Source organism: Amblyomma maculatum, chromosome 1, assembly GCF_055883805.1.
Source record: "Amblyomma maculatum isolate TAMU_Amacu chromosome 1, ASM5588380v1, whole genome shotgun sequence".
Classification (NCBI taxonomy): domain Eukaryota; kingdom Metazoa; phylum Arthropoda; class Arachnida; order Ixodida; family Ixodidae; genus Amblyomma; species Amblyomma maculatum.
The window spans coordinates 98942713-99014801 of NC_139344.1; the positions used below are offsets into that span (position 1 = coordinate 98942713).

Consider the following 72089-nt stretch of genomic DNA (forward strand, 5'->3'; position numbering starts at 1 on the left):
GCGCGACTAGCAGCGCGGCTTGTTTATTTTTAACGGGACCGCTAATATATAACGGTGGCTCGCCCGACGAACTTTGCAGGGCGCAAACGGGCTGCCACGGCCTCCTGCAGCAGTGTATGTATAAATCCAGCGAGACTGGGCGAACGGCACTAGGTTCCCAAGGGGGTGCAGGTCGGATTGCAGGCGCTCAACCATGGTAGTTAGTCAGAATATAATGTTATTTGCTTGCACCCTGTAGCTAATGTTAAAACATTCACATTACAAATTTGTGGTTGTCCTGTTAGTTCTTTTTATTTTTGAAGCGGTTGACGCGATAGAAACTTTTGTAAATCGCAGCAACTAATCACATATGGTTTGATGACGTACAGTGTTTCAACGGTGAGCGTAATAAAGTGGAAACAAATCAAGCACATGAAACAAAATAGCGACCTCGTCACGGTTTTTCGACTAGACAATGATCAGCGTAACATCACCGCAATAGCTCCGGCAAATCGCTTGCATGCTCTAGTGCTTCAACAGGTAAAATAGTTAATTCACCTTTGCCATTTCGAGGCCACCAAACTAAGCAAAAAATTATTATTTTGCTTGTTTACAAAGGAGAAACCCTACCGTGCTGTGCAGCTTCATGAAATTGACTCAACAAAATTACTGCGGGGATTTCGAATGTCCTGTAGGTACCATAATTTTTCGATGGCCACCGGAAATATTTGTTGCGCTGCGAGCGCAGAAAGCATTTTATAGATTAGAGCTTGAAGCGAGCTTGATGATAATCTCGCTTTCGCATAACTCATCTGGTTTTCTCAAAATTGCGAGTTGTAAGGAATGCTACGATAGTTGCACGACCACTGCCCATAGAGATTTTAACACCGTTGGAAGAATAACTACAGGTAAGTGCTGCGACATAATGCAAAAAGTGACGATATGAGAACAGAAAACGCGCAACTTATAACAAAACACGCCTTTCAATTGAAGCAGAGGTTTACACAACGCCTAGCCTTCATTCCTGGGCGGCAGATTTCTATACAGAGGTACAACCACCATAGTGGCTTAGTGCTTAGTGTTCGGCTCTTGCGAACCAAGTCGCGGTATTAAGCATCTTCTGTGGCGGCCGCATTTCGATGGAGTAGATATGCAAAATACGACCATGGGCTGTGCCGTATCAGTTCGTCTTAAATAAACCTGGCTGGGATAAAATTACTATCTACGCCGCCTATTTCTCTTTTTCCCTATTTTAACTTCCTTCATCCTCTTGTTCTAGGTGCGGTTCAGGTTTACACTTTGAATAAAGCAGTTTCTACGTCTTTTGCTTTACTACTACCTATCCTCATTATTACTGACAGCTTGCTGAATTGTAGCTTTTCCAACTCATTCGAAACTAGGGTTAACTACGGTTAACTACGCATCCTTCGAATCTATGCTTGGCGACGCCGTTCTGTCATGAGCAACGCTAAGCCCAGGGTCACTAAGAGCTTAAGTGAGCCCTGTGTATTCGCGCAAAAGACGCGCCCCGGGTAGCCGGGCTTCCATCTGAGAATTACCTCCCGGGTAGCCAGATTTCCATCTGAGATTTACCTAACGTACCGAACCGGCCACACCAACACCGCGACGTGCGAGTGATTAAAAAGCTTTGAACCGCACGTTGTGGCATGGCGTTGCGGAAGTGAACTTAGTTTTTCGCGTCGGCCTTTGTGGAAATGCTGCAGGAATTGGAATTTTTTTTTTTTATTGTTTTCGACACGTATTGGGCAGGCATGTGCGTACAGCCGCAGTTATTTTTGCGTGCAAAAACCGGAATTAAGTAACCAGTCAGTCAATTAAACGCGGAAAGGTGTTTACAGACACCGCAGTGCTTGTAACGCATGATACTGCTGTCCGCCAGCTTTGAGCTAAGGGTGCCAAATGCCTTGCCATATCGTTGACAGCGTTCGCAGACGCTGCCGCACTCACGTCACGCTCATGGCACTCGTGCTGCGAACACTATAATGCAAGCAACGCGGGCAATACAACGTACTAAGCCTCGAAAGGAACTAATTATTACAAAAAAAAACCAACCAAATTGTAGTTAGCGAAGTTTGGCAGTGGTGAATAGATCTTCTTTCAGCACAAAAAAGCATACATATATGTTTTAAATAGTATAGGGGTTTTAACGAATATCAGTTTGAGTTAGCGAGAGCTTGTTTTCTTTTTTACATATGCGGACTATTTCACAACAATCAAGGCTGTGCAGAATATAGGCGCAGTTATCCTCTGTTGTCAACGGGACCGCTCCGTTGTGCGCTGCGATCAAGTTGGTGCAAGATGCTGCTTCGAAGTCAAGCCACTATGGGGTGCCAGGGCCACTGGCACTTACATACGCGATGTATCTCTGAGCTTGTAATGAAAAAAAATAGCGAGTAAAGCTGTGCTAATAATCTCGAATTACGCTAATCATCTGCAAAGCGCAATTTAGAAACGCCGCCCCGCTTTAGTGCGTCATCATAAACTTACTTCCTGTGATTTTATTTTTTATTATTATTATGCGTACAAGGGCACGAGCTACAAAGCAAGCGCAGAAACTCAAAGCCTGATGGCGCACTTTTGTTGCTAGCCGCTGCAACTGTAATAGCGTGCCAGGCGTATATGCGGCCTACATGTATAAGTCTATCATGCACTTTGCGGTTTTTAATAAAAATGTACCTTCAAGGAGAAGGAGAAAACTTTTATTCAATGAGAATAATGAAGTTGAGTGCTGTTTCAAATAAAGCGTGCGTTAGGACTCTTCCAAATGTCAGCCCCTTAACATGACGCACAAGAAAAATTCGCAATGTGCGCCAAGACCATGTTGGTGCCATGAAACGCGTGAATGAAACGTGACAGAAGTGCTGAACATAAAATGACCGGTCGCAACTTGCGCATTCATCAAGGATGTTCTCGTTTTAACGGAGTTGTTCGTGACAGCGTGCGCAGGTAAGGTGGTTCGGGTTTCGCTCACGTGAAAACAGGCCTGTGCTGAGGTATGTTTTCCATAATCGAACTCTACTGGTTGCGTGTAAATGAAGACTGTTGCTTATTACGCTCGCGGGTATGTATATGTCCAGCTTTGTCCTATCACGAAAGAAATTGGTCGTACCGTAAAATTCCGAGTAAGCCCCAAGCCAATGTTCTCACGCGCCAATATTACCTAAGAAATGGAGGCGGGCGCTTTACCAGATTGGCACCCTAATTCAGGATGGCGACGACAAATTTTTTCCACCCGAGAAAAATCGAGCGTAACGCACATTGATTTAGAATTTTGTTTACCTCTTATCGGGCCGATCGGGCGTGGAAGTGTGCGCCGAGATGTCGCCGCCGAGTATTCTCGCTACGCCACCGTTGCCGAAGCAAACTGATCGGCGTCCGCCGCCGCCGTTTCCTCTCGGCGTTCTATATATATATGTTAGCGATTGTCTTATTTTATTTCGGCGTCAACTCCCGGCTAGACAGTGGCCATTTTCTTCTTTGGGTAGCGCGCATCGCATGTCTCGCTCACGGCGGTCATCCGACGCCAGCCGTCAGCCTTTGGGCATGTGCGCATCCGTGCCAGTCGGCGCAGCCAGTCTGCTGTTTTTTTTTTTTTTTCTTTGTGATGTTTTTCAGAGTTCAGATTGGATTGGATTCTTAAACTGGATGGGGCAGGCAGTGTTCTCTGGGTGCGCTGGGTGTTAAAAATAGGAGGCGGAGACAGCGGGGCGTTGCGGCGATATATATATATATATGTATATATATATATATATATATATATATATATATATATATATATATATATATATATATATATATATATATATATATATATATATATATATATATATATATATAGCGAAGTATACGCTTCATTAAAGGAAACATTTTTTATTTTTCATTTCACTCGACGCTTCGATCGGAGACCGATCTTTCTCAAGAGAAAGATCTCAAGAGAAAGACTCTTGAGAAAGATCGGTCTCCGATCGAAACGTCGAGTGAAATGAAAAATAAAAAATGTTTCCTGTAATGAAGCGTATACTTCGCTATATGCTCTTTTAGCAGTCTAGTACGTTATGTTCTCGCAACCTATATATATATACACATATATGTGTGTGTGTGTGTGTGTGTGTGTGTGTGTGTGTGTGTGTGTGTGCGCGTGCGTGTGCGTGCGCGTGTGTGTGTGCGTGCGTGCGTGTGTGCGTGCGTGCGTGCGCGCGCGCGCGCGTGTGTGTGTGTGTGTGTGTGTGTGTGTGTGTGTGTGTGTGTGTGTGTGTGTGTGTGTGTGTGTGTGTGTGTGTGTGTGTGTGTGTGTGTGTGTGTGTGTGTGTGTGTGTGTGTGTGTGTGTGTGTGTGTGTGTGTGTGTGTGTGTGTGTGTGTCTTTCTCTATATAGGGGGGGGGGGCGCTGAGACGGAATTTGTTGTTACCGCTGGCGTCATCACAAATTTCTCTCTATGCTCATATGTTTTTTATACGCGAATGTGCGACGTTACTGAGCGATCATCGTCTACAACTGCATTTTAATTCTGAGCACGCAGAAGCAGTAATGCTTACGGTAATCGGAATGATGAGAAGTGTCTGAATTCGATAATCCTAGGCATACAAAGAGTGTGTGGAAGCAATATTCAATGCCCACTGTTATTAGATTTATATGCCTTTCGCATGCAGCGAGTGTTTAGAGTACTGGTTAAAAAAAAAGAAAAAAAAAAACATTAAATGTTACTTTCTGGCTGTGGTTGTTTGGTCACAAATTTCTACTATATTTATTGCTTGCCCAGCCTATTTCACGACGCTAAAAGCAAATTTGGCTTATTGGTTACATCCAGAATGTGCTGCAAATAAAATTGTAAAAGAAAACGTAATATACCTAAATCGTTACTTGTATTATAAAATGTTCACGACTCGATTTCCCGTTCAAGTTACGAAAAAAAAAATTATAATAAATCGAATATTTATTCTACCCTGTTCTCCTAAATCAATATATATTTCACTAGCTAGTCATGAACGCTATTATTGAATCGAGAAAGATGCTACACGATATAGGTTTAAACATAGTTTCTAAAAAAAAGAGGTGTTTAACCTCTAGGATGTGCCCTTATGACGGCGGGGTAGTTTTAGCATTCAAGCTGTTCGGACTTGTAGAGATGGCGGCTATGTAATCTACACCACTCTCTTTCAGTAATCTATACCACTCTCTTTCATCGCGTTCCCGTTCTATTGTTCCACCCACCGGCGGAAAAAAAAAATCTTTCCACTCACTCATCCTCAGCTTCCGAACTACATGGCTTCCATTCTCTCTTCGTTGTTCTATTCTTTCAACTATGCACAATATTTTTCCGCACAAACGCTTTGCGCACTATAGGAAAGCCGGGGATCAACCTCATGCAAAGCTCCCTTTGAGGCGCCGGGGCGCGGCTGGCACGGCTGAGGCCAAGACGACCAGCGCCTGTTTACGCCGGCGGATGCGCGCATGTACGTCTACGCGGGTAACGCGAGACTACGGCGCCTCGCGTATCCCTTTGTCTTCCGCTCTTCAGGCGTGCATTGTTTTGCTCTGTTTTTGTCTTCGCGCGGGGAGCGAGCTCGGGTGTAAGTAACGCGCGTGACGCGGCAGCATAGTGCGCCTTTCTGCCGCGCGACTGACGGCCAGTCGATCGCTTCGCAGGCAAGCCGGAGCCCCGGGTGACATGGCGGCAAGGATCAACCCACTTGCACCACGTGTTCCATCGCACCGAGCAAGGGGTCAAGAAGGCGACGCTGCACGTCCGCAGCCTCAGGCGAGACCACCTGGGCGCCGTGTTCACCTGCGAAGCGAGCAACAGCAACCTGACCAGGCCGGCGAGCAGCTCAGTGACGCTCACAATGAACCGTAAGTGGATTCAGGTCGCTTTTCTCCCTCGTGATACGCACTGCATGAACGCGTGCCTCTTCCTCGAGCTGGCCGTGGAAGACGCTCAAAGCGCTTCATACTCGCACGTATTGACGAAGGTGTCAAAGCTCGATTCGCTATTGACAGCTTCGATAATACGTTTTACACTACTCCGTCCTTCTATTTCACCCGGGTGCAGCTTTTAGGGTTAACGCAAGGCAAGCGTTTCACCGGCGCCATCTTGGATCAGGGTTTCGAAGACTGGCATGATATTCAGCTGAGTTTTGCACCACTGCCCACAAAACGAGATCATGAAATTGCAGCTGTTGATGATTGAATTGTCTTTTTTATACTTTTATTGCCAAACGGTTTTACAAGAATACTGAACTGCACTTTTAGAGCACTCTTTACTAGGTTGCAATGTTTTATGCGAACATTGATCGCATCTAGATCTTGTGGTTATGGAATCATTAGAAAGTACAGATTTTAGCGTGGTGGAGACAAATTGGAGTAGACGTATACCGTTTAACAGAACTCCTGCTGTGCATGCGCAGTGGCCACGCCTTGCCGCACATATTCCAGTGAGCGTGCGCACAAAGCGTCAGGTAAACCGGTATACGTGTCTACACAAAACCGTCTAAGTTGAGCTAAATGTGTCGAATAACTAATCATGTCTGCGCTAATACAACTCCGATATGCTAAATGTGCAATCTAATATCTGATCACATATACGCGAATATATTTCCACTATGCTAAAAGTGACCACGCCTTGCGACGCCCATGCCACTCCAAGTGCGCTGTTGGCACCCGGTGAAAGGATATACGTCTAATCTAACATGTCTCTGCTAAGCTATAAACGGTTTTAGAGACTTTTAGCTGAACGAAGATGTGCTAGTGTAGATGAACACCGGTTTACAGGACGCCTTCTTTTACACACAGTGGCTACGCCTTACCCTACCACGCGCGCAGCGGGCTTGTGGTAAACCGGCAAACATCGGAGCAAGTGCTTCTCCTGTATGCTAAATCAGTATTTTATCACAGCGGAGAGGTACTAGCGTATACATACACCAGTTTTCCGGAAGGTGTAGCCAAAGCGCGTGCTTAGCCGGCGTCCGGTAAACCAGTATGCCTATACGCTAGTAGATCGGCACTATGCTAAAAGAGATATTTAGCATGGCGTAGACGTACATCAGTTTGCCGGACGACTGCTGCGTATGTGCTGGGGATAGGTGTAGCCCCATAGGTGTACTCACCTAGGTGTACTCATCTATGGGGCTGAAACAGGGAGGCTAACGAAGAGGGTCCCGATTCAGTTGAGGACTATGCAGAGGGCTATGGAAAGGAAAATGGTCGGTGTAACGTTAAGCAATAGGAAGCGTGCAGAGTGGGTCAGAGAAATAATTCGAGTTAATGACATTCTAGAGGAAATGAAGAAGAAAAATGGACATGGGCGGGGCATGTAGTACAAAGACATGATAACCGATGATCGCTTTAGGTAACAAATTAGATTCCAAGGGAAAGAAAGCGTAGCATAGGACAGCAGAAAGAAGTGGGGGATGAGATTAAGAAGTTCGCAGGGGTCAAGTGTATGCTGCTAGTACAGGACAGGGTTAATTGAATTAATATGGGAGAGGCCTTCTCCCTGCAGTAGGCATAGTCCGGCTGCTGCTGCTGCTGATGATGATGATGGTGATTATTATAGGTGAAACAGGGTGTGGCCATACGTGCGGAGCGGGCGCCCGGTAAAGCAGTATACGTTCCCACTAGTAGGTCGCCACTAGGTTAAAAGAGAGTTTAGCATAGCGCAGACGTATACAGTTTGCCGGACGACTCCTGCTTAGGCGCTGGTATTATGTGTAGCAGAGTGTGACCATAGCGTGTATGCAGCCGGCATCCGATAAACCAGTATATGTCTACACTTTTAGGTCACCAATATGTTAAAAGAGAGATTTAGCATAGCGTGGACGTATAAAGTTTGCTGGACGACTTCTGCATTAAACAAAGGTGTAGCAGGGTGTGGCCACAGCGCGTGCACAGGCCGGCGTCCGTAAACCAGTATACGTCTACGCTTGTAGATCGCCACCCAATAAGACATGAAATAGAATTTAAACCAAATGAGTCACGTAGAGAACGAGAACAATGAAAAAGATCTCTTGAAGATCATATCCCACGTACAAAAAAAAAAGAAAAAAAAAAGAAATCACCCAAAAGAGAAAATAGAAAGCTGTACAAAAGACCAGATACGAACACAGTTTTAAAGTTTAAAATAGCAATAAAAACAGGTAAAAAACGATTTGGTGAACAGACAATATCAAACAGAAAGAAAGGCACAAGTGAAATAAATACAAAAGGCTTGAAAGAGGAAGCAGCGTGTGGTAAAAAAGACTGCTCAGAATAAGACGCTACGAATCAATCAATCAATCAATCAATCAATCAATCAATCAATCAATCGCTCAATCAATATTTATTTTAATGGGCGCAGGAACAACCATATGGTTTGGTGCTGCAGCACAAATAGGAACAAAAAATGCACACGCAAGCTTTACACACACAGATAGGAGAAAAAAAAAAAACGAATAACAAACACAGGAAATAGAATTCAGATAAAATGAGTCATGGAGAGAATGAAATCAGTGAGCAACATTTTTAGCAGAGCACACCACAAAAAAAAAAAAACGACAAATAGAGAAAAAGAACAAATAACAGTCGTTGGCTATAGTAATACAAAAGTATACAGAAAATAAACCACCATTCCAGGCGCAACATTGTGTAGTACCTAAACCACACGCCTGAAATACAGTGAAACACAAGAGAGAAATACAAGTGAACGCGGTACAGTCAAAGTCAAATATAGATATAAAATCAAAATATAAATAAACAGATAAAGAAGAGTTCAAGATAGATGCAGCATTAAACAGGAGAAAAAGCAAAAATGAAGGAAATGCAATATATAGGCTAGAAAGTGGAAGTTATATGTGATAAAATACTGCTTAGAATGAAATGCTGCGAACATCCAATATAAAAGAACAGAGCGAGTTTCGGGAGATGTCAAGGTTAGGACAAAAATAATTAAACAACTTCTGCATTCTGTCCAGATGGGAGGGGGAATGCAGAACCGGAGAAAATTGAAACGGTCCGAATTCTCGCATGTTCTTTCACGGAACGCGCAGTAGGATGTTTTCTATGAGCTAAGGGCACTTAATGTGGCCATGAAATAGTTTTTACAGGAAAATTTTATCTGTTCTGACACGACGGAAGTTAAGAGAAGGAAGATGAGATTAGGTACTCCGTGTGAAGAGAGAGCAGGAAGTTGCGCAGGAAAGAGACGCTGAATTATCCGTAAAAACCTTTGCTGTCCTCTGTCGACCTTGTCCAAGTTCGATTTCCAAGTGCCATTCCAAACAACCGACGCGTACTCCAAAAGCTGTAAGCATATGGAAAGGTACTGCTTAAGTACGGAAGTGGGGCACGGAATTCTCTCTCGAAAGCCTGCAGATGGAGAATCCGAGTGTGCGTATAGTCGGCAGAACAATGCGTTTAGGATCAGAGGAGAAGCTGAATAAATAATAATAATAATAATAATAATAATAATAATAATAATAATAATAATAATAATAATAATAATAATAATAATAATAATAATAATAATAATAATAATAATAATAATAATAATAATAATAATAATAATAATAATAATATACTTTTTTTAAGAGAGTTTAGAGCAGCATTATATGATAGGTTTGCCAAAACCGCAGTGGGCGTGAAGGGCAGGGCCTACAGGCAGCGGTAGCAAACTGGAATGCCGTGAACACCACCGCATATGATGAAATATTTTAAGCAGGAGCATATAAGAAAACTTTACGAGGGACTTTAGCGACTAAAGTAGTGAAAGGCGAAAGCCTGAGTGCCGCATCCTGCTACGCAACTGGCACTGATAAGCAAATAATTAGGTAGGTGATTGCTAATTAATTAACTAGTCATTAAGTATGTAACGCTTATTCATTTAAATAATTACAATTAGTTATTTATATCGTAAATTAGTCAGTCATTAATTAGTAATAATAATTGGCCATTGATTATTGATTGACATATGACCATATAAGGCACTTATTTGAGCATACAGGTGGTGCTCTGCAGTTGGTCGAGACCTCTATGAAGTCATCCCGCCTCGTCCATTCAGAGCCGCCGCAAAAGGGACACATTTTGTCCACGACAGCATGAGCCATTAAAAGCTTTCGCCTTAGAAGCGACTAACAGTGATGTGGAGAAAAAAAAACACAACAAGCAAACCTCGTAACGTCATTAGTGTAGACCAGTTTGCCGGACGGTTACTGGGTACGCGCTGTTCATAGGTGCTGTAGGGTGCAGCCACAGCACGTGCGCAGCCGGCGTCTGGTAAATCGGCGTACGTCTACGCTTGCCTGCGTCCGCTCTGCTAAAATGTCTTTAATAGATAATACGTAGGTTTCTGAAGTAGGCCTGTTTCTCCCACCATGGAGAGCGGATAATGAGTAATGCCTCCTGCCAACGTTGCTCATCGTGGAGTAAAGAACACTGAGGGAGAGGAGGATAAGACGAGATTCGGTGAAATCGTTTTAATTTTATCTGGCGGCGCAATGGAGGCGGGGTACTGGTGGGCCAAAAACGATCAGTTACCCGATTCCCCATTCGCTCTGGGATCAATTTAATCAAACGTCGTCTAAGAAGTCTTTCTTTTCGAAGCGGGGATCCGTTTGAGGTGCCTTCTTCTGTGGAAGTTCAGCTCTATTCCTGCATAAGGTTCGCATAATATTATTTGTCTTTCGTGGTCAATGCAGCGCAATTGAGAGCTAAATAATGGACTTAAATAATCATCCCTACTAGGTGTTGCCCTAAACCTTATATACAAGGACTAAAAAGAAGCACTTAAAACGTCCTCTAGTAATCTACACCTCACATCATCTGGGAAGATACGCAGCTTCATTCGGGCCCCCCCCCCCCCCCCCCCTCCCCTCCTTTCTTTTGTTTACATAATTGTAGTGTAGCACTGCTTTTGCATATGCCGTGTGTCCAAGCTAATTTTAGCCAAGGGTTACAAAATAAAACATTTGAGATAGGCCAGAGAAACCACTTATTTACAGCTGCCAGCCATCTGGCGCGCCGGAGGCAGTTTCTTGTATTCTGTAACTAATTAATTAGTAATTAAGATAATTTCTCTAATTTACTATGTATTGCCCTTAGAGAATAGATGTGATCTGCAAACTTGGAGAGCACCTTCTGAAACCGCCCTTCCGTTTCTTCCGATAAAGAAAGCATCACGTGTATCGTTTTTCCATGCTCTAAAGAAAGCCCGCGAAATGCAAAAAGTTATCACGTGGCTAACGCATTCGTGCGCCGCGATTGTAGCGCTCTCAATCGTGATCTGAATGAGCAAAGTTAGCTGCGGCCGTGACTCGACAGCAGAGTCCCTGCGGTAGGCTAAGTCGCTGATGGATGCAGCCAGAGCGGTGAGCTCGCTGCGACTTGTACCGTCACATGCGCCGAAAGCCTGAAGCGGATGAAGAAATTATTGCAGACGTGTCGGCCTGCCGCTGCAACGGCCCCCGGAGAGTCACGGCCACAGCTTATTTCATTCACTCAAACGACAGTTGAGAGCACCACAATCGTGGCGCGCGAATGCGCCAGTCACGGGATATTTTTGTATTTCGCGGGCTTTCATTTGAGCATGAAAAAGAATACACGTAATGCTTTCTTTATAGGAAATAAATTGAATAGGGGTGTCAGAAGGTGCTCTTCAACTCAGCAAACCACATTTAGTCTCTTAGTAAATTAGAAAAATTATCTTAATTACTAATTAGTTATTTTTGACTCTGGTGCTCCAGATGGCTGGCAGCTGTATACAGGTGGTTTCTCTGACCTACCTCAAATGTTTTATTTTTTACACTTTGGCTAAAGCTAGCTTGAACATCCTGTATGTCGGTTGCACAAGTTACACGGACGCGTGTTCTCGGAACAAAGCATATTTTAGCCCTGCCTCGCTAATCCACCACGCGGCATTTCTAGCAGCAGATAGAGCACGCACGTCCCGTCCCACCTTGGTACAGTTCAGGTGACTTGTTCACACGCCTCCGGTAAAGTTATGCTGACAATAGTACATGTACATAGCTATAAGAAACGTGCAACGTTGTTTGCCGCTTTCCGTGTGGCCCCCACTGTCCTCGTGTTTCAGCCCCGAGCAGACCAAAAGCGCTCGGGCGCCGTTTCGTTTCGTCGCGGCCTCCGTCTCACTTGCACAGTGAGTATTTCCATCAAGCTGAGCTTAACTGGCTCTGCTCATTGGTCTCTTTTGGACCCTTGCGACCATAGAACAGCCACGGATCTGAAGCTTAAGAAGAGTGTAAGCGCCGGCACAACTGTGTAACAGGGTGACACGCCACAATCGCGAAGGCGGTTTGGCTGACGAACGATTGCTTTCTGTCGTAGCAAACACTCACAGGACGTTCACGCGTTTACCTCCTAAGAATGCGAATACCCCATTCAGCAATGGCTGGATACTTCCGCACCTGTGAAGTGCTACGCCAGCAGGACTGTGGGTCAATGCGGAGGTGTGCATCTGTGGGGCGTTTGTGCCAGTAGCCTTGCATTCTCTCACCAATAAGTTAGAGAATGACCTTTACGGTAAGCGCTGGAATAAACAGGTTCAGTAACTTGTTAGGGTGTGAGGCAAAGGTAGCGGCAGTAACAACGGCTCCTGGTGCGTAGTTATGGACGCTGACGACGAGGCCGTGATTTCAAAGAACATGCTTGCTGCAGAAGTCGACTGCTGCTGCGCTTCGCTTTTCTGGTATATGCCTTGCCTTGTGTTCGAGCACAGCTGTGAAGAGGAATTCAATCTCTTACGGTGGTTCAGTGCGTACCATGGGAAGAGTTGTTATGCTAACCAAAGTCATTGTTCTTTTCTCAACCTAGGAAAAAGATGAAAAAAACTGGGCATTGTACAATAATTCAAGAGTTGCTTAGCGATGGTATTTGGCGTTTAGAGTCCCCCCATCATGGTCTTATTGTGAGTTTTAGTTACGCAAAGTTTCTTAAAGCAGTACGCGGAGGGCAACAGATGTCAGGTGCGCAGCGAGTGGTTAGATGGCATAAAAGTGGCATGAAAGGGCGATGCGATGCAGTAAGAAAATTCAGGACAGAGTTGCGGAGCATGTCAAGGTACTGCAGGCCAGATTCCAGAGCGCCTCTCGTTGAGCGGTGGCACTCTGGTTCGTTAAAGCAGGTGAACCATATCTTGAATATTCCGCCCTATAATCGGACCTTCCTTTCTTTTCATTCGTTGATCTTCAAAGCGCTTGCTTGCTCGCCGGATCCCCCTCTCCCTCATCTTCCACGCTAGTTCAAGGCATCCGCTTATAGGCTCATTAATGAAGCACGCTTCTTCTCAGCAGTGGCTGCAGTAGTCGTGCCAGCAGCTGCACTTGCTTAGGCGGCTGCCACTGGACTTCTCGCCATCGTCGCGAGCTCCCGGTGGCAAACGCTAATGTAAGGCGCGATGTGAAATTACAGAGATAAATCACGAGGGAAGTCTGTGCGGCTACAAAAGAGACAACACTAAAATTAATATAACTTTGTTATCATTTGCACTGTTTTCTAAGGTGACATTAACATGGATCAATCGACGCGATTGAGGCTACAGGCATAAATGATGCACGTCAACAAGAGCAAATAAAATGCTCAGTTAATCTCGTCGTAGCACGCATGCTTATTTCATTGCGACATACTTCGCGCTTTTCATTTCCCGGGCGCTTTAAATGGGGCCGTTTTCAATATGGGGCGTCCTTAAGCCATTTTCGCCTGCCGAAAGCGCTCGCAAGTACCCCCAGTAATCTTACAATTAAAGAAAAATTAAATATCTTTAATTTTTCTTGCAGAATAAGCATTGGAGTAATGCGAAAGCAAGCACGGATGCTGCTGTTGGTTGCTTCTGGTTGCTTCTAGTAGCTTAATTCACTTCTTGTTTACCCATTTTAGTCTTTGGTATACTTTCAAATTGCACGCCAATCCCTTCCTATGCCCTTTTTCGGCTCTACTTCCGGTTGCGTGACGTCACATTCTTGACGTCACATTAATTCACTTCTTGCTTATTCATTTTAGTTTTCGGTGCTTTCAAATTGCACGCCAATCCCTTCCTATGCCCTTTTTCGGCTCTACTTCCGGTTGCGTGACGTCACATTCTTGACGTCACATTAATTCACTTCTTGCTTATTCATTTTAGTTTTCGGTGCTTTCAAATTGAGCGCCAATCCCTTCCTATTTTCTTTTTCGGCTCTACTTCCGGTTGCATGACATCGCATTCTTGACGTCACCCTAATTGACTAATTTAATTACCTATTTTAGTATTTGATACATTCAAATGTGGCGCCAAGCCAATGGCTAATAAGACCCAATTTCACCCTTTTTAAATTGTTTGCCTCTAATTAATCAGCAAACTAATTGGCCTAATTATTTCTCAGACTCAAAATTACGTCACCCTCTATCGATTGGCACCATTCATTAACCTCTACCGCTTCTCAATTACTCACAACTGCTGCGGACGCGATTTTGCTGACGCGCTCTGCGGACGGGGTCTGCGGACAAAAATCTGGGAACATAGCGAAGTAATGCGTTCGCATTAATAAAAGAAACCTGACAGGGCACCTTGCTCAAAAGTGCCCGACGGCTACTTCGAATAAAGCAAACAGTCTGCGCTTGCTACCCTCTCTCTGCGCCGGCGCTGGTAGTGCTGAATCACTGCGCTCCAGTGGCGCCGCCTGTCCTCTTGCAGGCTGCTTACAGGCGAATATTTAAGGGTAGGAGCTTCCGACAGGTGTTTGCAGCCTAGCAATCCTTGTTAAGAGTTGTTCGATGAGATTACTGAAACTTACATACAATAAACAAAAAGAAAAGGCCAGATGCGACTCCGCTTGAAAGATTCGTAGCGTAGCCTCATAAACAGATGTTCGATGGCCGCTCACATCAGCCCAGGATACAGCGTCCTCACTTTTAGCTTGCGAATTCAAGACTTTTAAATCATATTCGTCGGTGGCAATGATGTGAAATATAATATGCATAACAACCGAGGAGCGTTGCCTATAACACTTGACGAAATGCGTAGAAATAGCATATCGCCATTGCTGAATTTTTTAGGATGCTTCCACAGCCCTTAGCTGTTTATATTTGGCACTACAAGCGAGCGAAGGACAGCGAAAAAATTCACAATGCGTCATGTTTTCATTTTAACATGAACTCATGTTTTCTTCCCAATGTTTACCATTCGCCCCGTCCAGCCCAGACACATCAAGGCGGCGCCAAAGCAGGTTCAAGCCCATCAGGGGCTAATAGCGTTTTCTGAGATCGAAATTCGTGGTAGTGATAGCTAAATGACGTGGTGTCGAGCTTTCCCAATAGTCTCCCTTCAGGGCATTCGAGGCCGAGAGTTCGTGAAAAGAAAAATAATTTGGAAGAATTCTGGCCCCCGGCCAAATCTCTCTCTGCGCCAGCTGAAAAGAGTATCTGGAATAGAAAGGCGGGCAATGATGAATCAGAAGAAAATACCTATGTCATGGTTCGATATGACGCTCTCTACAAAATGCAGGCCTAGCCACCATAGGTGCCTAGATATAGCTGTTTTGATGATCTTATCCGCAACCACAGTGCGCCAGAATAAGAAATAGGAAAGTGTGGGGCTGAATATAGTGTGTCCTCATCTGGTTATCGTGGCATTCAATACAGCGTATTCGTTTTTTTTTTAATATTCTTGTGGATGAAGACTGCAAAAATGCGCGCCGAAAATAAACGACGTGGGTGTTAATTTCTAAGCGAAAGAATTTTAACGAACTTACATTAAACAAATCGGGGCATAGACATCACATTTTGTTTTTATTTTTTCAAATGTGTTTCTTCGTCATTCTTTCATCTCGTCAAATCAGACACAAGCGTGGCGAAATCGCCGGCAGCTCTAGAGCAGCGTTTGTTATAGAACGACTGGAATCCGAGAAATAAAGTCATTCAGCTCACGTGACCACGGCTTGCACGTTGTGACAAGCATGCTCTCTTCGCGCATCGTTTGGGCAGCACGAGGTCAAGTTTTCAGTTCCAACGCAACCCTAAAGGCGGCCCTCGGCGCCTCTCGTTCGGCGTAACTGTTTCGCCTAAGTATCGTGTGTATATACATGAGTTACCTCAACCGAGAAATGGAATGTCCACATTCGTTGCAGCATCCTCGTCGTCGCGCTCGCAGCTAAATTCTCGAAAACACAAGAAGACAATAACCGCTGTTTCTAATGGTATACGCTTAAACCAAGCATTTGTACCACGCGTCACCTGAAGCAGATGGTATAGTAGCGCCGACTGCGGTCGATAAACGCTTACGCGCTAATGTATGCTAGCGCCCAGTCGAGTTTTAGGCAAGTGGCCCCGAGTTTTGCGGCAGCAGTAATGGCACATCGGACAATGCTCGAATTGTTTCAGTAAATAGTTTGGAAAGCTGCTCATAATAGAGACTTCAGTACAGAAATGAAACCTTTCCGGGAACAAACTTGAGCTCTCGTTGAAGGTCAGTTACTGCGAACGTCACCTTATTAGGAGCTGAGCAACTTAATTGTATGAACTATTACATTAATATAATTATCAGTCTCAGTGAAGAGAGGAAATTCGGTGCTTTTTAAGTCTAAACAGCTCACTAAGCGCACATAAAGTTTCGGACCAACTTCGTAGCAAATGTAACTCCATGTTGATGACATGTTTTAATTTTCATTGACGTCGGCGCTCGTTTTGAGCTGCCTGTAGTAATGTGTAGCATTATGCGCATCCATTTGCTTCGCCGCATGGCACTAGAAAAAAGGATAATAATACCAACTACATGGCAGATATTTCTGATAGCGACGAAACAAAAGAAGGTGCAAGACGCGAAAAAATCAGCCTAGGCAGTTCGTGTTCGGTGCCGTTATCGCTGAAACATATCATTAATGGACATTGTGTGTGTGGCGAACTTCATGAACCCCCCATCAGCTGAATTCATTTTTTTTGAGGGGGTGGGGAGAAGTGCATCAGATGTGCTCGCGCCTCCTACAGGGTTCAACGAACTACTATTTTACTGTACGGCATCACCTTGTCCGAGGATATATAAGTATTTATTGCGCTTTGATGTCTTTTTAGCTAATTGTTGCAATGTCCTGAACAACTAACGTTCGCCTCTGCTGACCACCTGTTTTTTGATACACATTCGCTACTTCGAATTCCCCGTTTTTAGAAACTCCTGAAAGTACTCACTGAAGACACCCGGTTATAAGGGTGGTGTGTGGAGCGTATATTAATATCAATGCTACTGTTATTCACAAGAAGAACCGTCGCTGTACTAGGATGTCCAAGTCTCCCGCTAAATTCGGTTTGCATCAATGCCACGGTAGATGTAAATAGGCCTTTTACAGGCAATCCTCCATATATGCGCTGAAGTCTGCCCGTAAAAATATTGATGAATTGTCACGTAACTAGAAAACCGCACTGCCGTGTAGACGACGTGGAAGAAATAAACGTGTAGCAGGAGGGTAGGCGGCGCGTGAAAGTGACATCATCGGGTAAGAGCCGTAGCTGCTATGATGTCATCGTGCTAACAGTGGTAGCCGCGTGGAAGCAGAACCAACACGCCGGGTACAGCGCCAATGCTCCGAGGCAACGGTCACTCAGGATGTGCATCATAACAAACAGCCTATACGTCGGTGAGACTAAAACCCCAGATAATTTGAAAGTGTTGACACTTTCCTTCGACTGCGTTCTCCTCTTCGATTATCCTTTGCCCGCCGGCTGCCAGTGCTGCACACGGCACGATTGTTCTCCTAAGCGTAAGCTCGCCAACCGCAGCAATCAGCGCTAATAGCGTGTCTATCTGGGTCAGTTCAGAGCCTAGATGAGGAATAAAACTACAAAAAAAAAAGGAATAATACCATCTAAAATACTGCGAGCACGTTTATGAGCAGGTTGCTTTCTTCTTAGACCGCCTGAATAGAAGATATTAAGTGGGGCACTTTCTTCGTCACAGGATACTTTACGCTGCGTGTCAACCTAGTATTGCCTTTCCGCCCTGTGCAACTGTGTTTTACTTTCGTAATGACATCTTCGGCTAGTCGATAAAGAGCGCCTTGAAGCGCTATAAAATGTGCGCACACATTCGACTTAGTAGAAGTCGAACTTTCTGTCCACGTTTAACTTAACTCTTTCTGAGAGCTCGCCTTTTGCTCAAAGTGCATTGGGGCGCTCCGACATTTTATTTGAGTGGTTGGGGCGCTCAGGGTCACGTGGCTGCTACTCCCCAATACTAGCGCTGCGCCAGCATGGCGACAATATATGAATAGCATTCCAGAGCAGCCGCCGGTGGTGGATGATGAAGTGGTTCTGTTACATTGTTTTCATTTTCTTTCACTGGAGTACAACCCATGTTTCAAGCTGACGTGACGTTTCCTTGTTGTACGCGGTGGCAGAGCTTGATGCGTTAATGTCGGTGATTACTCGGATGAAGACCACGCTGATCAAGCTGAAAAGCCATATCATCAGAAGAAACTAAATCTTAGCTAGTTGGTTTATAAAAAGCTCAGCCCGTCTAAAAAAGAAAAAAAAAAGCTACTTGCCATTTTCTGCAGTCGAAACAGAACTCCTATGTGTTTTTAAGCCCAGAACCTATAGTCACAACAAACATTTCTGCAGAAAGGAGAAAATTTTTGTGTATCTTAATAAAAAAAGTACTGTAGAAATACAGAATACAGAAAATAAGTACTGAAAAGGCTACACTACAAAAGAGTGCTGCATATTTGCATGACTACACAACGTCACGACAGAGTTACGGAATACATTCCAGCTCACTTATAACAGCCACAGTTATAAGGAAATATTTCTTATTGCGAAAAAAAGCGGCACGCAACCTTAGATAAAACCAATAACCGTGGCCTCGACTCTCGGTTATAACGAACGAAGAGGCGCCACAAACTCACCCCCAACGTCAGATGAAAAAGCGACGCCAACTGCCGCGATACCTGTCTCAACTCCCCGAAAGCAATAAAATGCGGGTTGAATTGTCATTTAATCACTGGTCAAGCGGACACTGACAAACTACAACGGTAACTATAGTGTGTGCTTATGCCAACTGGACAGAGCGTCTAGAATGTGACAAGCGTTAAACAGAGGCAGTGCTGAAAACGAAAAAACGAAACTACTGCACACGGCCGATGGTAAACTAGGGATAGCAATTTGAGACGTTTGAATACCAGTCACGAGGTTTGCCTTGCTGTTCAAACCATTTACAAACTTTGCACCACTTGCAAAATCATATCTCCCTCTGCTGCGCTGTTTCTATGTGCAGACAGCGCGCACGCATCAAACAATTAGTGCCACGCTTGTGTCGAGCGGGCAACACTCACCAGTTAATGAAACCTGAAATGCGACATTAGCCGATGGTTTTCTGGGAAAGTGCTAGTTCGTACCCCATTCTCTAGGTCTAAACAGCTCTAATTGCGCGCAAAAAGTTGCATCGAGATTGTCTAGCTGCGGGGAGGTGTAGCTTAACTTGGAATTCAATGTACTCCTTGAGGGGTTTTCACCATTGGGACCTTACTGAACGTTCTGCGTGGAATTAATGCTGTCGTAGCAGCGTAGGTGGACCCTTATATCTTAATAGAGTTTCAAAGACGATGGTTTAAGCATTCCACCACTTTCCTTGAGTGTCTCAAAAGCTAATAGCGTCCCTAAAGCAGCTCGTCCGCAGAAAGGATATCGGCCAGGAGGTTATGACCGAGCTTGAGAGGTTGGAAAGTGGCTCGATAACGTCTGCTCTGAAGGAACAAACGTGCACAACGCACTGTTCAGAAAATAAAACGGCACATCTGTCTGAAATCATCTTTTCGACTGTAATAGGGCGATTTGTGATATTATGAACTTCGAATACAACGAACGCAATTCGCGTGACAGCCAGGCTCGTTATAAGTTGGCTCGACTGTTGCTTGCCACATATTTGGCATGATTCTGTCGTCTTTTTCGACTGGAAGGATGCTAGAAAGACGTTTCTGGAGAAGCTGAATTTGAGCTAATTTCCCCATAAAGACGCTGTAAACTAGGAAGATGCTTCAGGAGAATCTGAATCTGAGCTAGTTAACTCACAGAGACTCAGTCAACTGAAAGATGCTGGAGAAAAACCTGAATATGAGCTTGTTCATTCGTAAATGTTCAGGGTACTAGAAATAGGCTTCAGACGGATCTGATTGTGAGCTTGTTCGTTCGTAAAGGCTCAGAGAACAAGAAAAGTGCTTCATAAGGCGCCGAATGTGTTGCATTGGCTCATAAAGCGTCCAACATTTAAAACGATTCTGCAAAAGAATCCTAATCTTAGCTAGTTATATTATTGCTCCGGCGAAGCAGCTCTTAGTGAATACTCTGACGATGTTGTATGAATGTACGATATATAACGAGCAAAATCAGGAGAATGTTGCTAAGTCAGTGTCTTGACAGAGGCTTTCACGTTTTCGTTATTGGACGTGACGTGGCTGCTCTCTGGCCTCCTCACATATTTGGCTGTACGCGTGTCTTGCAACTCGTAACATATACTTGCCATGATCTGCACGCTATATATCAGAGGAGTAAAGCGACGAATCTAAAATGCAGTTATTTCCTCCGCGCATATGGAACTCATGCCTTTTATTCGGCATGCCATCTACAAAGAAATTAACGCTGAGTGCGGAAACCGTCCTCGTGTGTGGCTTCCTGATGTGAACATAATTTTTGCTATGAAATTATGTACGAAGTTACTAGGACGGCTCCGTAACTTGAAAGCAATCAAGCAGTGCCGGTAGGGCGCGCAGGTTTGATCGCAACTTCTGCACTAGGTGTAATATTCCGGCTCTTGGCGGCGGCTTGCTTTAGGACTGTAGTGAATTAAAACGAAGGAACGGCGATTAAATGGCAGTTTTTTTCCTCCCGCACGTGACTATTAGAAACTGACGTCATGACCGTCACTTGGCTGTCGACACTAAAACAGGTAAGGGAAGAAATACAACTAAAATTATTTAGCGTTGTAGGTACTAGCTATATGCAAATTATATAGCTAGTTATATGCCAAAATACTTACCTACACTGCTTCAAAGAAACACTGTGGCGGAATACAAGTTGGCCTAAATGAAAGGAACACCGCTTTGTAACGACAAACACCCGATCTATAACGGAAAATTCCTATAAGCTAGAAAATGATTTTTGAAATGTGAAATATGTATGCCTTTGTCACTGGTATATCAAGCAATGAAAAACGAATTCGCCGAAACCGATAATAGGTCGCAGATCCCAGAAGTTACGATACTCCAGCATTCACGATTTCAACCCGTCCTTTTCTGCAAGGACGTCCCGAGTATGAATTCGGTGCTGGGAAAGAAAAAAAAAAAAGCTTTATTTCAATTTCCTCGCCGACAGGTACGTCTTCTGCTGCTATACGCACTGACAATTAAAAAAAAAAAAATGTCCAAAAGCCAATTTTTACTCACAGCAATAACTGGGGTAGATTGGTCTCTATGACCCTCTAAAAGATTCAACTCAATTTATTTCACCAAACACATGATGCGCAAATAAACAGAAGGTTGCGTACAATATGAGGGATGCAATTCAAGCCACTTTGCTTTGGCTGCGGGGGATGCTAGGGGGGTGTGTGAAGAGGAATTGCACCAGATAGGGTTAATTAGCTAGCGTTGGCATCGCACATCTGTGGTACCTGTCTGTACTTCATCTGAGAACAGCAGCCGACGAGGCGATTCTATCCATCCTTCACGGACGCCGCTGCAAGCATGGCCATGCTCACTGACCTATCGCAACCGGTCTCACGGAAACGAGAATCTTTATAGCCTAGCATGGTTCATACAGACTATGCGCGGCTCTTGCCATTACTTCACGTCGTGGCTATAAATTCGTGCTTAGGCGTGCGCGTAAACATTTTTCACAAGATGGCCGTGCATACTTCACACTGTTACAGGCTCGGTTACAAATTGAAAAACGGAAAGAGATAAAGCATAGCCTCCTGCACCGAGGACGTTTGCACCAGCAACGCAACTAGTATATAAATATTGATAAAATACCGGTGTGGGAGGAACGATGGCCACGAATACGATAAAAAATAAAGAAAAGTTAAGGAAGGATGAACATCGGACCAATTGAACAGAAGGGCTCAGACGGCCGGAAGAGCAGCTCGATCAGCCGGAGAAAACGCCCTGACGGAAAATGGAGTGGCCTGATCGGTTCATAGTCGACTGCTAACCTTATTATCAAGTGCACCCTGAAGGATGACAGCGATTGCAACTCATAAGGGTTTCCTGTGTGTCACCAAAAGGAGCTCCATTTAAAGGCAACCTAAATGGCCTGAGAACGCGAGATGGCGCTGCAGCTTCAAGGGTTTTCTGGGGTTAGGTGAGCTGTTAGTGTTCAGGTGAGCAGTTAGTTGAGCAGAATCGGTTCGAGCAGAATCTCGCTGTCAGAAACTTCCTTAAATACTGCGATAGGAACTCAATAGCCGAACGACTGGTTAGGTAGCCTTTATGTGATCCAAGATGTGCAGTCGCTCTTGTGCTCTTCAATACGGTTCGAGATGTGAACGTTGATCGCGGTATGTAGTCGACTGACTTGTCCCCTGGAGGCCAGCATCTTCGCTCGGTTACTTGTTAGTAAAAACAAAATACGCTTGTGATTGAATTAGTGTGGCTTTATATTTGCTGGAATAGGGGGGAGGGGGGGGTGCACTAGGAAGTAACAGTCAATCGATAAAAACACACAGTTATAAACAGGATTTATTTGCTTCTTTAGAATGGTTGATGACTTTGCAAGTAGATACTCCTTGTACGGGCACATTCGATTTTGCTATTCTCAGGTAGTGAAGAAAAAAAGCAAAGTGGTAGCTTGTTACCCTCCTCTTTTTTATTGACAAGAAACTCAGGCGCAAGTTGGGAAAATGATGCGTCCCCTAGATCCTTGAATGCAGGTGCGTACTTTAGTCTCAAACGAGAAATTGTAGTAGATGCGGGGAAGCGACGTGCTCTATATAGTACAGGGCGCACAAGAGCACAGCATCGGTCTCGATGTCGGCAGGGCTCGAAAGGACGAGTGAAACGTCTATAAACTGATTGCATGGAGCGAATACAAAGTAATCTTCGTTCGTGAGTCCTTCCAGATGCAACGTGCGCTCGTTCCGTCGCTCCATCCTGGCGCGAAAAGCCACCACCAAAGCGCCTCCCCGGCGTCTCAGCGTGCGAGCTCGGTCAAATTGATATCGTCGCAGCTCACCGAGAACGACATGGAGCGCCGCAGCGGGTTGTACTAAAAACGGCGGACAAAAACGTATATCTATGCAGACGCTGTCGAGATAGAGAGCTTACGCGAGCAGGTGCAAAAAAGTAAGCTCGGCCGCAGTGCGAGGATGCCTGTTAACTATACTGGCACCGCAAAGCGTCGGCTTCGGTAGCGACTCAAAGGTTAGCTTCAAGCCACACTACGACGAGGGCAACCGGTGCGGCAAGAGACGCAGCACGTGCGAGGAGCAGCGTAAAGATGCCCAACAGCGAGCGCGAAACTGCTGCGACAGAGGACTGGAAGGCTAGAAATGCCTCCTGCGCGAGGAATGAAATGTGAGGATTGTATACCGAAAGATGCAAAGAGTGGATGGTTGGGGACACGCTATAATTACTTTTTTAGTTGCCCGCCAAGCGATTTGCCGAATTTTGTCGGCAGACTATTGTGAGTGACCTAAGAGGCGTCACTCACAATAGTCTGAGTCTCACAATCTTTAGAGCGTACGTTCGCCGAAAACCTTGTCTTCACAACGAAAGTCCTGATTGGTCAACGCAGTGATGACCTCATTCAACCATCACTGCAAAGTGTCTCGTAAGAGAGAAAAACACTCCTGTGGAAAAGAAAGCATGGCCTAACAGAAATTTATAGCCGCTGTCCTTTCGGTTGCAAGTCCGGCGTGCTAGGTCCGTACCGCTTAGGAGCTTTCGTTCAGGAAAAAAACCTTGGAGCAGTGTTTCTCAAATGGGATCTGCGGACTTCATGGTAGAGTGTGCGCGAAGCGATTTTTGGGACATGCGAAACCCACGCCTACTAAAAAAACGAAGGTTGCGCGAGAGCTAGCTCTGGCCTGGACAGACAGTTTTGAAGTGTTAAAAGCACGGAGGTTCAAAACTAACCTTCGTTTCTCAAATTGAAAGAAACGAGAGAAGACCTCAAATGTAGAGCACGCGCGATAGAGAGGGAGAGGAAGCGTCTACGGTGTTCCTTGATGCCGGTATCGGTGAAGCTCGAGCTCCAGCTGTCCTGATGTAAGGGGGTGCAATGAAAAGCATCTCGGGTGTCCACGAACGAGCGGTCCGGCGTTGGAGGAGTCGAATCCCTGCTTGAGGAATGCATACTGGTTCTAGTGGCATGCATACTGGCTCCAGCACGTCACCTTTTCCCCACGTCCCCTGCAGGCCGTGGCGCGCTGCTTATCAAGTGCGCGTTTTTTAGAGCCAGTTTAGCCTGGGCTCAAACCGAATTCCGCGTCCTGCTTCCGGAAATGCGGCAGCAGTTCGCGCAAGATCGCCGCACAAGATGGCATCCGATCCTTCCCCTACTCCCCCCCACCACACCTTTCTCTCGGTCTCAAGGGGTCCCCACCACTTCCACTGGGCCACGACAGACATGGTTATGCTGAGAACCATTGATTTAAAGGCCTCATACGACCGCTTCATACTTTAGAGGGAGCACCAACCGCGCATTACATTACGGCAACATTTAGCAGGAATTAGGATCAGTAATTATCATTACTAACAAGCACAACTATGTAGCACTACAGCTTAACTCTACATTGCATCACTGAGCAGAACTACTTATCCCTACTACTTATCATTGGTTAGCAACAAAGCACAATGATCATTTGACCATATATGTGGCAACGCTATCCTATCAACTCTTAAGAATACTTAGTCTTCCTGCAATTTTACCTTTTATTTTGCCAGTTAGGCTGTGTTGTCGTGGAACTATAGTTAATCAAGACCGTATTTCTTTTAACGAGAATGATCACGCATATGCTCACTCATAAACCACTCAGCCGCGAATGTCGCTCCCCAGGCTCATCTGAGCGTTAACTCGAGGCGTATATATGCGTTTCCGTCGTGCTTGATGGCGTAGCGCAGTACAAGCACATTGTACTCAGCCTCAAACACTTCAACTGCGAAGTATGGGTTCTTTCCGCCGAATGTAGCCTTTCGCATATTTATCGCTGCTAGCACATAAGAACAAACACGACCAGAAGGCCAAGTATCTAATACACCAAAGAATACAGCAAAAATAAATAATAAAAACAATGCAGAAGAGCAGTACGCGCATTAGCTGACTGCGGTTCTTCAACCACAACCTACAGGAAACGTTTCTGCTGGTCAATGCGCACGCATCCAAAGCGAGCACGTACCTGCATTCCAACGCAGGGATCGCTGTCATCGGCCAGTTTTCTATTCATGTTATGAAGGAGTAATTTTGCTTTTCGCTTTGGAGTTCAGGGGCAGAAACCAACCCAGAGCAACCCTAAGGGTTGGAAACTCTCGCTAGTTTCGGTTACAACTACTGCAGCTCACTGGTGACTCTACCGAAACTGAAAAGAAATGAATCCCTGCGCACGCTTGCGGCGCGGTAAGCTGCGGTGGTGACCAACTACGCGCCGACACTTGGTACAGTTTCTTTCGTTTTGTTTTTTCGCTAGCAGTGGCTCGAATCGCGCTAGAAGACAAGGGTTTTTTATGCTTAATATCGTTGCCAGGACAGCGATACAACGCATTAGTAGGCTTTCCTTCAGCCGCTGGGGAAGAAATTGGTGGTAGCGTTTCAAGTGGGCGGACTATGGCTACTGTGGAAGTTAGTTGCCTGCCCCTGGCCATTCTACAAAAAAGATGCACGCATTCTCATCATGGCTGTGAGCAAGGTTGTCAGAGAAATGCGGTAGTGGCCACGTGTAGTTGTAAAACGGTGCACGATCTCAAAATACCACGCAAATGCAGAGGTCTGTGTATATTTTTCACGCTGTCCATAGACGATACGGCAAAATTCAATTGCCTTAAATGGAGCGGGAGTAATTGCCGTGACTAAAAGTGTTTTTATCAAGTAAATGGAAATACGAGTTCGCATGAGGGTGCTGCACTATAGGTTCAGAAAGCCACAAAGGCAGTAATGAAGTAGAAACTGCATTGACAGGGGTCGCGCATGATACTGTGCTGTCAGTCCGTTAGGACTAATATTACAGCCTGTTTGAATGCAGATCATTACAACGGACGAACCCTGAGAGACCGGGCGTGTGTCCCGGCAAGGAAACACACGCCCTCACGCCCACACACTCTCACACGCCCACACACGCCCAAAGGGACAGCACAGTCCTGGACTGTGCTGTCAGTCCGTTAGGACTAATATTTCAGCCTGTTTGAATGCAGATTATTACAATGGACGAACGCTGAGAGACCGGGCGTGTGTTGGAGAAAGTGATATTTCTCGTTTTATTCAAGCGTGTAGACCTTTCTATAAGTATACATTTAGTGTGCCAACTCGAAGATTGTTATAAGCTGCAAGATGAAAACTCAACGTAGCCGCTGCGTTCATTTATTATTGTTGTTGTGGTTTTTTTTTTCTTAATAAAGGTAAAGAAGGACAAAGACACGCAAATTAACGAGAAGCTTGTGCCACTTGGATACGTTGCATGGGCGGAGATGGGAAAATGGGATGTAAACGGAAATAGGAAACAGATAATATGGAGACGAGCTTAGCCCCGGAGAGTATCCATTCGAGATCACAAATGTTGTGCGGCAGGATTTAAATATATGTATCTCGACTATTAGCATATAACTGCCTATTCCCGCTGGTTACACAGAACCTCAACCTGGAGCACGGAGCATCTTCAGCCGTTCTCGGAGCCACACTAGATGTAATCGCTGCAACTCTTTGGCTTCCAGATCGTTTTTTGATAGCTAATTGAATTCGGGTGTTCCAGCAGTTTCGGAGGATTTCTGGCTGCGGGAGTAGCCTTTAAGTTGAATTCCTTACTATCTCCATTATGCGAAAATTGTTTTGTCGTCGGCACTGTGAACGCTGGATCGCACGAATAAAAGATAACGTCATCACGCAGACGGCCGGTGCAGTCGAAAGCCACCGGGGAGCATGGTCGCTGACTCGCTGCTCCGATACGCTGTGACTGGACTGCCATTTGCTCGTAACTCTTTACTGACGGATCTCGATGTGGCGCCAGTTCTGCCGACATTCGTATCGAAATTGTTTAGCAGCTGTTCTTCGAACATCGTCTCCAGTAGTGTTGTACCATTTCAGGTTCTATTTACCCTGAATCTGCAAGCCAAGTTGGGTTCGGCAGGGGTTCGAACCGACACCATATGCTTTTCCCACTCTACGCATTTAAACCGAGGTTTCGGTGATTATACGGCTCCCAGATGCCGCGTGAAGCATGGTAGTCTACGTGCAATATGCAAACACATACACCGACTGCGATGCCAGCAGAAAAAAATATATAACAGGTGTTGAAATCCCCAACAGAAAACATTTCACTCAGGCGACTATAAAGCTTTCGCTCTACTGCACGTGAGCAGTTTCGAGTGTCTCTGCCATTTTCTTTTTTTTTTTTTACTCAACGAACGTCGAAATGATGCCAGAAATCTTTTCCGAACTGATTTGTCTTATACAAATGGTCATGCACTCCTCAGAAACGTAAACATTAACTATTCCATTGGCAAGCGGTGCCGGAAATGTGGCTCTTCTCAACAACTGTACCAGCCATATGGAACACAACAAGCATATTACTCTCATCTGTCTGATCAGCAAACAAGTTAACATTAGTATGCATTAACAAAAAATATTTTATATGCTTTCCTTTTGCTTCAGTGGCGGTTGGCTCCTTTCTTGTGTACTCTACTGCCTATTGACATTGATGCAAAACGGAAGGCCGTCACATCGTGTGGCAGTCCGGTTATGCCTAGAAATTGCCCCCCCCCCCCCCTCCCAATTCCACCCTCTGGCCTCTAAAACTATTTTTATCATACGCTTCGCCGTCAACACAGAACGCGACTTTTTGAGTAGATAAGTAAATGTGACTTCAGCGGCCTCTATGATAGTCTCTCGAGGCGACACTATCTAGCGTTTTAAGATCATGCTTAAGACCTCCGCCTGCGAAAAGCTGTTTGCTTCATAATCCAGGCCCAGTAGACGATATTTAATGCGTAACTGGGCGCTGGCGTTACACCTAATAAGCTCTTACTAGTACGAAAATTAAATGTAAAGTGTACGTCTCTTTAGGTTTGGAAGTGAAGCCGCCGCAAGGCTTGAGTGGATTTACAACTGATTAGGAGTAACTTGCAATAAATAGGCCGAAGGTAAGTTAAGTTGGCTCCATACTGCACTGTCCGGAAACGATCATATATGCTTAATACTAGATTATGTGGTCATCGCTGTGAAAATGCTTTGGAGGAGCCCAGCCAGCAGCATCACAAAGCTTTCAGGCTGGGCTTTATTTTCCGGGATCGGCTCCGACTTCGAATGCGATAAGGGGAGCAATAGCCCTATTCGTCCGGTTACGGCCTGACATGCACTCGTGCATTTTTTTCCTCTACACCGCGAAGGTATTCTGCTATCATGACGCCTCGTATTCTCTTGTGCTCCCTTTGAGTCATTCCCGCCTTCTTCATGTCTCGTGTTGAGCACCAGGCAAAATCCATATTACCGCAGCAGGCCGCTTCTTTCGTCCTGAGATGAAAACCTGTTTTTATTCTCGAATTAGTATATCTCCTTTCTTGTGTATCTCATAAAAAAGCCCCTCATTTTCCCTTCATTTGTTTGCGGATAGGCTTCTCAGCAGTGATTCCAGTGTCGCCACCTGCGAACACCACCCAGTTTGTAGCTGCTCACTTTGTGTTGATCTTAGATTGGATTATCGTGCGTATGCCAAAGCCTTCTGTGGCATTTCGTCGATCGTGTTTGTGCTGCTTACAGCTTTCATTGGTAGTGTAGAAAACTGTGGAAACCAAGACAGTGTTGTAAATATTCTTCCTCTTCATCTCTTTTTTTCTTCCTTCTCCCACCTTTTATGTCATCCCATCGGCAGTGAAGCCCGTGCGCGCGGTGATCCGGGGCAAGCAGGACTTCCTGTCCGCCGAGTTCCGCGCCGAGGTGGAGTGCGAGGCGGAGGGCTCCCTGCCGTCCGCGATCATCTCGTGGTGGCTGGACGGCGTGCGCCTGAACGCGTCGCTCGCCCAGACCCGCCTCTCGGCCGGCGGCAACGTCACCACCTCGCTGCTAGGCTTCGTGCCCAGGTCCAGGGACAACGGACGGCAGCTCAGGTGCGTCGCCACCAACCCCAGGATGCCCGGACACGAAGAAGTCGCCGACGTGTGGCTGTTGCAGGTGCACTGTGAGTACCATTTATTTCTGTGTCCGGGCTTGCTTGCTTGCCCTAGGGACGAAATAGCAGTTGCACAATTTGTAGGAATCAGCCGTCTCATCTCACTTGGCTGCTCATCGTAAGTTCAAGGCGCAAAAACACACCGATACAAGAAAAGTAATGGGACGGACCGCCTCCTTCTTGTGTCTGTGTGTGTTTTCGCGCCTTGAACTTACGATGAACTGTCATCAACTAGCCCAACTAACGTTCTTTCACTTTGCTTCGTTCCTTCATCAGCTTAACACGGGCATCCCGTTCACTACAAACGATGATTTTCTCCTTAGTCTAGGGATAGGCTTCTAACAATTAATGACGCTGCAAAATCATGACACCTTAAACTGTGACCAGCAGGGTCAACAAGAACGGAGTCTGTTCGAGCAGCAGGCTTCGGCGGAATATTCAACCCCTTAGTTTCTCCAGCAGAACCCTTTTTAAGTGCCGACACCATTCTTTTTCACTTGCTAGCGAGACTTAAGTTTAGGAACAAACACTCAGCAGACAAAATACAGGAAGGCTCTTTTCGTACGGTAAACTAGGAATACGCAGCAGGGCGCTGACGAAAATAACAACGTAATAAAATTGCGCGCACATCAGATTTACGACGGCAATAATGTCCCGCCAGACGCATACGTGCCCTCGCTATGACTGTCTTCGTTCGCGTCTCATGCTATAACCTTGAAAGCAGACCAGCCGCTCCAGGGAACACGCTGCCTATTCTTAACAGCCCTTGGCAAGGTCCTTGGTTCCGAAAGTTTTGTTTTGATTCTTTAATAGAGTTGTGGCATCAGAATTCACGCTGAGGAATGCTGCCCTCCTTTTTGTTTGTGGCTTAGTTATGACATTCGGCTCAGTGTTTAGGACAGCTCAATCGGTGAAGAGAAGGTCCGCCTGTAACTGTCATGGTCTATTACTCGCAGACAAGCCCCGCGTCAGCCTCGCGTGGGGCAACCGCGTCAACCGGTCGAGCATCGTGCAAGGAACCGACGTCTACTTCGAGTGTGAAGTGGATGCCAACCCGCGCCTCATCGAGGTCTCGTGGCGCTTCGAGGGTCACGAGCTGGCCTCGCGGCTGGCAAACTTCATCGTGAGCAACCAGTCGCTGGCGCTGCGCGGCGTGCAGAGCGCCAACTCGGGCCACTACTCGTGTGTGGCCGCAAACGCCGAGGGCGCTGCCGAGTCCAATAGGGTCTTCCTCAGGGTGCAGCGTGAGTGGCGGCACTTGCCTCATTGCATTATGCTACACGCGCATTGTAGGTGCGAGTGACGACACTTGGTCTCTCAAGGCATCTTAGTAGCAGCACGAGCTGCCGTAGCCACCGGCACGCGTGCACATCTCTTGTATTAACATATTTTTGGCTGGCGGTTAAAGGCCTCGTTCCGCCGAAAATCCGCCTTTGGTGTTATTCGTGGAAAATCACGAGCATACACCTGCCAGGTAGTAGTCGGAAAGTGAGGTCGCAAGGCAGTGGGAAATGTTATGAGACCATAAATACACGATCAAGTTATCAGCAGCGGCCAGCTCAGGCAGCTGCTTTCAGATGAGAGAGTGTGAATATAATTGGAACCCTCTGGGATCCGATTCCAGGTCAGACAGGCTACTCCCAGACCGCACCTGCGCAGTAGTAAAAATTAAAGTTGTGCTTGTTTAAAGCGGCGCTTTTCATCAAGGTGCGGTGGCCTTTCACATATTGCAGTAACTTAACTACGACGGTATCTTAGTGGCTATGTGTGGAATAACAGAGGCACACACTAAGGGATTACTAATTAAGCGAGTAGCAAGATGGATGTGCGAGAACGAGGATTCGCAATGGGAGCCGCAAGCGGGAGGCTATAACGCTGTTACGTCGCGCCCATAAAGGCGGAGTTTAAGTCTCCCCTAAATTTGTTTTCATTGGATACTTGCGGGATGTGGATGTGTGCGCCTATTGTTAGGTCCCTCTGATAAGGCGCTAGCACATTGTGTTGTCGCTCACTCAACTGATTACAGCGCCCAGGATCCGCGATCAAGGACTAGCTTTCCCGATCTCCGCAGCAAGATAGCTGCATGAAGCAGCACATTGCGTGTGCAATCTATTGTCGTGTTTTTATATACACCTGCACCGCCAATTTATAACAACCTGCATCTCATATTTGAATCAGCCTATCAATGTTACGTTGTGTGATTTTGTATGTGACTGTGAAATGAACCAAAATTAATTTTACCTACATTTACACTCCAACATCTTGGTCTGTGATTGCTGATGATCGAAGGACAGGTCACTGGAAGAACTGTGGTTCGTTTAATCCCATTAGAAGCGCCCGTACTCTCTATCACCTTGCCAAATGACTAAATGGAAGCCCGAGTAAAGAATCTTAGGATGCGTCTTTCACATCTCGCTCTTGTTGGGCACCTGGATCCGTCTTCGACTCGTTGACCGCAGATCTCCCGGTGTGCGACCCAAACCTTCGGACCAAGTACACGGCAGCGCGCCACGAGGAGATCCGCATTCACTGCTCAGTGTTGGCTGACCCGTGGAACGTCAGCTTCCACTGGTCACTGAACGGCTCCTCCGGCCATCGACGAGATCTTCAGTGGGCACTTTCATCCACGACTGACTCCCGGGGGCTTGTCACCAGCTACTTGCGGTATACACCCAGGAACGAGTCTGACTTTGGCACGCTCAGCTGCTCCGCTCGGAACGCCATCGGCCTCATGATGCGCCCGTGCATCATCCATGTAGTTCCGATCGGTAAGTGTGCTCCCTCCCCTCGTCTGCGATACCTGAGATGTCTGTTAAATATAGGGCGGTCGTATTTGTGTACACTTACCTAGCTTAATTGTAATGAGATATAAAGGGATGGAAGTGACTTCATGAAGGTCATGTGTGCCCACCCGCGCGCACTGACAGTTTTGAGAAGCGCCCTGAGCGGGCCGCATGTCTGAGCGCAAGAAGTACTCATTAGGGCCAAAAGAAACGGTGGCTTTTGTAAATATTTGCTGGCTCTATTTTTCGTTTCGAGTGCGACATTATTCACTAAGGTTGTGATTTTAATTTGATTCGTTTCACACTTGTACAGTTAATTCCCGCTCGCAGGAGACTATAGCTTATCTTTCATACTTGCGTCTTTAAGGAGTTGTTTGTCCGCAAATAGTTTGGAATAAGCTAGCTTACCAAAATAATTACCACCTATTTTTGCAACACACTGCATCAACGCGGAGCCTGAGTAAGCATAACCTCGTACGGGAATAAGGGCGCTAGAAAAGAGCTCACCATATACCGATAGAGATCAGCACATTTTACGCGGAGTACAATGGGAATAGAAAAAAACTGCTTCCCCCGCTAGATAGTTCCTCTAAAAATGATAAACAAGCAATAATGCGATGTCCAAAATTGAGCGCGCAATACACGCCCTTCCCTGACGTGCCTGCTCCCCTCATGGCTACCGTAAGACTCTACCGAAGACCTCCGCCGCCATCGTCTGCGCATGGACTGAATTCAGAAGTAAATAAGGAGCTTTTTATTCATGACGCTATCTATCTTGTTCTTAACGCATGAACTAGATACGCGCCCTGATATAGGCTAGATATCACGCTCATATAGTTGTACATGTCGGCCGCAAAGCCGGATCCTGATACATCACGTTACATTTCTGCACTTAACAAGAAGCCAACACTGGAGGAGCAAGGCCCAAGGAAAAGACGTAGTCGAGTGCGTGTCTTATTCGCGTACCTTTGTCTCGTGTCTTGCTTCTACCGCGCTGTCTTCATACAACTCTTAAATGTGAGCGAACAGTCAGTCAAGCGCGATTCTGCGCGTTACGACCTTGGGTTGTGTCACTATCTATGGTTCAGCGCTTGCAAACGGCGTCTGTGACCTTAATTCGCACTGCTCGAGAAAAAGAGCTTTCGCTTCAGGGCACTTCATTCGACGTCCGTAAGAAAGAAAATCTTCAAATAAACATTGATATCGCGCGCAGAAAACGTTTGAGCGGAACGCTTGCTAGCTTGAGTCCATTCCCATGGACGATCGACGTCCACAGGTCCGCCGATGCCTCCCCACAACTGCAACGTAAGCAACCAGACGATGGGCGCTCTGCGCGTGGACTGCGAGGGCGGGGCCGAGCCGGGCCACAGCTTCCTGCTTGAAGTGCACGAGCTGCATCGGCGTCGCCTGGTCGCCAACCTGAGCTCGCCAACGCCCTCCTTCTGGGTGGACGACGTGCCTCCGGGAACCAAGTACACGCTGCTTGTGTACTCCTTCAACGGCCGCGTGCGTTCCGAGCCCGTTCTCCTCAGCACGCACACGCTGGCCAACGCAGCGCAAGGCTTCTCCGAGCCAGGTAAGAAGGCCGTCGAGGGATTCATTGGTTAGGAGTCTCACTTTACTGCTTGACGACCGATGTGTTGTATTTGCGACACCCACTTGTAACCGCGCGTAGAGGATCCCGCCAATTGTGGACCGGAGGTAGACCTTGTGCGTCATGCATGGGCACACGGGGAGGTGACCTCGCGAAGATCGCGCTTTGCGCGTGGCTATGTAGAAACTTTCCAAGGTGATGCATGTTTTGCACTACTGCCAACTTCTGAAGCGCTATATTATGTAACGAATGTTCTTGAGTCTTGAAAACATCCGCCCTGAATTCCGCTTGGAATAACGCTTCCTATGCATACGTACACGAGCGCGAGTATGTACTATATATTCCTATACAAGCCGCCTTGTCACGATCGGTAAATGAAGAAAAGCGAGAGGTAAGCCAATAAAAAGAAAAATAAAGCAGCAATTTGGCATTCATGACGAGCATAATGCGAGACAATGGCCTTGAGACAGTATTCTGAAAAGCGGTTTGATTGGTTGGAATTTTTCGCAGTTACTTCTTGCTTTTATAGTGCTGCAACCTCTAATGAGAGAAATAGATCTCTCCAATATTCTTCGACGTTTTTAGAGCGCTTCGGATATTTAGATTTAACACAATAGTTACAAGTTAAGGATTTTATTATATTCTTAGACCTCAAACTACACTTCGCTTTGTCCCCTGTGTGTTGGTATTCTGAGCCCCGAGGTAAGAAATTCATCCTTCTCTGTTCATCAGCATGTTATAGGCTTGTAAAAACAGTCGCTCTTTAAAGTGTTTTTAACACTTCAGTAAAATAACATTGTGGACATACGCAAGGACTAAACTTTTGTAACCAAGTAGTTCGCGTGACGCAGGCCGGTTGCACATTAGAAGCTGCGGCTTCTGTGGCCAAGAATTTGCAAAAGATTTTCCTGTCACGAACTAGCAGTGGATGCATCGTGCAAGGGAGAAAAGAAACCAACGTTGTTGTTGAGCCGAATTTACGAAAGCTTTCGCACTGAACAGGAAGTACTGGGCAGCATGCGGGTGGCGGTGTTCTTTCTCGGCAAGAAAGCCTTGATACCATACTTTATTATACAAAGAGAAATTCAAGTGGCTGCTTGAAAAGGCATGCGGATCGTATTATTCCTTGCCAGGAAAGAGGCATACACTCCTGGCCATTATCTGTGCAAAGAAACACATCAAGTAGGCAGGCCGGTGGCTCAACGAGAGGCTAAATGAGCATGATTACTGCGTCACGCGTGTGCTCATCTCGGGTCACGAAACAAAACGCCTGCAGGGACTGAAACTATGGCACAAACGCTTACGAACCAAGCAATAAAGATTGCATCGTTAAATGCACATACCGCGACTGGATGACAGGAAAAATAATAAACGGACATGCTATAGCAAAGATTCACGATGAATGCATCAGCGCACCCTCTCTATAGCATTGTTACAAAGGGAAAATTAGGCCTCCTTGAATGGGCCTATTGCCAAAGCCGGTTGTTTGTTTGCATTTTTGTTTTCACATTTGTGCGTATTGTTTTATTCTCATTATTATTGCCGCAGTGGTATATATAGTATACCTCCTCGCTAGTCAATAGGCATTTTAGTTGCAAGCCAGCTCTATGTTGGGTCCTGCTTTTCATGCCCTGTCAGTTGCTCTGTATCCATCATCATCATCATCATCATCATCATCATCATCAGCCGGACTATACCCATTGCAGGGCGAAGGCCTCTCCCATATTCCTCCAATCAACCTGGTTCTGTGCTAGCTGCGTCTACTTGACCCCTGCGAACTTCTTAACCTCATCCGCCCGCCTAACTTTCTGCCGCCCGCCTAACTTTCTGCCGCCCCCTGCGGCGCTCTGTAGTCATAGGTTAGACTTATTATAGGATTTCACGGGTTAACGTCTCAAAGCGGCTGAGGCTATGAGGGGCGAGTAGCCATGATTGCTGAAATCAAGAGGCCCAAAACGCCATCTTGCCGAACTGCATTTGAAGAATTTGAAGTTTATGAATATAGGTATGATTATGTCCCAAACAATGAAGTGGGTGTAGGATAATAGAAAGACTGGGCCAACTTAGCGAAAAATCACTGACGCTTCGGTAATTGAAATGCTTAGGGTAAGTAACTGATAGTATGCGTAGAGCACGGGAGCTCTGGATATAAAAGGATGACGCCACAAAGAGCCGTGGACTGTACAGATAAGTTAGTCAGCCCCGCAAAAAACTGTACGCTTGCTTCGCCCACCCCCTTTCAACGTAGTGTATGAACGGTTAACGTGGGAGAGCTCCTGCATGCTTCACTCTTGTGCTGCAGTCCTTTTGTCCTGCATTGATGCAGTAGAAGTTTATTTATGCAATAATTCCAGCCGTAGGTAACGTTTCGCTATTGTGAGGGTAGGAAGGTTTTCGGCCCTGTTCTTTTCAGCGAGTAGGATGTGCTCGAGTGCTCAACGAGCCCAACTACATGAATTATAAGCAAAGCCCATGGGCTCTAAACGTTTTCACAAAGTCTGTATTTGGTGTTTTTTAGACCTTGTGCCTGTCTCACATGAAAAAAAAAAAAAGGCAGCTGTTAAAAATTGACAAATCGTCCTGTCTACCGTATTATAGCCAAATTCAGTCAATGAATCGTATATGAAAAGCATTAATGTTGCGCTGAAAACAAGTATTGGAAAAAAATCTTTTTTTTTTTTTTTTTTTTTTTTTCAGTAATGGTAAAGGACGTTTAATCGACCATCCCGGTCAAAATACCCACGAAAAGCGAGTCTGTTTATGCAGTTTGCCTATATGCAGTTATGTATATATATATGCAGTTATATCTCTATATATCTATATGCAGTTTGCAACGCCAGTTTCTCGAGTTCTAAAACGTGCTCCGCCCTTTGTAAAATAAAGCGTGACTCTAACCTTAATTCAATCGACATAAAACTGGTCCTTGTATTTGCGTTTGCCGTCAGCTTGTAATAAACTTCGATTGCGCCAGTTCTTGACCTCCAAATACTGGTGTGCACATTCCCACTGCAGGACCACCCTGGCTGGTGTCATCCAACATCTTGGTGTCGTTTCTTGTTGTGGCCATTTGCCTGCTGGTGGCGATCCCATTTGTCGTGATTATCGCCATCAAGTACAAAGCGAAGACTCCCGAAGACCGAGGTAGGCAGCTCCTATTTTTCGCTATCGTTTGCCGCAGGTTTCCGTTCATTTTCATGCCACTTCAGTAGTGCATACTCAAGTACGCATTGCCTTCGCCCCAAGCGCATAAGCAAATGCAGGTTTTGCAGACATGCACGCACAATACTTTGTTCGATCCCAGGGAGGAGCCGGCGGAGATTCATGCCAAAGGTCGTTGTAAACTGCGGTGCATCGGGGGCGCTGAGTGCACATGCATGTCGCGCGAATAGCGTGCCTGCTTGTGAATGTTCGGAGGACGCTACGGAGCTAAGCTATCATAATTGAATTAAAAAAAAAAAAAGCCCTTTCGTTTCGACCTGGCCGAGCGAAGTGAATGGAATGACAGGATAAGCGAAAGCGGCATAGAGTTTGCCGGAAGCGGAATTCGAAGCACTGACATTGCATAGCTCTCCATTTTGATTACTCCAGAACGTAGTACCTACCAAGGTTGCAGGTAAGGGAAGGAGTGTCTGTTTCTTTTCGACACAGAAAGTGTGCAGTCCGGCCAGCTAAGTTTTTCGCCTTTCAGAAGTTTGAGTGTTTATTTCAGGCTATAGCGTATCACGATGTCTGCTTGAAAATCCGATACGTCGGGGTAGCAGTAAACGCGGTCGGTGCTATGCACCTCTACCCGCACGCAGGGAAACCCAACAGTATAGATTGTTTCGATTTCTCCTGTTGGAAAACAGTGATCACATTGTGCTTAGTGACGGTACTCTACTAGATAGGGGTCGTTTGACCGCCATGCCCCGAAGGAAGCAGGCCGAGTCAGTGGCCACATTCGCGTTTGATCTGATGCCAGCAGCATGTGTCGCCCACTCAGGTTCATTTACGTTTGATTCCAGAGGACAAGCAAGTGCACCAGGAAAAGCAGTAAGTGATTGGCATGATTTTGTATAGAATGTCTAGAAGATGTCCAACCGTAGTGGCTCTAATGTGTAGTTATTTAGTCATTTTTGTGCTTCCAGGTAAAACAGAGGCTTGTACAATTTTGCGCAATATATATTTTCAGTCCCAGTGTTTCGTTTTCGCCCAGTCAGTTCCAAATAACAATAAATTTGACTTACATGAAACAGTGCTCCGTCGTGTCTTGGGTGCGAGTATCCTTGCACCTAGGTTACATATAAGCTGATCTATTCTAATTTTTACATACAATTATTAGTTAACTAAAGATGATTATCAAAATTATCAAAAACTATTGACGTATCGAACTATTTTAAAATTCCTTTCGATTTCGGCGTGCGCGAGTTCGACTGCCACTAACGTTTCGAATTACGTGCACAGAGGGTTCTACAAGACAAACACGTTAATATATTCCAGGAAAGACATACTGTAAAAGAATCTCTGGAATTGATTTGTCTCACTTTTATTCTCTGCATATTTACACTAGCATGTTACTTTCTCATATGTTAAAAATATCTTCTAAGAAACATGCATTCAGGGGTGATCGCGTTTACGAAAGTTTTCAAGCAAGTATTGAAGCCTGTTTTCTTCTTCCTTCTGTCTTTTGCATAAGGCATTGTGAACGATTTGACATTTTTCCTCAGTGTGTGAAAAATTCAGTTTCAGCATTGGAAAGCTTTTGTCCACAACGCCGTACTTACCTTGTAACCACGTGAACTTTTATTCCTTATATGTACGCGGATAATAGCGGCTCCTGGTTAAGAGGTTGAAAGCAGCGCATTTTTGACTGCTTCGTTCCACACACTTAGTAAGGAGTAAAAGATAACACAAAATCTAGAGACACCTAATTTTCGCTTCTCATGTTATTGAGGAGCAGTCATGAATACTACTAAAAAAAAAAAAAAGCCCCTGCGAATGTATCTAGAGGAGCTGCGTGATGCTAATGATCTTTTAAAAATGAATATAACTGAGGACCTCTTACGTTGCTGTACGATGTCCCCCGGTACCTCGCAGCTGGATACAACTGTCCCAGGGCGTTGAGCACAGAAACGAACCAAGCATATTTCCGGAGGAGGCTTTCGTCACTGCCATGACCTGTAAGTACCTAATAAAGATGAGATTTTACTAGTGAATTACTGGCTGCTTTATAGGTTTTCTCTAATAACCAAGACAATGCTGAATGGGATTGCCGTAGATTCACAGCAAATACCAAACTAAGCACATTACAACAGACTATAAACGTGCCAGAAAAACGAGGGAGGCAGTACCAGGGAACTAGAAGGAAAATTAGCAGAATCTGACCGTTAGTTAGGTGTTGAAATATACAGCAATATTGGCCATTACAGTATGGTAAAGGTACTTTGTCCAAAGCGGTTACTGTACGTAAAAATAAGATGAGAATATATATGCGCATGCACTGAGACGTATAACAGGGCAGACTGCAGCATCGCATGAACAGAGAGAAGAGTTTAATGTTTTTACTTGCATGCATTCTAGAGCACATAGCGTAATTATTGCAATAAAAATTAGTCGTTCGTTTTCGATGTCATAATGACACACATACAGAGGCAGCAAAATTGATACGAAGACAGGTCACTGTCCCATGAGCCACAGTTCATAAATTCCACTCAAAAAGAAGGGAACAGCAGTACCCAGGCATTCACGCAAGAGCGTCAAGTTTTCAACTGTTATTACTAAATGGCGCCACCTACAATTCTTATTTTACGGGTATTTTTGCGTGAGAACAAAACTCCGTGTACACATGGTCTCACAGAAACATTCATACGGCACGTCTATTGGGAGCGGAATAGATAAATTTGCGCTGAACTAGGACGCTCAGCGTGCACGTGGAACTCCCGTGGTCGCACTCAGAAATAAAGCTTGTCAACAGATTAGAGCCCATCGCAACCGTGGCCGAGACGTAGACGCTGCTGCGCAAAGCGAGAAAGCATGTCACACTTGTGCTCTTCTAGACTGGAAATTCTCGAAAGAGTGACGGGAACACGCTTCTTCGACCGGCGCAGTCTTGGTACTGGCAAGTGCCAGCAAAGACACCGCCGCGCCGCTCGGCAGCACTCCGACTGCGGCTATGGTCACGGTGGGCTTCAAACTTTTGATAAAGAGTGTAAAAATACCGAGTATTATGCTTATTCACTCCGAAAGAACGTTGAGGGCACGAGCATATTTGATTTTCACATCATTACTATGCCCAGTGAACTTTCAATGCTGGCTGCTATTGCGCGTCGGCCAATGATGTCGACTTGCCACGCCTATGTCGAGATGTTGCGCGTAACTAACCGTAGTTCCTACACACCCTCGTGTTGTTTGCAGAGCTAACGGTAAATTTTGCTGCGCGAAATGCGTCACCCAGCAACTGACGGTGGTTGGTGAACATTTTGTTCTGGCTGTCACTTTTTCTGCGTTGGTGCAGCTGGACACTGTGCCTGGCCTCATATGACTGCGGCGACATTTCATGGCGTTCCACTTAACCACTAATCCTCATTGAGTTTACTTCACATTAGTCTTTTCTTTACTTTGTGCATTGCGTATGTGGTTTCGAACCAGCCTTCGGAAGTGTACACGCCTCGACTGCTATCCCTGATATGTTAACAAACGCTGTGTGTCCGACCTGCTAACATAGTACCTCATCGACGCTTCTTGGTGTTACCGCACCCCTTCTTGTTCTTCTCCTCGGGTTGTCTCAACCGCAGCTGGCGCGCGCGTGCTTCCATCCTTTCTTTCAGCTTTCCAAGCGTCCACGTCGCCAACCAGCGTCGGCTGCTCTGATGGCACCGTCCTATACCCGAGGAGTGTCTGCTAGGACACGGAGGCCCTGCCCGGGGCCGCACGTCTTTGCTCAACGCCGTGCTGCATTGACAGCACCGTGGGCTTGGAGGAGACGACCGTCTAGTCGGGTGGCCCTGACCGACGGCAGAGGCAGACAGGCAGTCGCCGTTGCCACGCCGCGCCCGCTCCTGCCGCGAGGTGCGGCGCTCGGATCCCACAAGGCAAGGGCGCCATCGACGGAGGTAGACTGTGCGCGGTAGAATGGAGGCAGTCGAATCCCGAGAGGAGAGGCGAAGTGGAGATATGAACTGCGGCTGTGGGGATCGTGCGAGATGCGCGTGGTGGGATCGGCGTTGGGGGTTAAAGAAAAAAAAAAACGACTCGGCACTATCGAGTGTGATGTGCTTCTTCAACAAAGTGGATTGTGGTCCTTGCTCCGTCCCCAGTGGAAACAAAAAGAAAAGAAACAAAAAAAAAAACTCGCCCGTGTCGTATACTTGATGTCTTGATCTGTTAACAGGCACCCCGTTTGGTTCCTCGTATACAAAGAAATGGCACTTTTTGAAGTTTTTTCTCACAAACTGCCAAGGAATCCAGTTGATGTATAATTAACGTTCCTCGATAAATATTGGTTGAATAAAGAGATTTATTCGAAGTGCTTTGTTCTACGCCTTAATCTGCAGCGGTTATCTGACGGCTTGCTTTAGGTGCTGCACGACCAACTTATTCTGGGTGAGATTGCTAACTACACTTTACCAAAATTACGCTATAAAGGAGTATAAGGGAGGAGAATGCCCACTAGCACTCTCCTTTGTAGAGGCACGGTATTTTATCCAAGCTCTGGGCCATATTCTTACGACAATATCTATGGAATGCTACGCAGTTGGTAAGAGAAGCATATTCCCTTCTCAAATAATTTTAATTCATGCAGCTAGCAATCGCAGGAGGCTTTTAACGGCTGCATCAAGCGTTTCAGATCGGCAATTAGAAGACATTAAAACCTCGTTTAAAATCTTGGAAAACGCTATAGTTTCGCATGTATTGAAGTGACAATGAGCTTCCGTAGCAGCCCATAGGTGTTCTGTATTTCTACCGATGAAAATCTGAGCTATAGTTTCGAGAGAATGCCGCGGCCCTAAAAGAGAGTGCGCTAGAAAGCATGTTACCCCTTTTTTACTCCCTTATGGGCTTATTCGTGTCTAGCGTGTACGTCCGTGATCGAATTCAGGCGCTCATGAGATAACTATGTTTACGTTGATCCAATAAGCAGTCAAGCGACTGTTTACGCTTTCTACAAATATAATTTTTCACTATGGACTTCAATATAAGGGGCAACAAGCTTCCCGTTAAAGTTAATCATGCCGCCATTTTTCTTATGCAGACAATCCCCGTCATTTGCGGTTCTGAGGGAAAAACGGTTGCTTGGCTGTCTTTGCTACGTTTGCGTACACCAAACTTAACGTCTCTACACCTAACTAGTGTAAAAGAGAGAGAGAGAGAAACGAAATGCATTAACCAGAAAACAAAATTTTAAGAGCCTTCCCGCCGATCAATTCAAACTCGTGAATTTCATACCGAGAAACCCGGCTTGACATCGTTTTGAAGCTAATATTAGTGCATCGTAGTTCCTGGGACCTGTGTAGAAATTGTTGTGGATACGCCGATATCACTGGCAAAATCGGTCGGTGATGACGGCAGCTGTGTTTCATTTTTATTGTTCTTTCTCCCTTATGAATGTTCCGTTCGGCGTCAGTGGTCTCTCAGGTATTGGAACTGGGTACGTACGTTATCAACACAGGCCAACTTTTACTTATTCTCAGCGCTCCTTTAAGCACTGCAACTACGCCTACTAGAAGGCCAATACACATTATTTGGTGAATACAGGCACCTTGTAGAGGCCGGTGCACAGAAAGCGCTAAGAAATAGAAGTGCACACCGCATGCTGCATTCAGTTGGTGTCCAACATGGTGTTACGCTGTTACCCCTCAAAGCAGCGAATGCACCAAATAGGCGTTCCGCAGCTACAGAGGCCTCAGGTAAGTTTATTAGGAGGCGGGCTAAGTGGTTAGCATAGATTTTGGTACCTAAGAAGGTGACGAACAAAGCGCCCTGTTCGTCCTGTTGTAACCTCTCTTTGGTTTTCCCTTAAACATTCTCGTTAATGTGCAGTGCAACTGAATGGCCTAAGAATATGCTCTCTTGTGCCACAGGCGGCGCCTTCGGCCACGCCAATGAGATATCTCAATATCCGAATGTCCTCCAAATTCGCGCCCATAGGTTTTGATATTTCACTGCCATCACAAGAGGCTATAAATGAGCTGCTCAAACCTATTTACGAGTGTTTTAGGTTCTCTTTCGTGAAAACTTACGATCAGACCGTCTACATAACGCGTCAGTGAACATGTGTGTTGTGACGATGTAACGTTAACTGCTCCTCAGGCACCTTTTTTTTTTTTTTTTACCTTACAGGATTCATCTCGTCACAGTCGCAAAAGATAGCATGAATATCTCTATTTACTTGGAAGTTTAAATTCTTTCTTAAGCATATTTTAGCTTTTTAGCTACTGCAGCACCGACGCACACACTGGAGCGCATTTCGCAAGTTTTGTTTTGCAGGTTCAATGAATATGGGCTAAGAGGTGTGCTGCAACTTCTTAATTTGTAGCACGTTTTGTGTGTGTGTGTGTGTGTGTGTGTGTGTGTGTGTGTGTGTGTGTGTGTGTGTGTGTGTGTGTGTGTGTGTGTGTGTGTGTGTGTGTGTGTGTGTGTGTGTGTGTGTGTGTGTGTGTGTGTGTGTGTGTGTGTGTGTGTGTGTGTGTGTGTGTGTGTGTGTGTGTGTGTGTGTGTGTGTGTGTGTGTGTGTGTGTGTGTGTGTGTGTGTGTGTGTGTGTGTGTGTGTGTGTGTGTGTGTGTGTGTGTGTGTGTGTGTGTGTGTGTGTGTGTGTGTGATGTGTGTGCGTGTGTGTGTGTGTGTGTGTGTGTGCGTGCGTGTGTGTGTGTGTGTGTGTGTGTGTGTGTGTGTGTGTGTGTGTGTGTGTGAGAGAGAGAGAGAGAGAGAGAGAGAGAGAGAGAGAGCATATTATACAGGCTTAATCCTGCATGCATTCTCTTGCAATAATCCTGCATGCATTCTCTTGCAAATCACGTGAGTGGAGTAGCGGCGCGTAGCTGTACCTCATTTACAGTTTATTTCGAGGCTGCCCTGACGCCATACTCGTTCTCTATCTCGTCGATGGCCTAGGAGTAACCCGTCTGGGATCCAAAAGTGCCTGTGAGTTCCATTTCCATCTGAGATGTGTTGCCCAAGTTGTCAACGCCTGGCATTTCGGACATGACATGCGGTCTGGGGACGTAACATACACCGTCGACATAGGCAATCGCAGCTGTTGCACGAGAGCCTGGGGCTTCGGAAAAAACCCACAAAAATAACGCATCGTCGGACTTGGAGCACTGGTGTTTAACCACGACCGGCTTTATAACTTAGCGACTTGCTTAGCCGGTATACATGAGAAGTATATGATATATGATATATGATATGATATACACGAGAAGTATATACATATACATGAGAAATACATGCATATTTCTCATGTATATCATTATTTCCGTTCAAGACGACAGAAGAATTTCGGCAGCGGGGCGGAGAACGCATGCCTTGGTGCTCAAATCTCAAAAAGGTCAGTCGGGAGCGGTCAACGTTAGCCGCAAAACCGGACTGGTCAAACACTTGTACAAAGCACATTCGTTGCAAAGGTTCGATCGGTTTATTGGTACTGCTTTCAGGGACTATTATTCTGCACTGCCTTCCACGCTTTCTGGCACTGTTTACATGAGCGCCGCTTTTATGTGCCCGTTCGGCGGTTCCGCTGCTTCGCCGTCGTTGCCGGTATAAGCTAGGGAACGATACTCACGAGCCAGAGAAAATACCTCAGAAGAAGAGAAAAAGGAGCCGCTCGCTCGTGGATCTTCTTTCTGTTCTTCTGAGAAATTCAATTTGGCTTGTGAGAGAAAAATAAAGCGTACTTTGTATGTGCAGCTACGTACATAAAATCATCTTTCAAATTATTTCCCTCAATACATTGCAAAAATGCTTCAACAGCTGCGCTCAAATGTCTCATTAGGGACTATCGTGTTCGCCCTTAGAATTTTTGCCCGCTCTTTTTTTTTCGTAAAGGAACGATTCCTTACGCTGGGCGACCACCAGCATTTCACGAGAGATCTGTGGATGTAATCTTGTCGCTCACTGCGAGCATAGCCCCAGAATACATGTTACACCTACTTCCTATTGGTACACCACATTGGGTGGGTCGTGATTGCTGCCTTCGATGAAACGCTAACCCTACGTGCTCGGAAATCACTAACAAAACTGATAAGGAGATAGCGCTAAACTCAGAGGCAAATAGGCGTGCGCTCGCTTCACAAATAATACGGTTCGACGGACAAGGAAAAAAAAGGCGCACAAACGAGAGGACAGGCTTGCACTAGGCACGTTGATTCCTTATTTTATACTTTACAATCTACTGCACATATCTGCCTCCATTTGAGCACACGCGTGAATTCTATTTTTTTTTTTCTCCATTTCTTTCTAGCTGTGTTGCGCCTGGCAACCCAGAAGCCATCGTTGCGTAAGCAGCCCTTTACTCAAGCACACATGTATTTGTGCTGGAACATAAGGCATGCAACCCGGCAACTGGCGATGTATTAGTTTTCTTTTTTTTTTTATTACTTGACCTTTTATTTTCTTCGCCTTCCAGGAGGCAGGTGCAGAGGCTGTCGCGAGTCGTTACCGGCCGTCTCGTAACTAGGGCGGAACACCGCGTCGTATACAAGGAAAGGCAACTAAATCGGCGCCGGGTACAGGATCGAGCAAACGCGCGAGGCCTTCTTCTCGTTGGCGGAACAAGGCTATCGCACGCTCGGCCAGGGCGTTTCCGTTTTACGCCCCAATATAGGCCGCGTAGTTTGTGTTTACGATGGCGCGGGCCGCTCATCCCACCACTCGCGCCAGACCGCAATATCGCACTTCGGAAAACAACATCGTACATTTTGAAGCGCCTTCCAGCCGAGGCCTGCGACGCGGCTTTTACCTGGTCGATTCGCTCTCAAATTTCCAATACCGGCTGTAAATGAGCCACCGACGGTGTCTCCTCCGATGCAGTGGTGCCAAATGTTGCAGGCTACGCTCCCTCCTTACTACGCGCAGTTGCAGCCGGCGTATCCGAAAGGGCCGGTTAAACCCCGGCTTACACGGCAGATGGTGCCATAACTCCGAAAATGTATTCCGTGTTGAACTTTATGACGCACTCGCCGGATTGGAGAAGGAGTGAGATGGGTTACACGCTGCAGCGTGTCGTTAAGCGCGCTAATATGGCAGCGACGTCAGGCGTACAAAGTTTGCCTCCTTGTTTTTCTTCGCTTGCTTTCTCGATTGTCGTTATTCTTGACGATGTGCCACACTGCCAGTGTCTTCTGGAAAACAGCCTTTTCTTTGCTTTTTTTTTTTCTCCTTTCGCCAGTTCTGGGTGCACATCCCGTTGCTAGCCGTTTGCTGCTACTCATGATCGCAATTTTGATGGGCTTGCGGGGAGCTTTGGCGGCCTTGAACCAAGAGCAGCTGAGGAGTGAACAATGTAGAATGAGAGGCTATTGTATTCCAGACAAAAGGCAGCGAAACCTGCTCTTAATATTTCCGTCAGATGTTTGTTGGTTTGTTTGTGTGCGTGCGTGCGTGCGTGTGTGTGTGTGTGTGTGTGTGTGTGTGTGTGTGTGTGTGTGTGTGTGTGTGTGTGTGTGTGTGTGTGTGTGTGTGTGTGTGTGTGTGTGTGTGTGTGTGTGTGTGTGTGTGTGTGTGTGTGTGTGTGTGTGTGTGTGTGTGTGTGTGTGTGTGTGTGTGTGTGTGTGTGTGTGTGTGTGTGTGTGTGTGTGTGTGTGTGTGTGTGTGTGTGTGTGTGTGTGTGTGTGTGTGTGTGTGTGTGTGTGTGTGTGTGTGTGTGTGTGTGTGTGTGTGTGTGTGTGTGTGTGTGTGTGTGTGTGTGTGTGTGTGTGTGTGTGTGTGTGTGTGTGTGTGTGTGTGTGTGTGTGTGTGTGTGTGTGTGTGTGTGTGTGTGTGTGTGTGTGTGTGTGTGTGTGTGTGTGTGTGTGTGTGTGTGTGTGTGTGTGTGTGTGTGTGTGTGTGTGTGTGTGAATAACAACCGATTTCGCGGGCAGGGTGCCACAAACTGGACACGTTTTATTCAACTATCTTTGCTTTCAACACTAATGCCATGTGCCCTTTGTATAGAGGATCGATTTTATTCTTCCTGGCACTTCGTAGATACAGATCTCTTGTATGATTTTTATAGAAGTGATTCCGCCTAAACAAACAAGTAAGTTGAAGAAAAGGAAGTTCCTCGTGCTCACGATAGTCGGGACTGAGATTATGAAGGCCATGTTAACGTTTATTATGACGCGAAAGGTTCTTCATACGTCCCGCAGTTGCGCGCAACAAACCTCTTGAGGCTCAGTTCCTTCTTTCCGTTGCATTTAGTTCTTATCGACTTAACGACGTGTCCAGTGCAGTGTCGTCGCTAAGTGTGCATTGCCGTAATTCAGAATATTCGGTTACTAACGATGATGTCTTGGGTATGCTCGTTTCCGGTACTAGGCCGAGTCAACGGGTGGCTCGCCGACGCGTCCTAGTCATTTAAGACGAATTTTGTTTGTTTCCATAAAAATCATAAATTGTATATTCAGAACTTAAAACAAACACAATTTCATAGGTTCAGAACATTAAATGCCAAACGCTTTATGTAATGATTGAGAAACTCCACACAAAGTGATAAGACTAGCAGCATTCAAATACCGCGACTTATCAAGTACCGATGCAAAGGGTAATGGAAACAACTTTTATCTTAGAGGTGCCCATTACGCTGCGAATTGCGAAAAAAAAAATAAATTTACTGCTGGCTGAAAAAGATGGCCTAAAAATAACGGACGGCATGATGCCCCTCTTACTCTAGTGCGAAATTTGATTTGCTGCGACCGTTATACCACAAAAAACACCTTGTTTGCGACAAGACCTATGCGAAGTCCACCACAAAGAAGCAAAAAATGTTTTAAGCGCAGCAAACTTTCAGAAAAGTTGCTAATGCGCATTGTACGCAATTGTGCAAGCAGCCTGTCATTGCGGGCCCGGACCCGTATTACAGTTCATTAAAGATGTTCTGTGTAAGTCTTAATGGCTCCGCTACCGAGTAAAACGTGAGAGTAAGCGACGCCTGAACGGATCAAGGGCCACTTAAAGATGAAAGCGATACAGGAAAAAAATCACTCTAGAAATTAGCTCTCTTGCAGAGGTTTCTTTTGCGCGGAGAAAGCAAAAGAGCGTCGAACAAGCTAGTGATGGTAGCTCCCGTAGAACGCAAGAAAAAAAATGCACGGATAGAAAACCTAACAGCAACCGAGATATGAATTTCTCCTTTCGGAGACCAAGCACCATACGAGTCCAAACTAGCACTCACATGCGCTCGACTGACAAGGCAAGCGGGGAACCTAACCAAAGCAAAATGGAACCGTAATGATGGCACTCATAACGGCAACAAAGAGCGACCACACACATTGCGAGCTTTAAAGAGATCACTGGGCAAGAGACAGAGGAAAGAGTGCGCTGAAATTCTTTGGCACCCACCGGAACCCGCCGAGTTCGACGATGGGCATTTTCTTCTGTGCGGCTGTTCCCTTCGTTCGCTAGCCTCTGTCGGTGCGTGGGTGCGTTTTCCGCATTTTGCTTACTTTTACTCGTTTTCAAGCCGTTGCTCGCCCCAGCCAGCATCAGCACACTGCTCGCACAGCCAGCGCCGCCTGGCTCCATCACCTTCCTCTTCCACCACCTCCTCCTCCAGGGCTGTTCGCGCTCGCCACTTTAGCTGCTATTTAGTTTTCGTTCTCACTACGCCCGTGTTTCCTGCCGAGTTCCTTCCGCGTCTTATTCACGCCACGCGCAGGCAGCGCTCACATCCGGCCTTATTTTAAAGACGTCATCATGCTAACAAGGGAACCATGCGCCGGCCTTAGTGTTCACTCTCGCTTCGCGTTCCCGCCTTTTCTTTTATCGCGATTCTACCACTCGTCGGCACCCCTCGCTTTTTCTCCCTCCCTTGATTTGTTCGCACTCAACTTTTTCTTGCCCCGTAGACAATAGTATGACGCTCTCTCAATGTTTGTTCATGGCGTTTTTTGTTTCTTTTTTTTCGCATCCATATTTTTCTTCGTTTCCTCGCGAGCTCATGCCACACTCAGAGATGGATGAAGCGCTCCGCTGAGCAGCGCAGGCTTTCTTTCGCTTTCTTTCTGTCCCTTCTTTGGGCAGCTCTGTCCTGTTGCTAGTTTCACCGCCGCCGTTATTCACGCAGCGACGCCTTCCAACTAACTGACTTGAGCGTAGGCTCACAATTCTTCCCCGTGCGGACAGCTCCAATTTGAGCCCTGGCTGCAACGCAGCGGAAAAACGGCCGCCAGTGGGCCGTGAGTAACTCGACCCCTTAATTCATGACAGATTGGGTCGTTTGTCCCGCCACTTGCCCTCTATATTTTTCCGAAGAACAAAAGAAGATATGGAGGAAGGGAATTTCAAACTTTGCTTTTCGGCGTAGGCGCGTGATGAATTAGAATGGCCGCCGATTAAGCCTCCCGTGCTGTCTCATACCCGGGGCGCTTGCATCTACCGTGCTAGAAGTAAGAGCACATTGGCTAAGATCCACACTTTTAACTACCTTGCGAGAAGTTCTGTAGTATATAAAATTAAACTTTGTGTGCAGTGTCTCGCCGTTGCTTTCAGGCTAGAAACATTCCGAGCTGTGCTTTCAGGTCTGTCGCCGCATTCGAGCCCTGTAGAGCCGACGTCGCTACCGTTGCATGCGGTAACACATTTTCGCGCCCCTTACCTGCGCGAGCGTTTCTGCATCGCGAGATCACCAATGGGCGCCATCATTTAAAGCGTACTTAATGGGAACATGTGCGTTATGTATCGTAACTTGCGCCTCCTACAGTAGAACTTCCAAAATAAAGGGTGGGCTAGTCGTGGCCTGTACAGTCGTTCCTCTCAACGCGTGTATCACTCGTCGATTCGTGATACTGAACCTTAAATGTCGTAGACGTCATACGACTGCAAAAAATATTACATATACCACCCTCTGCAACGTCCGAATCCAACAAGCAGGGCTAGTGTTCATCCACCTCCCCCTCGAGATTCGATCCAGGTGACAATCATCAGACCACGTGAATAGAATGGCGGGAAGCATTCGTCGTATATGAACTGACGTATGAGTATAACGCGAAGCCTAACTCTGCTAGAAGGGCACTGCTAGCTGTTTCACATGTTTAGACCGCACGCTCGTCCCATTGTACAGCAGTTTTCCCCAGATCCTGTCGCCGACAACGAATACGAAGATCCGGTGAAATATATTCTCTAAACGTTCGACGAGGTTTTGGCCCATAATGAATGTCATACAGACAGCGGCGCTGTTCAACTCAATGATCCAAATGTAAAAGTTTATTTATTTCCCATCTAACACTACAGATGTAGGAATCGTAGAAAAAAAGCTGCCCTTGGGCAGCTTGACGAGTCTACAATCCTAATTATTGGCAGGGAGGCAACACAAGAGTTTATACAGTTTTAAAAACAAGCACATCAAGGAAACACCAGAGAATACACGAAACAGCAATATGTATACATAATGAAACTTAAACCATGTTATTCAAAAACAAATTATGTAGTTCACGACGTCGAAAAGAAAACAAATCGAGGTTAATGTGGATATACCTATTTAGAAGAGATGGAAGAGTGTACTGAAGGCATTCCCTACCAAGATTTAGTCGAGGTGTTGGCACTGTCCATTCTTCGTCAGGTCAGTCATTTGAAGATTCTGTTAACAATTGTTGACGACAGGCCCAGAAATGTGACTTTAGTTTAAGTGTGACAGGCTCATGATGATCATGTGCTGGCTGGCATCTGTGATGGAGCCCTTCGCGATAGTCTGTTTCAGGAGCGCGACTTTTCTAGAAACAATCACATATGCATGCAATGCAGCGTTAATATCGAAACGTGTGTACAAGAGATCGCGAGCAGTGATGCGCAGCCGGAAGTGAATGTCACTGACATGTGTTAGCAAAACTCCATGAAGTAAACCAATCCGCGGGCGTCAGCAAGCATCAGAATGCATCAGCGTTCGTTCGCAAGGTCTAATGAAACCTCGCGCCCTACTCGGCAAGGCCGAGCGTTTCATAAAAGCTGTTACCACTGCAGCAAACTTGGACATTTCGCTCATCTACAAAAACAGGAGCTACGTCGACAAACAGCAGCACGTCTACCGCGTGTTGCAGTGCTTAATGAGCACCAACAGCAAAATTCGAAGGTAGGATTGTACTTAGGCAGCTTGACCACGTGCAGTGTTAGTGCCGACGCAGACGGCTGGAACGGAACAGTGTGAATGGGCCTCCACGAGATGATCAAGCTAGACACTGTTTCGGATGTAAGCATAAATCCAGAATAGTTATTCAAGCAGTTCCTGTGCGGACCGGTAGCCAAACCAATGACTGAAAAAGTGACTACGTACAGTAAGCATGCTCCAATAACAATGATTGTGAAATTTATATGCGCCAACACTATGCGCCACCTCAGATTTCTGCTGGCGAAGGCGCTAATGAAGCCCTTTCTGGGAGCTACGGCATGCACCGCCATGCACTTGCTTGCTCCTGCTAAGGCCCTATACAAGCAAAAGCAAAATCACCCGACACAAAGCTGACGCACATAGCTGCAAGAACAGTCTCATCAACTATAGTGAAGCAATTCCCAGACGTTTTTCAAAGAATCGATTAGCTTCCGCGGCTTTATAGAAATCAGTTTCGTTAAGGTGCAGTACTGAGAGTTGGTGCTCCTCGCTGAGGTCCAAGAACTTTAAGCGAAAAAGTGAAGTCAGAGTTGAAGCGCATGGAAGAGAAAGGTGTAGTAATCACATCGCTGTCTGAACTTAGTAAATGGTCCCACACCATTGCAGAAAGCAAAAAGGACGGTCCGTTTGTGCCTTGATCCACGGTACCTCGATGCAGGGCTGGAAAGGCAACACTACCGCGTACCAGTTCCCCATGAGCCTGAACGGCTCAACAGTGTCCTCAATTCTTGATGTCAAGAGCGCTTTCTGGAAAGTGACTCTGGGCACGAAAAGTTGACGAATCTGCACATTAACAATACTATGGATATCCTACGCCCTCCTCCAAGTGTCATTTGGGCTCACTACATTCCCTGAGCGGTTCCAATATGCGACTAACAAGATATTTAGAGGCCAGGTCATGTTTTCAGGTGAAGCAATGCTTTGATAACATACTAATTGCCTCAAGGACGCATGAAGAATAAAGAGCCGATCTCAAAACTGTTCTGACCACTGCTAGAAAAAAAATGGAGCTCTACAAAACGCAACTGAAGTGAAGACGTTTAGCCATTTCATGTCAGGGACATCAGCTGTCTTGAGGGATTAACTGCAGACCATGAAAAAGTTAAATCTACTGAAGCGATGTCGGTTCCACCTAACAAGTGGAACTGCAGTGCAAAGATTCTTAACTATGGTTATCTATCTGACAAAGTGTATTCCTACCTTTTCGAGCAACTTCGAGACCTCTGCGTGAGTCTCTGAAGGCAGAGTTTTTGACGTCCAGGAAATTGAGAACACTGATGTGTTGTGCTGTGCCACGAGGAGGAAGTTGCAGTTTTTGGTAGGAAAGGTGCACTTCGAGGCCCCTCCCCGGAATGAAGATAAAGGCTTTGCTTACATATTTAAATAAAGGCCGGACACACGAATGCGTAGTTACCAGAGAATGAGAGAACATCGAGCGCACATGATACGTAAAAGCCGTCTTGTGTAACTTTAGCGAGTCCCTGAGTCGAGGCCTGGGTTCGTGGACGTGGAGCGGAAATTTACGCAGCTCGACGCGTGTTCGGTGAAGCGCTCCTGGGATTCAACGGGACGCCGTCTCTCGGGCAGCATGCCGTTTCACCATTGAACGCCCATTCTTGTCTTCCGCAGGCTCGGGTATAACAGCATTCATGACAACTCTGCCACTAAGCCTAAAACCAACCTACCGCACTGGAGTACATCAAACACTTTGCATATGTAGGCTGATTGCACAGCACTAGTTAGGAGATAACCTCATTCGCACGTTTCGATGTTTGATAAATATCGACCTGTTTGGGTGAATAACAGGAATAACTGGCAAGAAGGCTGCCGTTGCTCAAGTTGGTCCCCACCCGGGCGCTACACAGTGCAAACGGCAAGTAGAACTCCGTGAACTTAACCATGTTCACTGTAAGTTATGTGCTCAGCTGGTATGCGATGCCATCTGCTCAAAAACTGCAGACTTTTCAAGAACTTGGTCGAGCCACAAGTGCTGACTATATTAAAGATCACAGCCACCTTGAAGAAACAAGACATGCTTCGGCATATATCACACGTGCTGTAAGAATCATTCTACATCCCAGGTAGTCGTGAGCAAAAGTGGTATACAACACTCAGCCAGTAAAAAACAAGGAACTTGTTATGCATCGCGACTTGCGCCCCCTACTATAGGCTCACTATAAAAATATAGGCTCGGCCACTCGTGGCCAACAAAGTCGGTCTTGTCAACCATACAGTTTATTACTATTGCCTAGAGCGAAAGCTGGCGTCACCATTTACGGGGGTTTCGCTGCTTTAAGCATCATTAACCGGCGCGCTTGCTGTATCGTGAATTGCATCCCGTTCGAGTTATACAACGCAGCAACGAATTCAGAGAGCGTTACTGCACATCTACATATATATACCTCGCTCCCCGGTGTCATTGCCTCTCACGAGAAAAGAGTGTTGCTATGGCTTTTACAAGGAAAAAAATTACTCGATACCCGCTCCTTCCGGGTGAACGGTCACTGTCCTATGTACGATGACACCGATTCTTAGGTGTTATAATTGGAAGTAACCTTTCTTGGGCAGCTCAGATTAAAAAACTCCGCGAAAGAATTACCGCAGCATTGCAGGTTTTCAGATTCATGGCGGGAACACGATGGGGCAGCCACTGGCGGTCGATGGTTCTGCTTGAAAATGCCTACGTTGAAGGAGCATTACGCTACTATTTACCGGTGCTGCAAAGATTGTCTCCAACAAGCACGAAGATTCTTGAAGCCGCATGGAACAACTGCTTGCGGGTATGCCTTGGACTCCCAAAGGGATCCTCTGCATCAGGAACACTTGAAGAAGCAGGATGTTTCCCGCTAGATGTGATTTCCGCCCAAAAAACTATGCGCACCCATCCCCAGCATGTCCTCCAAGTGAAGAAGCATTTCTTGCACCGTGTTCACCAAACTCATTGCAACTCTGGCTTTGGCCAAGCTGTACAGTTTCTGCCCCTCCCTACTATTATTCAGCAACGTAATCTACTATCACTGACCTTACCTCCATGGACACTATCGTCTCTAAAGGTGAATATGTATGTTCCTGGCGTGGATGCGAAGAGGCGCATGCCACAAGCAGCACTTTTGCAAGCCGCTCTCGCCTACTTAGTCAAAGAATATACGCAGTACACCCACATATTCACCGACGGTTCAACTGCTCAAGACATTTCATCCTGTGGCCTTTATGTACCCTCAACAAATCGTGTCCTTTCTTCGGCTGCACTGGAAGACATCGTCTACAACAGCTGAGCTCCATGGCATTAAAGAAGCTCTTTCCTATATCCTGCGCCAAACTCCCAGACGATGAGTTATCTTCACTGATTCCAGAGCATTTCTGCAAATCTTGAATAATCTGCTGAAGAAAACCAAAACCAGTCATCATCCTGTTTGCCTCGACATCGGGTATCTACCTCATTTGGCTATTGCCACAGGCCACAGCATAACATTTCAGTGAATACCAGCTCACTGCGGCATTAAAGCCAATGAAAAAGCAGATGAAGCGGCTCGCAAAGGCCACCAACCTCAAATATACATTCGAACATTCTTCACAAAATCTAATGCATCCCAACTGGTTAAAAAATTTGCCTCCGAAACAAAGCATCGACTTTGGAGCTTGCCGATACATCACTACCAATTTCTTTACTCAATTGACCCACATCTAAGATCAATACTTTCTCCACAATTTCATCGCCAACTAGAAACTCTTTATCACCGACTTCGCCTGAACTGATCATATAGAAATGGTTTGCGCTGACGTTTCGGTGAGATGAACAGTCCGCATTGTGACAACTGTGGCTCGATTGAAACTGTGGAACATATCCTACTTGCGTGCCCTGCGTACGCTGACGAGCGTGAGTACTATGAACACAGTATGGAGAAGCTCTCCCCAGTTCCTTTAACAATGGACATTTTTTTAGGTCCCTTAGCCTGCCCTAGGCAACAGAGACTCGCAATAAACTTTTTATTTACGTATTTGAAAGACATTGGACTCCTTGACAAACTCTAAATTCACCTTAATATGTTCCCTCATGCATTTTTCAAGCTGTCAACTCTATAAGCACATTTGTTGGACCATGCATTTCATCATTTCATTTTATACGATTACTTGACGAAGCACCTAACACGTATTTAATGTATCTCCCCCTTCAGTTTTATTATTTTCCTCACCATTCCTTTCAATCTTTCTGTCCCGAATCCCCCCTCCTACACAGAGTAGCACGCCAGCGAAATCTTCGCCGGCAAAATTCTCTGTTTTTCATTAAAGGGTCTCTTTCTCTGTCTCTGTCGTGAATTTTGGTGTCTGTTCTATTTTCATGGTTTGGATGTGCACTTGTTTTTTGTATATGTGTAATTGTTCATTGGCTGTGTGTTTCACGTGTTCAAAATCTAAAAATATCCGTGCGCGGCTAATAAATTGGGTTTTGCCTGGGTCTTCCCAAGTGATTACAGGTCAAGTCAAGTTGAGTCTCGGATCTCTTCACCTGATCGTCTCGGCCAATGTAACCGCGCGGAACCGCAATTTTTGGCCAAAAATAATGAAAAAAAAATTAACATTGTTTTACGATCACTAATGTGCTAAGATTAAATGTTCTGGCTGTATATTGCAACAAACGAACAGAAATGTACGCGAGTAAAATTTGCCTAAAATTGTAGATGGCCACCGCTCCTCTCGCCAAACAATAGCAGACCGTTCAAATAAATTTGTTGCCCTCAACGGGCACTTTTTTTTTCAGCTCAAATACTGTTTAAAAAATATCGCTCAGTCAAACAAAAAGATGTTTTATGGTCATTACAGACAACAGAAACGTTGCTTTATTGTGTTCTCCGCCGCGGTGGCGCAGTGGTTAGCGCGCTCGACTGTTGTCCAAGGATGCAGGACCTAATCCCGGCTGCGGCGGCCGCTTTTCGACGGAGGCTAAAAGCAAGGCGCCCGCGTGCTGCGCGATGCCAGTGCGGGTTAAAGAACCCCATATGGTCTAAATTTCCGGAGCCCTCCTCTACGGTGTCTCTCACAGCCTGAGTCGCTTTGGGACGTTAATGCCCATAAAGCAAACCGGACCAAACATTTCGTGTTTATTGCTGTTGTTGCATTTTCGTCACTATTGTTTTTGAGCATTGTTTCCGCCACAAGAATGCAGCCTGCGCGCCATGTGCCGGTCCTTATTAAATCTTAGCACTGCGCATGCAGACTTTGCAGTGAAAAAAAAATCATGAAATAACAAGGGAGAAGCCTGTTCTGCCTTTGCTTGGGTCGTCATGCGAATGCTTAGTGCGATTGAATTCATGAAGCCGTTTAGCCTCTAAATCTGCTGGTAGCAAACTGTGTGCCGAAGTACCTTGCGTTTCTAAAATATATTTCCCTTCATGCATCATTAGCGACCCCAGTAGCCACTGATGCATGCAATCTTTTCTGACTCACGCTGAAGTGAACGATGCCAATAAGACTGCACAAATAAACCTTTTGTGCCTAACGTTCGCCTTTCCATCCTAACCACAACTGAACCCTTTCCTTAACAGATCCCCTATAACGGCTCCTAAATGCACTTTTTGCTGAAACGGTGAGTCGGTACACATGCGCAAGCAGAAATGGCGTTTTGAAAAGAGGTATTCCACTGAAGCCACACCAGGGCGCCCGAGAAAGACCGACTGTCCTGCACCACCTAGTGCTGCTTGCCCAATGATGCTTTGAGGGTCCATACGATGGCTATCAATGCAACTCCGCCAGCTTTCTGGCAAGATAATTGTAAGAAACTAAGCTCTCAATGTCAGTCGTAGCTTCGTGCCGCGGTGAGTGAGGAGGGCAGAGGCGCAAGAGGGAACTGTAGTAGCATGAGGTGGAAATTGGAGGAAGGGAGTACGCCGATGGGGGGGGGGGGGGGGGGGGGGGGGGTTACAGGCGTCGCACTCAGTATCCACCGGCTCGAGTGTGAAGGCTCTTGGTCAGCGGAAAACCTGGTATCGGAGTTGCTGTCGACGTTGTGAGCGAATAATTACGAGCATATGCTTCTGCAGCATGTGCGAGTTGGAAGATCACATGTATTGCAGGCATTGAAGCGATGTAGATTGCTATCCGAGTTGGCAGCTGCCGACTAGGTGACATCGATGACATCGAGATTCCCATTCCACCTTATCGGTGGAATGGGAATCTAACCCGGGACCATTAGATCCCCATTCAGACATGGAACATTAGGCCACCCAGGGATGTGTGACGTTTGGTTAATTCGGAGTTTTATATACATGCCCTTTTCTTTAAAACAATGTGGTTAGCTTAGGACTGCATGATATGTATGTATGAGATGATGTCTGACGTTAGTATCTGTGAGATAAACATTTGGGGAGACATTTGAGCTGTGCCTTTAAGGGTATCGTGCGACAGCGTTAATGGCTCCCGTTTGCCGTCTTCCATTGAGTGTCATCTTTCGCTCGGGTGCGATTTAATATTTTCTTCATTAGTAATCATCTTACTCGTTCCCTTATTATCCGACGCATACTTCGTAGCGTAGAGTGCTGGAAGACCACCCGGCACAGATTGTTTTATTTATTTATTTTGTAGGATGGGAGTTTATTGGAAGTACCGGGACTAGATCTAAAAGCACGGCAGGAACAGTCCACGTACAAGCATGTCCAGAGCACAGAGCGATAACGATTGCATTGGAGACAGCGCACGGAATCTTCTTCTTTACATCTGCACGTACATTTACACCTTTGCAATTTATTTATTTGTAAATAAATAAATAAATTTGACCATGTCATGTGGTCTCATGACGTCACAGAAGTCGAAGGCCAGTGAGTGTACGGCCTACAATGCCAGCTGACCTGCCAAAGGCGTGTCTGTGGTTCTCCATTTCGCGGATTTCCTGGAGAACATGGCTTTAAAGCTATCATGCTAAGAGAGACATGGATTAAGGGATTAGTGCTTAAACGAGTGGCAAAGTGCACGTGCTCGCATTTGGCCAATAACGTGGTTCTTCGCACCTTGAAAGGCGAGGCTTACAACGGTGAAATGTGCAGCAGAAAAGAAACACGCCATCGTCACCCACGCCCCACACGAGGCCAGGTCGACGAGAAAGGGCGGCGGTCCCGACAGATAGCATGCAGGTGCATAACTGGGAAAGGTTTGAGCTTTAGTTGCTTCATGGTTATGTGGAAAAATGTAGAGCAGGCTTTGACTCCTCATGTGTAGAAACTTGTCTCTTTCAGATTTTTTACATCTGAATATAGCAAAATCGAAATATCTGTAGACTTATGTTCAAATTTCGCGTTACTGAGTATCGTAATCTTCAGCCATTTTTTTTTTCGCGGTGCGCCCACGTACTCTCCTGCGGGGATCAACATATTGGCGCCGCAGCCGGATATTGCGAACTGCTTGATTTCTCCGATCTATCTAATGGCTAGCGATTAATGCGTTGAGACCCGCCTAAGCAACACAGCGGGCTAGTTGGACGCCACAGTGAAGAGAATAGGATTAATTTGGACCAAGTGGGCCCATTTAAAGGGAAACTGGACCACTGCATTCAATATTTTGTTAGGATTAATTTGGACCAAGTGGGCCCATTTAAAGGGAAACTGGACCACTGCATTCAATATTTTGTTGCTATAAAAGTCTACTCTCCGACTGTTATTAACTATGCTGATGGTTGTCGAGCAATAGAACAAAACTGATGCGTGGAAGGTTAGAGACAGGAGACATGCAGAGTGAGTTCACAGATTAAATGCGAGTTCCTGACATTCTAGTCGAACTCAAGAAGGAGAAATAGGCATGGGTAGGACATTTAATGCGAAGGCGTGTTAAGAAACGGTACAGACTGGATCCCAAATGAAGTTAAGCCCAACAAGAGGGGGAAGAAAATTAGAATGCCAGTTAAGAGTACGAAATCTGAAAATCTGAGGGGAGTACGTGGGCGCAGCTTAGAGGAGTGTGACAGAGGCTTTGCCCCTTCAGTGGATGTTTTCAGGCTTATTATGAAGATGTTGTTTGTTCGACTGGAGAAGTTAGATTTATGGCTGAAAAAATTTTGAATCTGAAATTGTTCTCAACGCTTTACTCAAACTCTGGACATCCACAGAAAACAGCTGACTCCCGTAGAAGGAGACTTCCCTCACCACAAACGTTCCGCCGGTATCGTTTACAGAGAAAATGATTCTGCGGTCACCTTTGAGAAGCGAACGCCGGTGTGACCAAGCCTGCCGCTGCGCCAAAAAAGCGGTAGCGAAGGAACGAATACTTAATATTTGCCTTTTCTACTTCATAAAAGCTCTGTCTTCACTCAAGTATATTGCAGGGATCTTTCGATACACGTTAATTTTGCTTTTGTTTTCGCTACCCCTTCGAGATGCGCCGAACTCTCCGCACTCGTGACAAGTTCAATTTTTTTTTTTTTTCATAGAAACAACCGGCGCTCAGGAGCAGAACTTCACAACTGCCGAGCATAAGGTGCGGGCTTGTAGCATGTACGGCGAGAAGGAAGCGGCTATGTAGAATGCTAAAAATTGACGCTACAGTATGGTAATTAGCTGATCGATGGTGGATTTCGTTTCACTGCATGCGATTGTTCATGCCTACCCACGCAGGTTTCTTTGTCAGGGAACAAGTCAGGGCGAGCATGAAGAGAGCTCTCGGCCTGATGTTTAACATGCTGTAAACTCATCCTTTCGCAGTTACTCTATTCGGCTTTACTCAAAACTTCATCAGCGCGGAACATACTCGAGCTTCCAATCGAACTTGTGTTCGATTGGAAGCTCGAGTATGTTCCGCTTTGAATTACGACTCCCTTCCCTGGCCCGGCCTCTGCTTACGTTTTATAATTATACGAATGGAATAATTTAGTTCAATGCAAAAAGTTAAGCGCGCGTTTTGATGAATGCGCGCACATTTGACGGCTGGGCTTAATTTTTGAGCAATATGTGCAATCCAAGACAGATCACAATTTCTGGTTCTGCATTCCACCATGCAGTTCAGTATATGTCATGAAATGTTCCCAGAATCTATCGTCGTCATCTCTTGCTCAGTTGAAGACCATATCAATGTATGTGCCTCTTTCGTTGGCTCGAGAGCATAGAAACTGCGAACTTACTGATACCTCCGAAAAAAGAGACCAACAAAACAGTAACTGACACGCATAACGTGCGTAATGCCCTGGCGCTCTCGAAGAGCGGCTCAAGCAGACCTTAGTCGAAGGCCTGGGAGAGAAAATAAGCTGAGGGAAATTCCTATAAGCTCATTAATCTTGTTTGTATCGAGAGATGGGAAGAAAGCTGTACGCTCTACATTGAAAGTAGCGTATAAGAGTTGAGTTTGGAAGCAGATTATCAAGTTGTTACACGTCAGGCCATACTTGAAAGGAAAACAATTTTTCCATTTCCGGGAGCCTCCAGCGTTCTTTTATATTTACAGAACTGAACTTAAAGAGAAATGAATTCATTTCGGCAATGTCGAGCCATCTGTGGCGCTTCTGAAAGAACTTTAACAAATAAACTGAAGTAAGTCCGATATATTACCAAAGGCCAGCGTCATTAATGATATTTCTGAACCCTGCTCACTGCTTGTGCAGCTGCGGCTTACAAAAGTGCAGCCGTAGATAAATGGAAGCAGTGTAGACACAGTCCAGTTAAGAACCAACAAAACAAGTTAAATAGCATGAAGGGAGTATACGTTAGCAGTTGGTTGCAGCCGTAAGGAAGTATAGAGCAGATCTAGGTCGTAAGTCCTATCAGCGTCGACATGAAGCCAGCTAGACAGTATATTGCTACGCACTGCCTATGTACATTAAGGGTGAGTAGAGTCAAGCAATTATTTCTGGATATGTAAGCACTTTCGTCAGGTTGAGTCACCTTCTTGCAGCCCCAAAAAGAATAAAACAACACTCGGGATGTCGCATACAGAAATGTCAAATTTAAAAAACGGCTTGACAATAACCACAACCAAAATTGATATTGGATGATCAATGTCTAATAATAACGCTTTACAATGCACTTAAAGCAAGCAATGAGACGCGAACAAAAAAATTACGGAATAACTCAGAAACCCGACTTTTGGCCCCTGGATATGATATAGAAACAATGTTGATTATCACCCCTCAATTACAGTCCAAGCGCCTTTGAAATTAAACGCTGCCGCTCTAATATTGAGCTTAACGTCTCTTAGACACTCTCATTTTGACGTTCGTGATTCAATTACTTTGTTTCGTTGAAATTTTTTTCTATACAGTATACTGGCAGCTCATAGGGAAAACATTTTTAAGGGAAAATGCCAACAAACTGACGTTAACTAAATAAAGTATGCTCGTCATAGGCGTACCAACAGATGGAAAATCACATGTGCTAGTAGAACTGTTTAAGAAAAAATGTTAGAGCGTTTCACAAAAAGTACCTTATAGCAACAATAACTTGGCTGAGTGTAAGGAAACTTTCAGGTGTGCCTTCTACGTGTCCTGTATTCTTGTGTAGACAATGTTTAAGCCTGCGAATGTTTCTAGCAAATATTCTTTACATTTACTATGCGTACAATAACGTTCCAGTAAAGAAGAGCTATACTGGAAATGAGCAACAGCAATTTAAGGCAGTATGGGATGAACTTTATGTGGGAGTGATAGAGTACGTTCGAAATGGCCTTTCAAGATTTTTGCATGACTTTATATAGCTTGTAGCATTATTGTCAGTGGTATTACCTATACAACAGCCAATACCTTAATGTGGACGCGAAAAGTAAAATGCATAAATAAAACACAGCCATTTCTCATTAATAGGTATCAGTTAATATGTATGACTTGTCCTACGTACACTCGTTTTTTTTTTTTTTTTTCATTTTTTTTTTTTGGGGGGGGGGGGGGGGTACCCACCTTTTTAAACATGTTACCCTTGGTTAACCTGATATCTGGTTGCCCGCGCAATGAGCCGACCAAAAACGCACAGGTCACGTAAGGGCTATATACTTTTATCGCATTATTATGAAAAAAAAAGCAGAAAACATGATTCCGACTGCACGAGCCAGCTATTCCTCGTAATCTGAGTGCAAGGCATCAGCGAACTGCACTAAAGAGAATGGATATGATTGAGTGACTAGTTAAACCCTCTTTTTTTTTCTTTTTTTTTTTTCTGGTTTCATGCGTAACAGCGCCAAAGGGACCCTATCGCATAAATGGCTCTGAACAAAACTCATTCTGTAACTTGCATTACACTAGTAAAGCCGAAGGCTGGGTTAGTTGACTTGTGATTGATGAAGCAGCAGCGTGCTTAATGTAGACACACAGGAAGAAAAGAAAAGCCCTTGATCCTGCTTCCTGTCTGTGTGCATTTCTGGTAGATGGTAAAGGTTGTAGTACAATGTACGTCCTCGTGCAGTACGGTGTAGGCAACCATCACGGGGCTCATCGTTCGGAGTTTCAGGCCACTCAACTTTCAGGACAAAGGTACTGATGGCATGGGTAATGCATTTTGAGCGCCCGAAGTTTCTTTTCTACTTACATTTCTCTGCCCACCACTATATGCATACAAGCAGACCTTAATCATAAACAGTGCGGGGATTATACACGACAGGCTGTGACTTTCAAATGCGCTTTTCGCCTACGGCCTTCTTTGCCCTTTTAGTCCTCCTTCACTTTTATATCCGCTCAACCCTTTTTCGCGAGTGCAGAGTTGCTAATCGACTTTCGTTTTCTAGGTAACCTGACCGCCTTTCTTTATCCTCCTCCACCTGTCTTTATGCAATTTTTTTTAACGTGTTGGAGGTAGTCACCCCAGGTCGGAAAATAATTGTTTGATGGCGTCGGTGGCGTCGACCGTTCGAGTCCTCGCAGCCTGGAATATCACGAGCGTGCCCCTGCGTGGTGTCGGAGGGTTGTAAGATGTCACGAGACCAGATAACATGGTCGAGGTGAAGGAGCTGCTAACTCAGGCAACTCATATGGAATAAAGAGATAGTAATCTAACACTTACGAAATCCTCTTACATTTGAAAATGCACGCACTATTCTAAGACACCGCTTTCGACAGCATGTACCTGATACGGGAATGCAAGTGCCCTCAGATATGTAGCAGAGCAATTCTGCGCAGCATTCCAAGGTAGTTGAAACCAAGCAGGTACTAAGATGTGATTTTTCCAAAGGGACTACCATCCATCGAAATGCGTCCTCGATTTCTGATTTGAAAACTTCCAACGGGCAAAGCTGCAGAGCCACATTTGAACTGTCTCCCAAATTCCGTCCTCCTAGTGCTTCGCACCTATCCCCATTACAGCCTTAATTCTCCGCGTTATGACGTGAGGGAAAGATGAAGGAGTATTCTTTTTATTTTTGCGAATAAACATATTCATCAGCCCAGCCCTATTTCCTAAGAAAAAAAGATCTTTACTACGGAAGTGTTTTCCAAAAACAGAGACGTCTACCAAGGCCGAGAAGGCCCCCGTTCTAGGCGGCGAAAACATCAAATTTCATTATACTGGTCGGCGTCTCTGTTTTTCGAAATCTATCTCCTCGGCCAGACGAGATTCCGTCACACTCTCGACTTCAGTACGGGAGTACTCGCCTCTGAGTGAAAGAAACAGGCGAAATGCTGTGATGTGCAGAAAATCACAAAGCACCTTTGCGCATTGACAACGACGGCAACTGCCCGTGATCTGGGCCGCCATGTAAGCGGCTGTCAAAGAAGCCCGGTCAAGCAGGACGGAGGATGCTAAAAATGCGCCCTGCTGTCATAGGAATTTGCTATTCCTATCACAACAAAAAAAGAAAAAAAAAGAACAAGTTACAGGTATAAGATGGAGAAACGAATATTTTACACTTTACAGCTTTCAAGATAAAACGTTTCGCACCACTTCAGCGGCTTAAGGATTATTACTTAGCTGAATAGTAAGAGTGCTGAGATGGCTTTGGATTGTTTTGACTACTATTCCCGTGAAGCATTGCACTTTGAAATCCGTGTCACGTTACAGACAATATTGTGCATAGGTATATACCACCTAACAAACAATGCGCGATCTTTTAGAAAGTTATATAATGTGTTACGTCTGACGAGTGGTAGGGCATTGCTAGAACTCTAGGTTTGCCGGTAGCCTGTCCGTAGACCTTTAAGAAGACGGTAATTTGAAGAAAATGAAAGGTCAAAGCAGTTCGTTCCCAAGGCTTCAATTTAGTTCTTTTAATTAAACCTAACCTGCCAGAAACGGTCATAAAAAGGTTCACCCTGCTGATAATCGCTTGATGAGGTCTTTCTACTTAGCTGAAAAATTACCAGGCGAGTCAAAAAACTCTGAGCCCTCCTTCTGATTTTAGGGAGGCGAGAGTGTCAAGTTTCAGCTTCTGCCTTACGCGAGCCATATAATGAATGATACTGTCACTTTTATTCTCGTTATACAGAACATTATTCTGGCAATGCAAAGGTTACGTAGTAATAGGTTTGCTACCTTTCGGAAATGAGTAATCGCCCTGGCAAGAAAAAGAGCGGCGTTGAGGAATTTGGCGCGCCAGAAGATCACAAGGCGTACATGCCGTATAGCACGTCGCCGGCGGCCTGACCCCTCTAGCGGGAGCTAATCTCATTACCGTACATCTTTGTCAGAAACACAAAGAACCAGTAAAAAAAGAAAAAAATATCAGGAAGATGAGAAGAAGGAGAACTCGGAATACTTTGAAGCTGAAAGTGGGCTCATTCGGAGCAGGGCGTCCATTAGGCGAATCTTCAGCGTACATGCTGTGGTATTATAGGCCTCCTAAAAGACGATGTCACGAAGCTCTTCAGTCCTTTCTAAAAAAGAAAAAAAGACAGGAAAATGCGCGGTGAGATGGGGCGCTTTCGTTTCTTGAGGCACAATGGGTCGCCTTTTTTTTTTTTTTCTGCGTGCGCGCTTTCCATCGTGCGCTGCCTTCATTCATTCCGTTTTCTCGTTTTGCTGCGTTTTCCGCCGTAATGTAGGCAGAAGAAAGTAACGACCTACGCTTATATAGTAAGAAGCCACTTTGGTGTGGCCGAAGCAACGACCGCAACTGATGAATTTTTAACGCTTGACCATTACCGTTCTCCAGAGCTGTCGGAGCCTGGTCCGGACCTCATGGCCACAAAATGACACTCCGAACTTTAAATGACAAGTAGTTCCTACTGCTCGTCAGTTCGAAATGGATTCCCAGCACTCCGTGCCATCAGGACCGGCTGTATGCCACGAGGCCCCCACTAAGTCCTGGACCCTCGTAAGGGCTGCCGGTGTCAGCGAGGGTGTCTTTAAGGTGGCGCGTATCGCAACCATTCCCTCAGGGTGTCTTCTGGCTGACAGCTGGGTACTGCTTTCTCGGCTTCTCTTTACGCATGCCGCGAAGGTAAAGGGCCTAGGTGATATTCAAGAATGGATGTGTGCCTCAAATTTCTAGGGCTCTTTAGCCTGGTAGAAGGAAGTGACCACGGTAGGATCCGCATGCTATTACCGTCTAGGTTTGCCCTCTACCTTGTTGCACAGATTGCTTGCAGAGTGAGTAGTCCACTTTCGCTCATGCGTCTGTCCCATATGACTGTATTTGGAATTGAAGAGAAATAAAGTTTCCCCTCAGAGAATATCGCATGCGCTCTGCTTAGCATGACACTTTTCAGCACAGTCGTTCGCGGCTCTGTCATCTCGGTGCCCTGACATTCCGGTACGAGGGCATTTCGAGGCAATGGTGATAATTTTCTTTTTCAAAAGAGACTTCCGCTTTCGGGTCTTTCCCGATAACTTTCAATCCTCGCATCGCTCTGCTTTTACTTTAATTGTTCCTGTTTTCATTTTCTACACCATTACACACACAGTAATTATTTTTTACAAAATTGTAATGTTGAATTTTTTGTCATCAAAGTGTTAGGAGCATAGGAGCATAGGAGCATATTGGTTTAAGTAATTTCTCAGTCAATGGCATGCGGGCATCACAAACGAGAGTCTTCTCGTGTACGTAAACGCCGCGGTCTTCGTGCAGCCAAAGCCACCACCAAGCAACAGCGAAAGTATGCAAGCGGCAGAAGCTCTTTTATACTTTTGTTCACCGGCTTGTGGTTCTGCGCGGCTCTATTTGAGTGTAAACATTCCTTCACAAACAGTTGCGGCTGGTGCCATTTCTTTCCCTGACTGTGCCGAATTCGAGCGCTGCAGAGATGCTGGAAACCTGCTCTGAACCACTAAATGTCTTACAACGTCACTCAGCGCACGCTACAGCAGCAAAGAAGGTAGAAATAAAAACACCAAGGGATGAAAAAGCATACATAAACAATTTAGACAGCAGAGAGCCGCGAACGACAAAGCTGCGCACATCAGAGCAAAACAGAACAAAAACGATAGGAGCAAAAAGAACGCAAAAACAAAAAGACACCATGCGGCAAAAAAGCGCAGGAAAGAACAGCACTCTATTAAAGCAGCACACGAAAACAGGAATACAATAAAAAAATAGCGCAGAGCAGTACCATGCAGCGCTGTGAAGAGGTTACTTGCATGCAATTGTATGTGTGCATTAAGTATGCAATTTTCTACCATCCCGTGGGCCCCAAACGCTGCTCTTTTTCTCTGCAAGTTTAGGTAGCCAAAATAAGGCCCATGACAAGCGTCACGTGTGTAACGAATAATTTCATGAAGTTGGTAAACCAGAGGTCTGTACCAAACTTTTTTTTCGTCCACAGCATAAAAAAATGATTAAAGTTACAGGACTGCACTGACGTCTGCTTAAGGTCGGAAATGGCGAAAGCCACTTCCCACATGTTTACACTTATTGCATCGTCATTCTCATCCCTACCACCACCACCATCACCACCACCGCCCCAATAATAATAATAATAATAATAATAATAATAATAATAATAATAATAATAATAATAATAATAATAATAATAATAATAATAATAATAATAATAATAATAATAATAATAATAATAATAATAATAATAATAATAATAATAATAATAATAATAATCACCACCACCACCATCATCACTGTCGCTGCTATTGTCCTTATCAACAAAATTCATTGTCATTGGCATCACTACTATTATCATTATCACTAAATGCATCGTCATTGTCATCTCTACTGTCATCCTCACGCTAGATAAGCAGAATGACGGTGGTTTTCTCACGAGCACGCCATGGCTTAGCTGCTAGCGATCGGACGGATAATGGTTCAATTCCCGGCGGAGACAAATTTTCATTCTTTAAGTGTTAGTTCCGGCAAACATTTCGTGCGAACACTTCAACAGCCCATGAGCCAAAAGAAACTTTCGCCTTAGAAAGGAAGGGTTGAGAATATTCCTTGCTTTCAAACAATCAGCGCGTGTCCTTGCAATAATGAAACTGCTACAAACATTAAATGCACGCATGTATTCAGTACAAAACCAATCGATTTGATTCGCCTCTCAGGTCACTTCAGATTTTGTCGTTTACGTACATGATCTTGATCTTATTCAGTGGCCGAGAAAAGAGTTTAGAAGTTCGCGAAGAAGGCGGATTTACCCACGCCTGTTTTAAGGACAGACACATGAAGAAAATTCCAAATGTTAGCCTGGGTACTTGTCCTGTCCAAACAGAATGAAGAAAGATATTTTAGAGTGTTTCAAGTGGAACACTGTAACATTCATATAAGCCCGAGTGTGCTCAGCCTATAGAGTTCTCTTTATCTCCGCTTTTTACAGAGACTGTCCTGTGGCGAGACAAACCTTCTTTGTCGGTGAAGGCTTTGAGTGGCTTTTGCGAAACCTTACTTCGTCTGCATTGGCGTCGGTATTCGGCTCAGTTGCCTGGCGACGACAAAGATCGTGAGGCAACTGCTGGCTGCACGCGTGGGTGTCCTCTGTGTAGTGTGCCCAGAAAGCCACCCTCCAACACGTTTCGCCGTTTTGACGACCGGGGGCTGCCGGAAGTAAAGCTCCTTATTCTTCAAAGAACAGCGGGCGAAGGGGCAAGAAGGGTGCGGAAAAAATATAGTCGAAGAAAAGGCAGATGGTGAAAGAACCGGTAAGCATAGGCGGCCACACCCCAATATCCCTCTTGAGCAAAACGGAACATGAGAGCTGCTACGTCTTCTGCTCTTGCTGCCGCCCTAGAACACACCCTTTCTCTTTTATTTTATTTTTCTTGTTTCGGACCAAGAATACTTTGTCGGCCATAGCTTTTCATCTCCCTCCTGTCTCCTTCCCTTCAAAGAGAAGCCAGATAGTATTGCTGCCTGCATTTGATTTCTTGTTGCAATTGATTTCCTGGTCTTACGCCTTTGCTGTTGCAAAGCCAGTAATCCAAGGGCATCGGCCTGCACTGCTGTCACCCAGTCCTACAAAGCGTCAGTTGCGACTGTGTAAATTCACAACCAACCATCTGCGGTGGCCCGTTGCTTAAACCTTTTTGAATTGATTTTCATGGTCTGCCGGGCTGCTTCTTTGGTCCAAACATCGAATAATCATCGACTGGCACGCGCTTCGGTAATGTGTGGGTAGGTGGGTGGTTGCTGAGGTGCGTGTGTGGTGTGTTTTTGTGTGGGGGGCAGGGAATGAATAGGGGGGGGGGGGGGAGGGGGGGCCGATTACAGCACTAGGCTACATCTGGACATCACAAGTTTGAATCGATTTGCGGGCGTATATTTAAATTCAAATTTATCAGCCATACATGCGCCTTCCGCTGCAGGACAAACGCGAATCGAACTTGAAATATCCTGATAATCATTGCTTTCTTCCCCTAGAAAAATAATTAGAATGAATATTTGTCGGTGTCTACTAAAATTGCAGCGGTGGCGTAGCGGTAGAACATCCGCCTCGCATGCAAGAACACCGGGGTTCAAATCCCGGTGCCGCGCAATTCTCCACCGGATGAAAAAAAAAAAAAAATCCGCGTGTCGATGGAATTGTATAAACAGGTTTGGGGTGCGACCTGATGCCGGTGAACACCTCCGGCAACGCACTCCCTCACCAGAACAGGAGTTGGCCACCCTGGTGCAGTAATTGGCCGCAACCTCCTATGATAAGCTCCATAAAACCCCGGCCCTCAGTCACCAGCGGCTGCGGAACAACTGACCACGGCGGCGGTCAGACCTGTGACGCAGCAGGGGGTGCTAAGAAAGCCTGGCTCCGCTGGACAGGCCGCCATTGGAAACTGACCCAGGCAACGTTTAATGCTAGAACCCTAGCTAGTGAAGCTAGTTTAGCAGTGCTGTTAGAGGAACTAGAGGGCACGAAATGGGATGTCATAGGGCTTAGTGAGGTTAGGAGGCCGAATGAGGCATATACTGTACTGAAGGATGGGCATGTACTCTGTTATCGAGGTTTACCAGAGAGGCGACAACTAGGAGTAGGTTTCCTTGTCAATAAGTATATAGCGGGTAATATAGATGAATTCTATAGTATTAATGAGAGGGTTGCAGGCATCGTAATTAGGCTTAATAAGCGGTATAAACTGAAGGTTGTACAGGCCTATGCACCTACATGTAGTTATGATGACCAGGCAGTTGAAAGCTTCTATGAAGATGTAGAGTCGGCAATGCGAAAAGTAAAGACGCAGTATACTGTACTAATGGGCGACTTCAATTCCAAGGTAGGGAAAAAACAGGCAGGAGACAAGACAGTAGGTGACTATGGCATTGGTTCTAGGAATAGCAGGGGGGGGGGGGGGGGGGGGGGGGGAGTTACTAGTGGAGTTTGCAGAGCGCAATAACTTACGAATCCTGAATACCTTCTTCAGCAAACGGAAGAACCGGAAATGGACATGGAAAAGTCCTAACGGAGAGACTAAAAATGAAATCGACTTCATAATGTGTTCAACCCCGGCCATTATGCAAGATGTAGAGGTAATCGGGAAAGTGCGATGCAGTGACCACAGGATGGTGAGGTCTCGAATTAGCCTAAATCTGAAGAAGGAACGCAACAGATTAGTAAGAAAGAAACCCATAAACGAATTAGCGGTGAGGGGGAGGGCAGAAGAGTTCAGGATCTCGCTACAGAATAGGTTTTCAGCTCTAACTGAGGATGGCGACATTACCCTAGAGGCAAGGAACAATAATTTCAGAGATATCATTACTGAGTGCGCGGTAGAAGTAGGCGGTAGGATAGTTAGAGAGGATACCGGCAAGCTGTCTAAGGAGACGAAAGATTTGATTAAGAAACGCCAGAGTATGAAAGCTTCCAATCCAACAGACCAGATCGAATTGGCCGAGATATCAAAGCTAATCAATAAGCGCAAGGTGGCCGATATAAGGAAGTATAACATGGAGAAAATTGAGCATACTGTAAAGAACGGGGGAAACCTTAAAGCGGTAAAGAAGAAATTGGGCATAGGCAAAAACCAGATGTATGCGATAAGGGACAAGGCGGGCAACGTCATCACTAATATGGAAAAGATAGTCAAAGTAGCCGAGGAGTTCTATACAGATCTCTACAGTACACAAAGTAGTCAGGACCGTAATGAGATTGGCGGTAGGGAAAAACAGTCACAAGTTCCACCAGTGACGAAGGACGAGGTCAAGAAAGCACTAGAAACTATGAAAAGGGGGAAATCAGCTGGAGAGGATCAGATAACTACAGATTTGCTGAAGGACGGGGGGGATATCGTGCTAGAAAAACTGGCCACCCTGTATACGCAGTGCCTGGTGTCATCGACGGTACCGGAACCATGGAAGAATGCAAACATTATCCTCATTCACAAGAAAGGGGACTCTAAGGACCTTAAAAATTACAGACCAATCAGCTTACTGTCTGTTACGTATAAGGTATTTACTAAGGTAATCGCTAATAGAATCAGGACAACCTTAGACAGCAATCAAGCAAAGGATCAAGCAGGGTTTCGGAAACGGTACTCTACTATCGATCATATCCATACCATCAATCAGGTGATAGAAAAATGCTCGGAATATAACCAGCCCTTATACATAGCATTCATTGATTACGAAAAAGCATTCGACTCAGTTGAAACCTCGGCGGTGATGCAGGCATTGCGAAATCAGGGGATAGACGAGCCGTACGTGAAAGTGCTGGAAGATATATATAGTGGCTGCACAGCAACCATAGTTCTGCATAAAGAAAGTAACAAAATTCCCATAAAGAAAGGTGTTAGGCAAGGAGACGCAATCTCCCCAGTACTATTCACAGCTTGTTTAGAGGAAGTATTCAGAGACTTGGAATGGGAGCAGTTAGGGATAAGGGTAGATGGAAAACACCTGAGTAATCTGCGATTTGCTGATGACATTGCCTTGCTAAGCAACTCGGGGGATGAACTGCAAATAATGATTGATGACCTAGACAGGAAAAGTAGAAAGGTAGGCTTGAAAATCAATATGCAGAAGACTAAGGTAATGTTCAACAGCCTCGGGAAGGAACAGCAGTTTACATTAGGTAGCGAAATACTGGAAGTAGTAGGCGAATATGTCTACTTAGGACAGGTAGTAACCGCAGATCCGGACCACGAAAAGGAAATAACAAGAAGAATACGATTGGGATGGGGCGCATTTGGCAAGCACTCGCAGATTATGACTAGCAGCTTACCGGTATCGCTCAAGAGGAAAGTATACAACAGTTGCATCTTGCCTGTACTCACCTATGGGGCTGAAACGTGGAGGCTAACCAAGAGAGTTCTACTTAAGTTGAGGACAACCCAGAGGGCTATGGAACGAAAAATGGTAGGGGTAACATTAAGAGATAGAAAGCGTGCAGAGTGGGTCAGAGAAATGACTCCAGTTACCGACATTCTAGTAGAAATTAAGAAGAAGAAATGGACATGGGCAGGACATGTAGTGCGAAGAGAGGATAACCGATGGTCGCTGAGGGTAACAAACTGGATTCCAAGGGAAGGAAAGCGTAGCAGGGGGCGGCAGAAAGTTAGGTGGGCGGATGAGATTAAAAAGTTCGCAGGGGTCAAGTGGATGCAGCTAGCACAGAACCGGGTTAAGTGGAGAAATATGGGAGAGGCCTTCGCCCTGCAGTGGGTTTAATCAGGCTGATGATGATGATGATGATGACTTAAGGGAGGCGATCCTTGGACAGCATGATTATCATATATGCGATAAAGGACGCTCTTCTCTGTAATCCTTTCAACGACTATGAGATCATGTCAGGAGAAAAAAATCATTACGGACGTTCTTTTTATATCGACAGTCATTTATTGCATGGATAAGGTTTAATAATGGAATTT

At 45.6% G+C, this 72089-nt stretch overlaps 1 protein-coding gene and 1 long non-coding RNA gene across 2 annotated transcripts; one reads left to right on the forward strand and one right to left on the reverse strand.

Annotated features, from left to right (window-relative positions):
* The first annotated feature begins 5256 nt into the window (after positions 1–5256).
* LOC146203289 (protein sax-3-like) lies at positions 5257–41186 on the forward strand. The gene is made up of 10 exons (XM_084588651.1): positions 5257–5570; positions 5647–5850; positions 29009–29314; positions 30262–30549; positions 31765–32073; positions 33365–33664; positions 36695–36823; positions 37687–37714; positions 38759–38841; positions 40489–41186. The coding sequence occupies exons 1-10, from the start codon at positions 5303–5305 to the stop codon at positions 40563–40565; spliced, it is 1992 nt and encodes a 663-aa protein (XP_084444777.1). The 5' UTR covers positions 5257–5302; the 3' UTR covers positions 40566–41186.
* On the reverse strand, positions 29302–48388 carry LOC146203290 (uncharacterized). The gene is made up of 3 exons (XR_014703834.1): positions 48198–48388; positions 38727–38839; positions 29302–29356 (listed from the first exon to the last, which is right to left on the reverse strand). It is a non-coding gene; the product is annotated as an uncharacterized LOC146203290 (long non-coding RNA).
* Positions 48389–72089: the final 23701 nt, after the last annotated feature.

What these genes read in the sequence shown, in the direction of transcription:
- LOC146203289 (XM_084588651.1), top strand. Translation starts at nt 5,303, where the DNA reads ATGCACAATATTTTTCCGCACAAACGCTTTGCGCACTATAGGAAAGCC. An exon ending in GCAAGGCTTCTCCGAGCCAG is followed by an intron (nt 33,665 to 36,694) that starts GTAAGAAGGCCG and finishes TTCCCACTGCAG; the next exon opens with GACCACCCTGGCTGGTGTCA. An exon ending in GAAGACTCCCGAAGACCGAG is followed by an intron (nt 36,824 to 37,686) that starts GTAGGCAGCTCC and finishes GTTTGATTCCAG; the next exon opens with AGGACAAGCAAGTGCACCAG.